This window comes from Neltuma alba, unplaced genomic scaffold (genome assembly GCF_004799145.2).
Source record: "Neltuma alba isolate B1F8T4 unplaced genomic scaffold, ASM479914v2 tig00011972_pilon, whole genome shotgun sequence".
In the NCBI taxonomy this organism is placed as follows: domain Eukaryota; kingdom Viridiplantae; phylum Streptophyta; class Magnoliopsida; order Fabales; family Fabaceae; genus Neltuma; species Neltuma alba.
In genome coordinates, this window is record NW_021636547.1 from 1 (window position 1) to 60132 (window position 60132).

The 60132-nt window shown below is 36.9% G+C and overlaps 7 protein-coding genes and 2 pseudogenes across 10 annotated transcripts; 4 read left to right on the forward strand and 5 right to left on the reverse strand.

Annotated features, from left to right (window-relative positions):
- Window positions 1-185: 185 nt before the first annotated feature.
- Window positions 186-1612, reverse strand: LOC114720294 (rac-like GTP-binding protein RAC2; annotated as a pseudogene).
- A 2228-nt stretch (window positions 1613-3840) lies between these two features.
- LOC114720293 (glucosidase 2 subunit beta-like) lies at window positions 3841-13515 on the forward strand (annotated as a pseudogene).
- A 102-nt stretch (window positions 13516-13617) lies between these two features.
- LOC114720270 (vignain-like) lies at window positions 13618-14310 on the reverse strand. The gene has a single exon (XM_028905913.1). The coding sequence runs from the start codon at window positions 14308-14310 to the stop codon at window positions 13618-13620; it is 693 nt and encodes a 230-aa protein (XP_028761746.1).
- Window positions 14311-14433: 123 nt separating this feature from the next.
- On the reverse strand, window positions 14434-14946 carry LOC114720271 (senescence-specific cysteine protease SAG39-like). Its single transcript, XM_028905915.1, has one exon. It carries the CDS (start codon window positions 14944-14946, stop codon window positions 14461-14463), a length of 486 nt encoding a protein of 161 aa, XP_028761748.1. The 3' UTR covers window positions 14434-14460.
- Window positions 14947-20027: 5081 nt separating this feature from the next.
- LOC114720292 (basic leucine zipper 61) lies at window positions 20028-23754 on the forward strand. Its single transcript, XM_028905927.1, has 4 exons — window positions 20028-21141; window positions 21488-21578; window positions 21695-21821; window positions 22658-23754. The coding sequence occupies exons 1-4, from the start codon at window positions 20525-20527 to the stop codon at window positions 22828-22830; spliced, it is 1008 nt and encodes a 335-aa protein (XP_028761760.1). The 5' UTR covers window positions 20028-20524; the 3' UTR covers window positions 22831-23754.
- A 1439-nt stretch (window positions 23755-25193) lies between these two features.
- On the reverse strand, window positions 25194-27371 carry LOC114720272 (uncharacterized). Its single transcript, XM_028905916.1, has one exon. It carries the CDS (start codon window positions 27369-27371, stop codon window positions 25563-25565), a length of 1809 nt encoding a protein of 602 aa, XP_028761749.1. The 3' UTR covers window positions 25194-25562.
- A 1723-nt stretch (window positions 27372-29094) lies between these two features.
- Window positions 29095-30482, forward strand: LOC114720323 (PLASMODESMATA CALLOSE-BINDING PROTEIN 5-like). Its single transcript, XM_028905965.1, has 3 exons — window positions 29095-29740; window positions 29971-29998; window positions 30157-30482. Exons 1-3 carry the CDS (start codon window positions 29362-29364, stop codon window positions 30326-30328), a joined length of 579 nt encoding a protein of 192 aa, XP_028761798.1. The 5' UTR covers window positions 29095-29361; the 3' UTR covers window positions 30329-30482.
- A 1513-nt stretch (window positions 30483-31995) lies between these two features.
- On the reverse strand, window positions 31996-34528 carry LOC114720256 (transcription factor TCP4). Of its 4 annotated transcripts, none has more exons than XM_028905895.1 (3): window positions 34412-34528; window positions 32656-33983; window positions 31996-32438 (listed from the first exon to the last, which is right to left on the reverse strand). In XM_028905895.1, the coding sequence occupies exon 2, from the start codon at window positions 33594-33596 to the stop codon at window positions 32697-32699; it is 900 nt and encodes a 299-aa protein (XP_028761728.1). In that variant the 5' UTR covers window positions 33597-33983; window positions 34412-34528; the 3' UTR covers window positions 31996-32438; window positions 32656-32696. The 4 variants fall into 4 exon arrangements, with proteins under 4 accessions (XP_028761728.1, XP_028761727.1, XP_028761729.1 ...); XM_028905894.1 differs by having other exon boundaries at window positions 32656-34042; XM_028905896.1 differs by lacking the exon at window positions 34412-34528 and having other exon boundaries at window positions 31996-32482; window positions 32656-34287.
- A 22615-nt stretch (window positions 34529-57143) lies between these two features.
- On the forward strand, window positions 57144-59663 carry LOC114720324 (pentatricopeptide repeat-containing protein At3g58590). The gene has a single exon (XM_028905967.1). It carries the CDS (start codon window positions 57288-57290, stop codon window positions 59490-59492), a length of 2205 nt encoding a protein of 734 aa, XP_028761800.1. The 5' UTR covers window positions 57144-57287; the 3' UTR covers window positions 59493-59663.
- Window positions 59664-60132: the final 469 nt, after the last annotated feature.

Below are 60132 nucleotides of genomic sequence, written 5' to 3' on the forward strand. Positions count from 1 at the left end.
TCTTGAAAAAATGGATAATATGAGAGATAAAGAAAACTGAGATCTTATATTTAGAATCAAATTAAAAATCAAACTAGTTCTTATATTAAACAGTAGGCAGAATTAATTTGATCATTATATTGAATAACAATGCTTGTATCCAGGAGATACATTTAGAACATGAAGTAGGACCGCATTACAAGACGAACAAGTACACATGTTCAAGGATGGCAATCTGAACAGATGAAAAAAACTTGGAAGGCTGTAAATTATCACAAGATCAGAACCGGGGGGAAAAAAAAACACTAATCATAGGACTACACAGGGTCTGGTCTTCTTTCTCCTTTCCTTGTCTTAGGTGGCTGGAGCACAACCTTGATTGCAGCATCAAACACGGCCTTCACATTCTGAATATTAGGGCAAATACACGCTATCAAGCTCCAGCAAAATTCTTAGTTTACTACCAAGTTTCTAGTTCAAGTTGATGCCAGCTTTCTTAAGATCAGTCATCTTAATCTTTGTTATCATTTTGTCACACATTGAATCCTTATTTATTACTAATAATCATGCTAATGAACTGTAAAAACTCATGATAAGAAAGAGAGTTCTGTAGAAATTTAGAGATATGAGTGAATGGAAAAAAGAAGAAAAAATGAACCTGCTGAGTTTTTGCGCTGCACTCTATGTATGAAGCAGCACCGATGGCCTTCTTCAGTTCTTCTCCCTGTTGAAAGATTACACAAGATTTATTTGTGAAATTAAGAGAAACTTTATTCATACTCCTAGAAGAAAAACTGTGTTAGCCTTAAAAAATTTGGAGGAACTTGCCTGGGCAGTAGTTATAGGCTTAGCACCAGGATGATCGATCAAGTATTGCCTGTCTTCCCGCAAATCTGCAGTAATTACCACCATGTATAGTTGCATTACTACTTCAGATCACAAATTTGCAGCTTTAAACTGATACAAGTTTCAGTAAATTATAATTTTAGCTGAAAATACCGAGCTTGGTTCCCACAAGTATAACTGGCACATTTGGGGCATAAGTCTCAGTTCAGGAATCCACTGCAAAACAAAACCCAGTGTCAGATTCTGTTTTCTGGAAAAATGCTGTGTTTGGTGCATTTGAGGAGAACCTTTTTGGCGATGTTCTCATAGCTGGCTCTGCTGATGAGAGAGAAGGCAAGCAAAAACACATCTGCTCCTCTGTAGCTCAAAGGCCTAAGCCTGTTATAATCCTCTGCCCTGAACCAATCAAGCAAATTTAGATCATGAAAGTGTGCTAAATCCCACGATTACCCACCTTACTTAAATTATGCTAACTTACCGGCAGTGTCCCATAATCCCAGGTTAACTGTGCTGCCATCAACCACCACATTTGCACTGAAGTTGTCAAAAACTGTTGGTACGTAGTCCTTTCCAAGGAGAAAATGTCCTTTTTATCAGACAAAACATTCAACTAAATTGACAAACAATCTCAAACAATGGAGTGTCATACCGTAGGGAAAGTGTTGCTGGTGTAGGAAATGAGCATGCAGGTCTTTCCGACAGCTCCATCCCCAACAGTGACACACTTGATAAACCTTGCTGTGTTCATTTCTAGAATCCTCTGTTTTCTGCACCTTACTTTACTGTTTTGCTGCTCCCATGACCAGAAGAAAATATCACTTTCACTTGAAAGTTTTGAAGTAGAACTACGAAAAGGAGAGGGGAGGGGGGATATTTAGAAAGAAAGAAAGAGAGAGGGGTTAGTTTGAATTTGAATAGGAATGGAGGGGGAGGATGGGTAGCATTTAATAAGATGAGCCCCAAAGCACCAACTTTAGTTTGTGTCTTTAATCTTTACCATTATTGCCTTTGGCTTTCTGTTTCTTTAAGGGGAAGGCCGTTGCTTTTATATGAGGAAAGAAGGCGTTTGGTGCTGCATAGTGTCAGTTGGTTAAGTATTGTACAAGGCACAGACTGAATTATGAGTATTTAGAATATAAATATTGCTTGCCCAACAAAGAACTGGTGGCACAAAAGAGAACCATAGAATCTGAACAAAATTGAAGAAGCATTATTTACAACAAGGAGGAACCAAGGAAAAAAAGAGTTTGATGGTTTAAAAGGGAGGTTCACTAAGCATCATATCAATTTGAATTAACCAGTGTCATAATTAAGATGACAGAAACTGTGAATATAACGGAAAAACCATTCGTTCCCAGTCACTAAATTGATCTGGGCTTTAGTGGATTCATCTAACTTTATTGGGTGGTTGGTGTTATTAAGATCCATCATGTGTTTATCACCAAAGCAAAGCTTTTCCCATAAAATAACCATTTACATATACTTTAATACATCGTAATATATTATGCAGTACCAACTGCAACTGTGAAGATTATCTTTCTTCGTTTTTCTTTTTTTAATCTGCTAAACGGAGATCTGAATTTCAGGCCATCATTCATACGGAACAGGAAAACTGAAAGAGAACTTCCAATCTCACCCAGTTAATTTGTGTGTCGATAGCATACACAAATTTCTATTTTAAACTTTATTAGTACGCCTAGATTAATAATGTCACTCACCTTCTCTCTTCCTCCTCAATTTTCCTTTTCACTTTACACTTTCTTCGAGCTCTTGAAATTTGTGTTCAGGATCTTCTTTTGCTCTCTAAGTGCTTGGCAGGCTCACATAAAAAGCTGGCTTTAACAGGTTGAGTGAGCTATTCATCATGTGTGTGAAGAATTAACTTGAATTACCAGACAATGGCTCCAAAAACGATGGCTTTAAATACAATGATTAGTTTATATGGAATCCTATCTTTCGAGGTCCTTGATTTCTTCGAAGTTATCTCAGGACACCAACTTAGTCAATTTGCTCTTTAATCGAGAGTTGTGAATTATACGACTAAAATTTTAGGCTGATCCCTCTAATGCAATTTTTCTTTTCTTTTTTTGGGGTCAGAAATCCCTCTAATGCAATCTAGTTATTAGTGTAAGGAGTTTATAGAACTTCTTTATCGTAATTTTTTTTTATAGATTGAAAATTTTGGGGGCCAAATTTATAGATTTTAAATGAAGAATGCAAAAATAATAAATAAGATATAATTTTAATTTTTAATTTTATTGTTTTAAATTGAAAGGATCAACATTTTATGTAAAAGTCTAAATATATCCAAATAAATTTTGAAATTTTTTACTGTCATATGATGAGGTGTTTTTTCCCTTCTGAAAGGAGAGACACTGATTAATTTAATTTCACTATTTTATTTAAAAACGTAATATTTCACTTATCAAAAAGTTATAGTATTATGATATTTAGTTATTCACTAAAAAGATAAATTAACAATTTCATCGCATGCCTTTTTTTGGGCCAAAAGTTTCATCTCATGTCAATAAATTATGTATTGCAATTTTTAAACAACAATTTCAGAGTAATTTTATAAACTGTTTCCTATCAAAGCGAGTGCATGGAAATTGAAAAATGATAGCAAATCTCATGCATTTGTACGACTTACACAAAGCAAAGTTAACGCTTTTAGTTTCATATCTATATTGATGATTTATAGTTTATTATTTATAACAGTTACTGCTATTTTTCTATACATTTTACAATTAGAGAAAATTTAGATACTTAAATTTATATATTAATTACACTGAAAATAAACATTTAAAATTATAAATTTAAATACCTAAGTTATTTGTAAAATTCTAAACTCAGCATTATTACGATTAGTTTTTTGTCTTAAGGAAAAAAATCATATGTCACCAAAAAAAAAATCATAACTGATAAATAATTCGTACTTTTCACTGTTCAGGAAGACGTTCGCTTCGGTTTAGGTTGAAGATGAAGACCAAGTCAACACAACAACAACAACGAACGCAGCTAAATATACATTGCCTCGCCTGGGAGATATGAGTGCAGACACCTCCGATATCCAGATGGGAACAACTAGCTTCGTCCATTTCATCTGCCCCTGTTTCCTCCTAGCTTCTGCAGCTTATTGCTTCTCATCCCCTCCTCTCGTTGGAGTTCATCCCCTAGGTATCTCTGGATATCCTTTGTCTTTATGTGGATTCTACCCTCCTTGCCTGAAACAAATAAAGTTTGAACCTTTTCAGTAGCGGGTGGGCACATTTAGCTATTATTGTAAATCTTGTGTCAAAGCTTTTAATTCGGTTATGTGGTTGCAGACGAAAAATATTATAGGTCGGAAGTGATCAAATGCAAGGACGGAACCAAATCTTTCCCCAGAGATCGTCTCAATGACAATTTTTGCGACTGCACTGATGGCACTGATGAGCCTGGTACCAGTCATAGTCCCTGAAAGAATAGCTTAAATGTGGAAGTTTGGGATATGGGTTATGCATATTGGGTATCAAATTAAATATTATGGTACTATCGAAGTGGATAAAAGGAATATGAACTTAGCCTTTTCAGGTCATCAGGGGATTATGGAAGATTCTATTCATGTTTCCTAGCAGCCTTTGAAAATGATGGCTTTTACTTTTATGGTCGTGTTAATCCTAATTAGCTGTTCTTTGTCTGATTTCATATTTCAGAGATCATGAATCTATGCTTTCATTACTTCTATGTCCAAAGTAATACCTCATGAGTTCATGTGTTTTCTCTATTTTTGTCTACCGTTGATGCTTCAAAATGTGCTTGGTTCTTCCTTCTGATTTTTTCCCGGTGAAGCTAAATTTTGACAAGAACGACTCCAGCAGGACTGCTATAGTGCTCCTGTTTAACTTAATTTTCTGATAATTATTAATACTTTCTATTATTATGTAATATTTAGGCACTGTCTGTTGCTGGTAGCTGGCGCGATTGTAGTTTTCTCACTATTTCATGTATAAACAGAGATAATATAAAACACGTTAAGCAAAAACCAGGCCTTTATATATTTATAAATTTATTAAATTTGCCTACCATTTATTACTTGATTGTTGATAGCACAATGTTGTTTGCAATTACAGGAACATCTGCTTGTCCAACTGGAAAATTTTATTGTCGAAACTTAGGAAGCAGGCCGCAGTTTATATTCTCTTCTCGTGTTAATGATAATTTTTGTGGTAAGCAAAGAAAGATCTCATTTATTAAATTTTATATTTTCTTCTCTTCTTCCCTCTTTCTTTTTTCCCGATTTACTTTTCCAGAGTTGCTACTTAAGGCCTATATTTTGTAGATCATTTTTTTTTGTGATAGTTTTGTAAATCATTTTGTTCCCACCTAGAAGCATTGTGTTCTTGAGAATGATGGGTAGTAAATGTCTTCCTTTTATATTTTATATGCTTTGCACAGCAGTTTATTTCTTCTGTCTCTATTTCCTCACTCTGAAGTATCAATAAAGCTAAGTCATTAAGGGGATTTGACAAAAGATTTCTTGACAATTGTTGTTTTTATTCTTACTTTGAGTCTTAACCCAATTTAAACACATTGCCTAGGTGAGACTAAATTAGTATACTAATTTAAGTATAAAACTAGAAATGGTGTTTCACACAATCTGGTCTATCATGCTACTTGTTCAATATGCTCTCATAATATCTAAATTGAAAACATATTAAATTGGAAAGGATTTTTCTTTTGCCTTCAAGTTCAAGTTCCAATTTTTTTCCAGTACTGCTGCAGATTGTTGTGATGGGAGTGATGAGTATGACGGCAGCATCCATTGTCCAAATACATGCGTCATGGGTGGAAATGTAGAATACAGGTCTGATCTAGTCTCTAGTGGGGCAAAAAAGACAGACGATGGAATGAAGTTGGAGGAATCAGTTTTATAACCTTACTGGTAACTTTTTGTCCAAGAGAATTTCTACATACTTTTAACCTGTAAGTAAATATATCTTGAAAATTTTTTATTTCAGCCCTGAAGGTTGCTATTGTCCTTCAACTGGTTCTGGTTATTTTTGCTGTCGTTCTCTTCTGTTTCCGTTGCCGTAACAGATATAGAAGGACGCGTTACCATTGAACAGAGGCTGTTCTTGTTGTTTGCCCATTTTTACCCCAGGTAATATTCTAAAACACTTTTGCTCCATTTTCCTTTTTTCCCCGTGATCTTAAATCTTGTTCCATATATTTCCATATGAGCTGATGCCAGAAATCATTTCATAAGTTGAGGACCTCCATGATACTAAATTTTCAAGGCAAGCAGCATGGGAAACATAAAGAAAGAAAGAAGCTCATCAACAACTTTATCAGTATTAGAATTTAGATCTTTGGGAAACGTGTATAAAAACCTGATCTGATGCAGGGTTTTTACTTCTGAGATATGAAATGAATAACCTCGCCAATAATGCTATTCAGCTTGTTTAAATATCCCGATATCATTCAGGTCCTAGAGTTGAATTGATGAATATACATGGATAATTTTGTTTTACCACCATGATATTGCACTTCTCTTTGATCATGACGACCGTATCTCCAATTACTGTCATTTTTGTGTTTTTTTTTTTTTACTATAAATTTTTATCTGCAATATGGATGGCATATGAGATAAATTAGTTATTGAATTGGCATATGCTGTATTATTGTTTTACCATTTTGATGGGACCGCTGGGCTATGGGGAAAGATCCAACAAGGGAAGGGGAAGTTGGGTCGTAAGAAAACTCAAGGCCCACCTCATCAAGCAGAGGGGAAACAAGGAGCAGGCATAACGAATTGTTCTGTGGAATGTTCTTATGAACGGACAATCAAATGACGCGCTAGTATGTATAATCTGGATTTATTTATGCATATATCACTGTGTGTCCCGTATAATATCCAGATACAGCTCACAATATGTAATAACAGAAGCAGAGAATTAAGAGAAGAAGATGTCAGGGAGAAACAGAATTTCCAGAGGAGAGAAGAGGCTAGAAAGGAAATCAGAGATTAGTCACATATTCCACACCCTCCCCTCTCCCTCTAACGACTTATATTCCTCACTCCTGCCTAAGTTTCCACGTGAGCCTTTTCTCACGGTTACTGCGGCGTGGTCCCTCGTCCGCATGCATCTCGTCTGGCTCCTGGGTTGGGGCTGTTTCCTCTGTCATCTCTTGGCCCATAGTAACGGGTTGTCTTCCTTGGCCCATAATCACTCCCCGGTGCGAAAGAGACCTTGTCCCCAAGGTCAAAAGCTGGATAAAGCTGCTGAAACTCAGTAACAGTCTCCCATGTTGGTGATGAAAGACTATCCCACTGAATTAAAACCTGTGGTACCACACGATCTCCTTGGTGAATGAAACGGGACTTCAGAGCAGCGACTGGTTGAACAATCGGGCCCTCTGGCTCAGACAGCAAAGGTAAGGGAACGTAAGTTCCATCCGGGGACCCGTTGTACGGTTTTAACATGGAGACATGAAAAACCGGATGGATCCTAGCGGTGTCCGGTAAGTGCAAGCGGTACGCAACTGCGCCAATCTTGTGAGTGACGGGGAATGGACCAAAGTAACGCATGCTTAGTTTCTGGTGCTTCCGTAAAGCGACGGAGTTTTGCCGATATGGTTGTAGTTTGACCAGCACCAAATCACCGACCTGAAAATGGCAATCAGTACGTTTGCGGTCAGCAAACCGTTTCATTCGCAATCGAGTCTTTTCCAGATTCATCTTCAACTGCTGTAAGATCGCGTCCCGACGCTGCACGCGGCTACAAACATCAGGGTCCATGTCAGAGGAGAACGAGGCAGGGATGATCGATGGGGGCTCCCGTCCATATAGAGCTTTAAAAGGAGTCATCCCGATCGCTGTGTGGTACGACGTGTTGTACCAGAATTCTGCCCAGGGAAGATAATCGAGCCAAAGGCGAGGAGAGTCAAAAACGAAGCACCTTAAGTACATCTCCAAACATTTATTTAAAGCCTCTGACTGGCCATCAGACTGAGGGTGGTATGCAGAGCTCATATGCAACTTTGTGCCGTGTAACTGGGTCAAGTGCCGCCAGAAAGCACTCAAAAAAACTTTATCTCGGTCGGACACAATAGTTTGAGGAAACCCATGTAACTTAACGACCGAATGAAGAAACGCTTCAGCCACATGCTGACTCGTGTAAGAATCCCGAAGTGGCATAAAATGGGCATATTTAGACAATCGATCAATTACTACAAAAATCACAGAGTATCCACGAACAACTGGCAAAGCAGTAATAAAGTCCATTGCAATGTCATCCCAAACCTGTGCGGGAATTGGCAATGGTGTCAAGAGGCCCGCAGGATGTGTTTGAAGACTTTTTGCTCGCTGGCAAATGGCACACTGTTTAATAAAGTCTTGAATATCATTACGCATGCGTGGCCAAAAGAAATAAGCAGCCATACGATGGTAAGTACGCAGGGTACCAGCATGGCCTCCCAGGGGTGAAGCATGGAATTCCAGTAGTAACCGGTTGATAATGTGTCGAGCAGAACTAGGAATAACCAATCGGTGTTGTTTGTATACCAGCCCATCACGGATTGTAAACCCCGAGGAAGCCGTAGGTTCTTGGACACATTTGGCGATCAACTCGTGGATCGCAGCATCCGTGCGTAAAGCAGCCATAATGTCTCCCATAAAAGAAGAGGAAACCCGGAGCATGGACATACAATCTATTCGGGATAAAGAGTCCGCAGCCCTATTCGTTTTGCCGGGTTTGTATTCAATGGTATAATCATACCCCAATAACTTTGGTAAGAAAGATTCCTGTTCAGGAGTTTGCAGAACCTGATCGCTGAGGTGTTTGAGACTCTGCTGGTCGGTGCGAATCACAAAGCGGTGACCAAACAAGTAGTGCCGAAATTTAGCGACAGCCTGGGTAATAGCATGTAATTCACGGACGTATGCAGACTGAGTCTGAAGCCGGTGAGACAATTGCTTGGAAAAGAAAGCAATAGGGTGATTGTTTTGACTCAGGACAGCCCCAATTCCTTTACCAGATGCATCAGTCTCCAAAACAAATGGTTGGGAAAAATCGGGTAGGACGAGCGTTGGGGCGGTAGTCAGAGCAGACTTTAAATTGTCAAAAGCCAGCTGGGTCTCATCTGTCCATACAAAGGAATCCTTCTGTAACAATTTAGTCAGTGGGCTAGCCAAGTCAGCGTAATGGCGAATAAAACGCCGATAGTACCCTGAAAGGCCCAAAAACCCCTTCAACTGAGTCACTGTGCGAGGTGTGGGCCAGTGTTGAATCGCAGCCACCTTTGTGTCATCCATATCAACTCCCTTGTTCGAAATGACATGCCCCAAATAATCCACAGAAGTACGGCCAAAAGAGCATTTAGAGAGTTTTGCAAAAAAACAATGAGTAGTCATCAGTTTCAGTACCTCTTCCACATGATCGAGGTGTTGTTGCCAGTTGTTACTATAAATAAGAATATCATCAAAGAAAATTAACACAAACTTACGTAGAAAGGGCCGGAAAACAGAGTTCATAAGGGCCTGAAACGTAGCTGGTGCATTAGTTAGACCGAACGGCATGACAAGCCACTCATAGAGCCCATGATGTGTTCGGAACGCTGTTTTCTCGCGATCAGCCGCATGCATCAAAACTTGGTGGTAACCGGAACGCAAGTCCAGCTTAGAATAATAAGAGGAACCCCCTAATTCATCCAATAATTCGTCAACCGTAGGCATAGGAAAGGAGTCCTTCACAGTGACAGCATTAAGAGCTCTGTAATCGACACAAAACCTCCATGTCCCATCCTTCTTCTTTACCAATATAACCGGGGCAGAGAACGGGCTGTTACTAGGTTGAATGAGACCCTCATGCAACAATTCCTCAACCATCTTTTCAATTTCAGTTTTCTGACTGAAAGGGTAACGATAGGGACGTACCTTGACAGGGCTAACCCCGTCTTGTAATGGAATACGATGCTCATGGTCACGTGGTGGTGGCAAGCCAGTCGGCTTCACAAAGACGCTTTTATAAGCACGCAACAGAGTCTGCATATCCGCAGGAATATCATCCGGTAAGTCTAAAGCTGTATCATCCTGAATGGTTAAATGCATCATGAACAACTCGGAAACGGCATCCATATGGACCAATCGTTGGAGCTGATGAAACTCGGCGCGAGCAACAGTGGTGGGTGGTGTCCCTTGTAATGTAACAAACGCGCCATTGTTAAAGAACTTAATCTTCGAATTTCCGATGGTGTAGTCGGCGACATGTGGCCCCAAAGTCGCAAGCCAGGACGCCCCAATGACAACATCCGAGCCCGCTATCGGTAGGACGTAAGCAGGGAGTTCAATAATGTGACCCTGAATTTGGATGGGTAGCGCACGGATCATACCTTCACCCTTCATGGCATGACCATCGCCAATCATGACTCTGACGTTGCCGACAGCCTCAACAGGAAGCTTCAAATGTTTCACAATCCTTGGGTGCACAAAGCTATCGGAACTACCCCCATCCAGCAGAACCTGAACCGTGGAGCCGTGAATGGACCCCTGGAAACGAATGGTAGCCTTCCCTGCTGACCTTGAAATGCGTGGAGGGACAAATGATGCACGCTGGCGATATCTTCTGTCACGCTTTCGGAAGGCTGGGCAGATTGCTCAGAGGTCGGGTTGTTCTCCTCTTCACACTCCATGAGCATGTACTGCTTGTTAGGGCAACGATGGGTGGGGGAAAACTTCTCATCACACGTGTAACAGAGCCCTTTTTCTCGTCGAATGAGCATTTCTGCCGGGGACATTTTCTTAATTGTGGGCGACGGTTTCATCGCAGGTGTCGGTAGTAGAGGTGGGAGAGAGTTCTTTGCAAGCGGCGCTGTGGTTGGGGGATTGAGGGGTCTCGAATACCCCCCGGACCGAGATGAACCCGGAAGGGAAAACTTAGTTGGACCCACTGTGGGCCCAATTTGCACATCAAACAGTTTGGCTAATTCAACGGCTCGCATCAAGCTATATGGTTTCTGGCCCACCACATAACGACGGGCGTCCGGTTTCAACCCACCTGTGAAGCAGTCCAACAAGGCGTCTGCCGAGACTCCCTCTGTTCGATTAGCCAACACTAAGAATTCCCGACAGTAATCATCGGCGGCCCCGGTCTGCATTAATTTAAATAAGCGCACTCGAGGTTGATCATACGGCGAAGGACCATATTCGTCTTCTATCGCTCTGACCAGTGAAGCCCAGTTACTAATCATCCGTGTTTTTTGTTGCATCTGGAACCATGGAATGACCTCCCCTTCAAAATTCACCGAGGCGATAAGAATGCGTTGAATATCAGGAGTATGGTAATATGAAAAGTACTGTTCAGCTCGAAAAATCCAGGTAGTGGGATCGGTGCCACTGAATTTTGGAAAGTCCAGTTTGAGCGGTTTGGAAGTGCCGGAATACGAACTCCAATGGGAGCCACTCCCACCCTGGGGTCCCTCGTCACACCTCTCCGACCCCCTGTGTGGTGTCTGCAGCTGCCGGCCCAGGTTTGTAATGGCCGTCTCCAACTTATCGAAACGAGGAAGTGTAGTATTCGTTAGAATGTCGATCGTTGATTCCAGCCGATCAAAACGAGCATTAGAGGAATTCTCCATGTTATCTATGCGATCCTTGGAAGATTTTTCCATCAGGTTGATATACTCAGCTAAGGATTTCACCTCAGCTTGAACATCTTTGAATCTCGTCGCCTCTGCCATACTCAACGAAAGCACCAAATGGAATGTTCTTATGAACGGACAATCAAATGACGCGCTAGTATGTATAATCTGGATTTATTTATGCATATATCACTGTGTGTCCCGTATAATATCCAGATACAGCTCACAATATGTAATAACAGAAGCAGAGAATTAAGAGAAGAAGATGTCAGGGAGAAACAGAATTTCCAGAGGAGAGAAGAGGCTAGAAAGGAAATCAGAGATTAGTCACATATTCCACACCCTCCCCTCTCCCTCTAACGACTTATATTCCTCACTCCTGCCTAAGTTTCCACGTGAGCCTTTTCTCACGGTTACTGCGGCGTGGTCCCTCGTCCGCATGCATCTCGTCTGGCTCCTGGGTTGGGGCTGTTTCCTCTGTCATCTCTTGGCCCATAGTAACGGGTTGTCTTCCTTGGCCCATAACATTCTGACGGTGTCAGAGTAGTGAGACTGCGTTATATGGGTGTAAGAGGGGCATGTAGGGGGTGTGCTGTTATCTTTTGGTGAGAAGAGGACCTGCTCTCTTGAAAACCATGCTTGGTGTGAGGTTTATGTTTTCTGTTTGCTGTTTTTTTTTGCCTGAGTTTTCTCTTGTAAAGCTATTGGTGTGTGTAATCCTCAAGTTTTCCCTGTCCAATAGAGGATTTCACATTTCATTTTCCATTTTTTTCTTCTCTGAAGCCATTATGTATGACATGATGGAACAAAGAAGTGATGTTTGATTGATATACAGCTTCATTTTCTACTCTTTTTCTCTAATCACATTCTTGTTCAATCTATGTATGCCATATTTATCCTTGCAAGTTGCATCCTTTTACCTCTTGATAAATAAAATTGCCTTTGACAAATCTTCTGCAGGTTCTTTTTGTTTTGCCAGAAGCCGCTTCAGTACTACGTTGGTCTGCCAAGATTGGTGATCAAAGCAACAAAGCAGTAAAGAGATATTCTCCTTCATTTTTGTCCTTTTTGGAAACGATGCCCTTCGGTTTGCTGAGTGCTTTCATTGCAAAGGCCTGATCAAGTTGTTACAGCTGAATTAGAAGCAAAACTATGGAAAAAACGTCTGACTTCATTTCATCTGAGTCCTGCCGAGCTGCCTGTCCTTATTCTTTTTCTTCTTGATTTCCTTCTAACATAGAAGTGCGAATTTCTTAACAAGTCTAGCGATCTTCTGTACCTTTCAGTCCTCATTATATGGGATAATTAGCCTATTCCTGTACCTTTCTTACACACTCTGAAGCTCCCGTGCGACCATACCTTCCATCCTGGTCTTGCTATTCTTTAACGACTCTCAAGTTGTGGTTTCCTTCCATCTCCTTAAAAGCAAACCCATATTTTCTCCTCTTATCTGCGTGGTTGGACTGTTAATGTCAGTCATTTGATTTCTAACATTTTACCAGAGATGCAATCAATTTGATGTCTTCCAGAGTGTGGAACATGTAATTATCTAATGTGATCTCTAAGTGCTGTCCATCAGTTTGCGGAAGCTGCTGTGTCATTGTTGGAAGTGATTTGGGCAGATAGGGAGATGTGGCAGGCAACTTAGAGATAATTGTATTTTTAAAGAAAGAGGTTGCCCCTGTTGGATTTGAGAGTTATGATGCGGTGCTTGGAGGATGGTGAGTATGTTTTGGGTGGAAAGGTTGTGATGGGACGATACTGAGAGTTTAAACCATATACCCAAGTCAGGCAAAAGATAGGGTTTGGCCAGTCATTACTTGTAAACCATAGCTTGTGCCGTGTAACATTATTTGTAGACAGTCATTCCATGTCAACAATCATATCAATACCTTTTGGTGGCAAACAAATCAAATCAACGGTTGTATTTCAACCTTCTTATTTGGGTAACTGGAAAATCAAAAAAGTTTTTATGTATTGTGCAAGCACAACATCATGACTAGCTATCTCTGTAGAATGATTAGTGTTTGACTTCTACATGTTCAGCGAACTTTTTGGTTGATATGATTTCATTGCGTCCATCATAACTTCATAGTCTGCTTGATAAATTTAGCCTAATTATTTCAATAGAACGATTGCGTTATTTCACTTTGCCTTTCATCAGGCACCTTATTACTTGACAGGGTAGCTTGGTAACATGGCAATGCCACAAACACCCCTTTTATCCCTAGCATCTCGCTTCATCCTAACATAACCGGATTCGCCCCATTCTTCACCCCAAGAATTCTTCACAAGCCAGTACTTCTGACCATTATCTTCGCCATACCCAACTATTGTTACTCCATGATTGAGGTCATTTCCGCAGATGCCAGTGAAAATGCCTTCAGAATAAAGTTGGAAGTAATAGCCAGCTGCATCAATTGCTACAGAGACAGGCTGATTAGCAGCTGCAGCTTTCAGTTTCTCCTCGTTGTTGGCAGGAACATTTTCATGGCCGCTTAAATTCGCAGTATGATATGCAGCTTTGGCTTTATCACAGTTGCCATCTGTCCCTTTATAAGGATAGTCTTTCTCAGTGGCGAGACCACCATTCTTCTCAATGAAAGTAAATGCTCTGTCCATGTAGCCACCTTGGCAGCCTCGGTTCCCATCATTAACATCACAGTCTACAAGTTCTTGCTCAGACAGAGACACCAACTTCCCTGTCTTTATCTCATTGATGCCTTCTACAGCCGCCACTGCAGAGAATGCCCAGCAACTTCCTGCATTAAAAGGTTCATGCCATGATTTACTTCTCAGATTGCTCTGAAATTCTAAACATACTTCAAAATAAATGAGCGAAATCTTAGCAATCGAAATCAGCATCTGATATATATCAGCAGACTGCAGGTATAGAAGGATCTATCTTTGCTTCTTTTTCCTAGGATCTCAGTTACTTAGGTCATGCTTCTCCGCCGGTTTCTTATACTAATATTTGGGGATGCATGGGAATAGTTTGCTTGTTATTGGGTGCTTCTAAACCATGAACTTGTTTTTGCGAGAAACATTACCACACTGGCCTTGATCTTTGATGGGAGTGACTGCACCTTCCTTCCTCCAATCTATGCTTCCTGGCAAAGCTCCATGTTCATCATACCGGAATCGGGTCTGTAAATGCCGTGCTGGTTGGAAACCAAGATATTTACTTCTAAACTCGTCATTTGTCATGTCAGCAAATTTGTTGTCTGTGAGCTTGTAGGAGTAATTTTGGGCGTTGACACACTCTATAAACTCAAGATTGGCTTGGTAAATGCGAAAACGGACTTCAAATTCTTCCTTATCCTCGTATTGCCGGCCATGCTGCTTCAGCCAACCTTCATACCTCTTCCTGATCGCTTCTGTCCCAGTCGAGTTACTCTTGGAAATGTCAGGACATACCCCTCTTGCTGTTGTTGTCCATAGGTTGCAGCACAATGTAAGAAGACTGAAGATAAAAATGAAGGATATTATGGTTGTCTTCATGGCTGGCTAATAATGCAGATACAGAATGAGAGTTAACTTACATGCATGAATATTTAATATATGCAGTAGCAGTATGCTGCAAGGTTTGCATTCTTTACACGTGTGGAATAAAAGTCGCCAAGTTTGCGGCATAACATCGTGATGTCCTCATTTCTTTCGCACTGGAGAATTTTAACAATTCAAGACTACTACGTTTCATCATCTTCTCTGCGTGGCCAGAACCAGAAAGACGATTTGGTTGTCAACTTGCTTATGGCTTTCTAACCCAAAGATAAAGACAAGCAGCAAATGGGGCACGTTCGAATGTTTGCTAGGTATCTCCTTCTACTATTTTTTTAATGTCGGGCAATTACACCAACTGCAGCTCACATCTGATTGAAGCCAAAATTAAGACATATAATGTGGACAACATAAGGGCGTTAGACTTCGTTAGTTAAATACAAATATCAGAATGAATCAGTGTTATTTCTCCCCAAAACGAAACTGATTACCAGAAACGTGACATGTAAGCACGACCAACTCATCCGAACAATGTGGTTGAGTGATTATCAAAAACTCATGAACAGCACAGATATATACAGTATTGTATTATCAATTATCCCAGAAGTCCAACTCTAAAAGTTGCCTCTGAGGTTGTCAACTTTCATGCAAAAGTCGTGGTAATGGTGGTGACAAAATCAAATTTTCAATTTGGCATTTGATAGCAGAAGGGAACGATGAAGATTACGTGGGCGTGTGAATCTGGTTTAATTCCTATTGACATGGAAAATGTCGAAGGCATATGCATAATATAACTACCAACTGCCAAGTGCCTTGGTTTTCAAGCAAGATCTCTAATACTAGCATGCGTTTCTTCGCTCGAGAACTGGCTTGTTCATTGCGACCAGTCACAGGACCATGGCCCTCTAACCTCGCAATTTTTTCTTAGAATTATATAAATATTTCACGTTTCTAGTCCTCTTAAAATCTATGCAAATTTTGCACTATATATACTTTTCAATCTCAAATCTCTCATAATTAAAGCTTAGCTCTGCCTCTGAGGCCACTGCCTCATATGACTATCATCAAACTTCTATACTACGTAAGTTAAATACGTAATCCTCTCTTACCAAAACAGATTAATACATTTATGGCTGTAGAAATGACTTCGCGTGCATATGCCGTTGCTAATGCTGGTTATTGACTATGAGTCAATTTTAACAAAATTTAAAAGGGTTCAAATTTAAAATTTAGCAGTTTTTTATTATATCAGAAAGTGGGTCTCTAGTCTCAGATCTGGCAAAAAGTAACCAAACCCCTCCCCCCCCGGGAAAAAAAATACGCCTAGATACTTGGAAAAAATTTGTGAAGGAGTATCTAATACTTGAAATTTTTTTGTTCTTATGTGTTTTAAAAGTTTATTTTCATAGTAAAAATACCTTGACCATTATTCGTTGTTAAGTTTGATCATCAAATTATATAGTTTGACTAGTGTTTTTAATAATTAAGATAATGGTTCACGACAGATATGTTATGAAATAAAACTTTCAGAAGATATAAGAACTAAAAAAACTTTCAAGTACATGATGCTTTTTCATGTATACTTTTAGAGTATTTAAGTACCTTATCTTAGGAAAACAAAATAACTATAATTTTTGGTTTCTAAAAACTAGAATTATGAACGAAAACCCACGTCCATTCTCCATATTCTATTTAAGCAATCATGAATGCAACAGGTGATGCGTTAGATAGTTGGCCAACCGGAAGGCTTTAAAATATTTAATGAACCGGAAGGCATATGTTACTTTCGGTTCTTAATATAAGATCTTGTTTGATTTTTATTTTGGTTTTAAATATAAGACTCCAATCTATTTTTCTCTCATATTTATGTATTTTTTTCAAGATAGTCCTCCTAACAATAGTAGTTATAACCAACATACTTAATTAGCAAGGATATTTTAGGAAAAACAACACACATTTATTATAAAAACTAACTAACGTATTTTTTTAATCTCCTCAAATTAGTATGATTTTGTGGGGAAGGCCAGCTAACAGAATTTACAAATTACAATAGTATGATCACTAATTGTGATATTGATTAATTTACTAGTTAATGAGTGTTAATTTTTGTCATATTTTTATTTTTAAAAAAATAGAGATCTGAATGTGTTGTCATGTGTTTACTTAAAAGCCTTCCATTTGAAATTTTAGCTTAATTACAGGTGAAAATGATCGTACGCGTAATTAACTTCACCAATTTCACTCACTATTACATAACTGGAGATTCCGAAGAATCAAAAGTGGTTTAGACATAAATCTCTGACAAAAATCAACCTGCATGTGTATTAGTAGGAGAGAAGAGAAAGTGGGGCCCGGAGGAGAAGACGAAGGGGCCCACAAACAGAGATGCCAAAAAGTAATTAATTAACTAATGACAGAGATAGTCCGTTGTACGTGGCAGGCAACTACTCCTTGATGCAGATCAAGAAGAATAGCTATGTACAAATATGAACATGCATATATCTATATATAGTATATGTAATAAATTAAATTAGAGGCTTTTTTTTTTTCCCTGATCTGTAATCACGATTAGGGCTTTAATTTGCCAAACTCTTTCTCGCATTAATTAATTAAGAAGGTGCCTAGAAGCACACAGAGAGATAGAGGCATGCATGGAGAGATAAGCACGCCCACAGAGAGAGAATAAGGGCATATACCCTACATGTGGGAATGGTTTGAGGACAAAGGAAAGAAAGCGTAGAGCTTGCAAACAAGTCACATGGGAGCATAACATGATCCTTCTTTACACTTGAGGTAGAGAGAGAGAGAGAGGGAGAAGGGGCCTTCTCTTTCACAGCTCATATCTATTATGATATTCTAATTATCTTATTACTCTACCTACACTCTTTACGTTTTTTTAACTGCGTTTATTAATTGTTAATTACTGATTTATTAATGACTCTCCCCTCCATGCCTAACTACTCCCAAGTAATAATAAAATCTTCAACCACATGCATGCCCCTCTTTTACTACTCTCTCATATGAACGCCACTAATTACTGGCCCCCTCACTTCATTGGACTTTATTGTCAAACCTTAATTCGGTTGCAAATATGTTAAGAGAAAATCAACTTTATTTTTCCTTATATATTGTACTACTCATCATAGTATATCATATTCACAAAGGACCGAACTCATAACCTCATATTTAAAATAGACTTAAGAGATATGCGCGATATCATTGGGCCACAATGCCCTAACCTCATCTGCAAACTACTACCTCCGGTCCTAATTATAAGAGTTAGTTGACTAATTTGAAAAGATTAAGTAAATAAGTTAAATTAGTTATTTGTCATAAATAGATATTGTCTTTCTTAAAATATTCTTGCTAATCAAGTGTATTGGCTAGGACTACTATTGTTAGAAGGACTATCTTGAAAAAAAAAGTATAAATATTAGAGATAAAGTGAATTGGAGTTTTATATTTAGAACCAAAATAAAAGTCAAACGAGGTCTTATATTAAGGATCAGAGCTAGTATTTAATTTGATTATTTCATATCATTTCTCTTAATTTGACATTCCAATTCTTAAATTGCTTGCCTTATGGTCATTCTACTGCATTGTGATCCAAAATTTAATTTTAATGGCGTTAGCTAGCCGAAAAGAATAAACCATTAGGGTCTCTATTACGCTTTCTCTATACCCCTTACTTTATTTCACAAAGAAAGTTTCATAAATAGTTAAGAAAAATATAAAGGTAGAACATATCTTGATCGTGACTCAAAACTATGGGGAGATATAGAGAAAATTCAGGAAAGTATAGGTGGGTTTAAAAGCAAATGACATCTGATTATTATGTGAATCCATTTATTTATTTATTTGAGACTAATTAAAATACCAGTCGTTTTCCATTATTTAAAACAAAAAATCAATATCTAATTTTTAGTAAATTAACGACTAATTTAGAAAATATCAGTATATTCATTTTTTGTTTATCCTTTATTGTCAAAGCCAACGTCATGTACTTATCCAGTACTTGAAATGGTTAGACAAGTGACTTATGCAACACAGGCAAGCAAATAATTAAGAATAGCAATCAAGGAATTTAATTTAATGAATAGAGAATATGTTAAAGTGTAACATACTCCTCCAGTCCTTAATATAAGACCCAATTATTGATTTAGTTTTGGTCCTAAATATAAGGCTCATTTCTCATATTTATCAATTTTCTCTAAATTACCCTATGGATACTCCCTCAACCATAATTAAGTAGAAGAGGAAGATGGGGTATATTAAGAAAGATGATTATAGTATTTTAGAAAAAACGTGTTACATTTCTTATAATTAACTAACTTACCTAACTTTTTTAATCTAATCAAATTAGTTAAACGGGTCTTATATTAAAGATCAGAAGAGTACGAAATATAAATTGAGCAAACTTTGTATACCACCTAAGAGGATATATAAGCCAAGATAACCTTGTAATATAAACAAAAAAGTATTTGTTAACATTCTGATCAAATATTTGTTAAATGTCTGTTTAAAAAAAAAAGTCTTTAATTGTCAATTTAAAAATTTAGGATCAAATGCCATATTATCCTTCTTGTTTAATCCCAAAGAGTCATTTCACCCAAAAAAATGTCAATCTTGCGAGATAGTTACCATAATAAAACTAGTTAATATGTAGCAAATGCATGGATCAGAGAGTGAAGAGAAAATGCAATATAATGCAGATAATACTCATAATAGAGTAAGTATAGGAATGCTGCAAGTGGGTTTGTGAGAGAGAAGAGAAAATGGAAGGAAGAAGATGATGATCTTAGAATAAAAAAGGAGAGAGAAAGAGAAGAGAGAGGAGAGAGAGAGATAATAAGGGCACGTGATGGGCTGATTGCAGAGTTATAAAAATAAAACTAGTGGCGACTTTGCAGTAACACCGTTGAGAGCCCCCCCTCTTCTCCCTCCTCCCAGCTGTTGTATAGCTGTCCATCCTCTTGTCTTCCCCTCCACCCCCCCATGTGACCCCACTCCCTTCCTCTCACCACACTTTCATTCGGATTGGGGTTTGATTCTCTCCTGTTTTTTTTATTCTTCTCTTTTTCTATATCCAATTTTTTCTTCTCAGAGATACATACAAACACTCTCATAGTCGCTTGTATTTTATATGTGTCACCTTTGTATTTATAACTCTGTCCTTCCTTCCTTCTCCTGTCATTTTTTTGTTATAATCTCGTTTCAGAGATAAATCCCTAAAGATTTATTGGGATTTTAAAGAATTCATTAATTAATGTGTGTGTGTCTCTCAATGCATATTTAAATAAATATGAGAAAGGTGCAAGCTTGAATGGTTGTGTTGCTGTTTCTTCTCCCTCTCTTGTTCGTGGCTTTCTTCCTCCTTTTATTCATTTCCTTTAAGTTCCTGCTACAGGCTGATCATTCGGTTGGTTTAGGATCATTTCTTTTTATCTCATTGGCTCGAGCTGTGTGTCCTTGCATGCAAATTGCAAATTTGAGAATTTGTTGAGCAGATTGTTTCTGGGTGTCTCTGCAAAAAATTTGGCACACGTTTTGTGTTTGGTTTCAGTTCTGTGTAATTATCATGGCGCAATTGCCTCCCAAGATCCCAAACATGGCGCCCAATTGGCCTGACTTTTCTTCTCATCAGAAGATGCCTTCCCTTGCAAGTTTGTCGCCAAATAATGTGGCTGCCGCCAACGCTGCTACCACCACCGCCCATCAGAATCCTTCTTGGGTGGATGAATTCCTCGACTTCTCGGCGGCCCGACGAGGGGCTCACCGGCGATCCGTGAGCGACTCCATTGCCTTCATTGAGGCGCCAATGCTGGACGATTCTCGTGGTAACTCCGGCGTGATTCCTCCGAGGCCTGGGGGTGACAATGAGTTCGATAGATTTGATGATGACCAATTCATGTCTATGTTCACCGACGATTTATCTGGAGCTCCCATGCCCCCCACCATGTCGTCCTCCAATCCTTCAAGCCCTTCTGATCATAACAGCATTAATGATGAGAAAGAAACCGGCCAAAACCAGAACCAACCGAAGGAGGAGAAGGAGAAGGAGCATGAGCAGCAGAAACAAGTGAAGAATGAATCAGATGAGGTTGAAAGCCAAAGCGAACAGGAAACTCAACCTCCAAATAACACCAATACAGCTTCTTCGACAGACAAAATTACTGACCCTAAGAGAGTGAAAAGGTAATATTCGTCTTCCATTGATCTTAGACTACTGCTTTTTCGAGCCCATCCCCCAATATATTAATGACTGTCAGATTTTTAAGAGCATCTGCGGGGGATAATGAGTTAGAGTCATGGCTACTATTTTTTATCGTCCTTTTTATTCTCTTTTGGCTTGATTTTGCTACTCGATTGATAACTTATCGTTTGGTGTCTTCTGAGAAAATATTGGACATAATATGACGTGCAAGAAATCTGTGATTTATTTCTTCTCCTGATGTTTTTAACTTTTGCCCATTGAATGACCCACGTTATGTTAAGGCAAGAACTTTTTCTTTAATCTGCCTCTGATCCTGGTTTGCATCAGAATCCTGGCAAACAGACAATCTGCACAAAGGTCACGAGTGAGGAAGCTGCAATACATATCGGAGCTTGAACGAAGTGTAACTTCATTACAGGTGCGTTAATTTCTGCAGTTCAACCTTTTGATTTTAATTTCTTCGTCGTAATTTTTACATGGCATGGGGTTGGATATGTTAAAGTAATGTTTTTTCCATTCTGTTGACCAATGAAGGCCGAAGTTTCAGTGCTATCTCCAAGAGTTGCGTTTTTAGATCATCAACGATTGCTTCTAAATGTTGACAACAGTGCGCTGAAGCAAAGAATCGCCGCCCTTGCCCAGGACAAGATCTTTAAGGATGGTAATATTCTTTTGACCTTAAACTATATTATCTACATTACTCGTGGCTAAGAAGCTAACAGAGTTCTAATCTTGTTTATATAGTAATTCACTAATCGAGCAGTTAAGAGTAAAAATATTCTGCTAATATAACTGATCGTACAGTTAAAACACGTTGTAGATATTTCAAGCCTCAAAATGCTATGAGATTTGAACCTTTCATCGAGATGTTCAAATTTCTTGGAATTATCATTAAGTTTAAAGTCGCAAAAGTTTCCATATATGACTAAATCCGCATATGCTTTTGTCCTTCTTAATCAGTTCCAAGGGTTTCAACTGATATTCTGCAATATATCATAATTAGGTTCAAACAGTTTTAGCACATTAAGCGCATGAGAAGAATCGAAAATAAAATAAGAACATATACGATTTCCAGTGCGCAAGAATTAAAGCTGAAGATTCTGTACTTTTCAGTTGACACAGTGCCGTTATCGTATTGAGATCATGACAAAGCAGCAATGACATAAAGAAAAGGAGAAATGCACCACTAAGCTATCAGTTCATTGGATCTAGTTGGTTCTGTAGTTTAGAGAACGATGAACAAAGACTAACAAACTACATTAAAAAAAATATTACTGTTATTGGGTTTGTTCTCGTGAGAGCTGTACATATATATAATTTCATTACTTTAGAAGGGAAACAGCCTAATTATGAAACCGGACAGCCTTGTATTGATTTTAGTAAAAGCATTGCATGCACGCGTATTTAAATCTGTGTCTGATCATGTGCCCCTGCTCCCATGTAGTTGAGTATGCTTTAACAAAGTCCGATATATTATCATTACTGATATTTATGCAGCTCATCAAGAGGCTCTAAAGAGGGAGATAGAGAGATTGAGGCAAGTATATCACCATCAGAATCTCAAGAAAATGGAAAATCCTGCAGGGCCACCATCACCATCCTCATCTCCAACACCGAACACAGAATGTGGTGGTGCTAAGACAGAAAAGGAACAATTTCTCAGTGTCTGAAACCTCTCCCTAGGAGACTCTCCTAAAGTATGGTCAAGTAGCTAGCTAGTTTTTATATTTCATGGAGTGATAATTCCTTTCATTATTGGATAAAAGAAGATTGCAGAGTTTAGGATGGGATGGGAGGAAGAAAAGAATCAGAGAAATAAGGGGAAAACACTACTTTCTTCTGAGCCTGTAAGGTATTGAATGGTTATGGTACCACTGATGGGTCAGTGATGGTGGGAAATTTTTACTAAGCCAACACGAAGAAAAATATATACACTGAGAGGGGCATCACATTGTAAGTGGGGAGGCCATTGGTACGCTCCTGCAATCAACTGTGCTGTCACGTGATGTGCTTCCTTTAAAGAAGGGGACCACCCAAAGTTTGCATGATTGGTGTGCAGGGAAACACATGTGCACCAGTGGCAATCTAAAGAGGGTGGATGAGACAGTTGTGTCTGCTTTAACTAAATAGTCTGAAGATATAATGAGATCATTCTTTCAGTTTTTTTATTACTGTCTTTGATTCTTTTCTTTCCTTTTTTCTCTTCAGTTTGGTGTTTTTTTTTGGGGGGGGGGGGGTGAACAATGTATTGTTGTTAAGTCAAGCTGGAAAGCAAACACTGGTGGGGCTGAGTTGGAATAGATGAAGGGAAGGAAGACATGTGAGTGGAGTGAAGGGTCCTCTGGGTTTTGTTGTATTTTTTGTTGTCTTTCTCTTATGGGGAGGTCTTCAAAACCTAGACACAAATGGGGGGAATGGGACAAGGTTGCTTTGTAAAGATTAAGCTCTAATTAATCTTAAAGATTGAAGTTATTATGTGAATTGGTAGCTCACGGGGAGCTTTGATATGTAATCTGTTACTGCTGTATTTTAATGTAATCATCCTTGTTTGAAAATTTTAATTGAAAAAAAATGTAAATAGTGCCATTTGTGGCGTATAATGGGCAAGTCATGAAGTGCTTTTAGTTGTACAAATATTTTGCTCACAGGTCTTACCATCTGTATTAGATAACACTTATATCCCGTTTCGTAGGGAAGAAGTGAGGAGAGAGAAAGTGAAAGAGAGAATGAAATTAATGTTTTTGTCTATGGTTCAATGAAAGCAAATTGTCCATGGAACTCAATTCCATCGAAATAGTACCGGAAATAGGTTTCATGTTTCACCTCTCTCAAGTAATATGATTATCACTAAATATATATGAAGCCAACACTTAGTTGGAGTTAATTAAATTACAATTTGTTCCTTGTTTAAGTTATCATCCGGCTTTAAGAGATTAGGGCTTAAATATTACAATTTTTCCCTGAAGATGAATCTACCAAAAAAAATCTGCAAACGTAAAATACTTCTTCTAATCAAATGAAAAACTAATGAAAAATTATCAAATTAAATATTAAATTTAAGTATAATTATACAAATATTTATCATCAAAGTATTTGATCGAAACATAGTATGTGGAATTTTAGTTATTAAAAGATTTAGTGATGTGAACATATATTAACACTACCCCTTAATCAAGTCTGTGTGGTGCAATGCTTAAACGTGGATTAAAGGAAAGAGCTAATTGCAAACAAAGGAATAGTGGGGTTGCGTCTAGGTTAGTTTGAAGTATGGAAAATAATTTCTTTTTCATAATCCACAGATTAAGGTGAGCTCATCTATTTTATAATTTAATATTATCTCTGTTATAAGAGTTAGTTAAAAATTTAGTTTACTTCTAAATGTAAGATCTCGATTTATTTTGTCTTGTATTTTTTTTAAATATCCCTATTAATTATAGGAAATTTTATCAAAGTGTAGTTTCAATATATGATTAAATATGATATCTAGGAAAATCAATATACATTTGTTACAAATAATCAACTTAACTAATTTTTTTTAATTTTTTTAAATTAGTTATCTACTTTTATATTAAAAACAAGAAATAGTACTATTTTTCTTGTTATATAATTATGTTTTAAATTTAAAGATATAAAATATATTTTATATTCACAAAATCACTACTTTGTTTGTTTTAATTTCGTTTTACATGCCAAACGAATTTTTCCGGTAAAGTTTGCTACGGGTGCTTCCTAGTTCCTCTCATTCATGGTCGACTCACGAAAGTACATCACGCAAGCAATCCATGGGTTACATCCTTCTCAACCATTTTTCTTCTAAAAGGAAAGAAGAATAATTCTAGTCAATCCTATACATACAGCCTGCATATATGGATATGGTTTGTGTATTGAATGCCAAGATCCGTTCCAATGTGTTTATTGTTGCTTGGCGTGGCGGTCAAATTATACATCTTCAGCACTAATTTTAGCCTATCCTGTTTCTTGTTAGATATTAACTGGTCAATGAAATGTAGGATTCTAACAAGAATGGGTCAACTTTTGCAAAGCGGAGAAAACAGTCAGAGACGATCGTAACTTGGGGGATTCGATCTAACAATGTTACAAGAAAAAATTTACCAAAGTCATTGATGGTCTCATAAACTAACTGCAAATTTACCTATGTCCTGCCCTTGCTATTGTACTTTACTGACCAACCACATGGTATTGTACTTTGAACTGCTTTGATAAGGCATGCAAACGAAAAAGATAAACCATGGTAAACAGTTCGTCCTTCACTGGTGCAAGTCCTGAAGAATGCAAAAGCCAGCCTTTAGCATTGACCTTTTTGAAGAGTTTTGCTTGATCCTCAACAACCATCAACCCTCCCTCTAGTGATGAATTCTATTCTGATGGTCTTCTAGCCTACCTATCCAGCCTTGTCAATCACCAAAGACTTCATTTGTTGTTCTTGTTCTTGCTTCAAACGTTCCTGTTCTAGTTCCATTATGCTCAGAACAAGGCCCTCAGAACCGGGAACGTCCTTGTAAAGAGGTTCACTGGCTTGTTGACAACGGATCCTGTATTCAGTAAATGCCTGCTGCGTTTCCTTTAAGGCTTTTCTGTAGCCCTCCAAGAGATTTTCCATCATATTCAGTTCCCTCTCAAGCATATATACCCCCAGTCTGCCCTTTTGACTCTCTTCCACATGTGCCTTACGCAAATCCTCGATCATCTTATCACGACTCTGCAGCTCATTAAGCAAGATTTGCTCATTCATGGAAGATTCTTCACAAGCCTGTGCTTTTGTTACGTACATCATTCTAGCTTCTCCCATCAAATGTTGCATGTGCTCCATACACATGTTAAAGTCCACTGGCTTAGCATCCCAGAGGCCATCACTTCTCAGTCTCTTGTTCCTAACAGTTGGAGATCGATATAAGTTATGGTCATCCTGGTCAACATATCTCTTGTGACCATTGCCAAATAGCGACGGTCCAGAAACCATTTGAGCATCTTCTCTGTAGGCAAAAAAATCTTCAGAATTGCCGTTCAGCCCATTCCCAGAACTAAAAGGCATTTGCCCTGCTTCCATTGCCTGAATGAAACCTCCAGAAGGCATTCCCGGCGAAGAAATTTCTGGAGAAGTCCCCTCTAAAAGAATGCACTCATCCTCATCCTCATCCTCACCCACAAATTGTTCTTCCTCTGAACCCTTCAAGTCGCCAACATTGCATTGCCGCAATAAAGGCCACTGTCCAGATTCTTCCTTAAAATCCTCAACAGCTCTTGAGTGTTCATTCCCAACCTGCTCAGTTTCCACTTCAAAAATTTCAACATCACCTTGCCCCTGATTCAATTCAATACTATGTTCCCTCAACAACTCCTCTTTGTTACTCACCCCATCGCCCACCTTACACTCTTCTCTGAGCAACTCTTTACGCTGTGTCTTAATCAAATGCTGCAAATGCGATGCATAGTAACAGTTCTCTAACTGTGAGGCATTCAACTCTCGATCCACCATGCTCCAGATCAATCCTGCCCAATCAATCATCTCCAAATGCCCTTCCTTGATCAACCTAATGCAAGTCAAAACCTCTGGAGGCATAATACACTCATTATCGTGTAAAAGCATCCACATTAACACCAATTTTTCAATGAAAGCAACTGATTCCCCTAATTCTGGCATATCCACCATATTTTCTGTTGAAGCCACAGTGGATTCCGCTGGTAACTTCAAAGCACGCCCCAAGTCAGCCTTGTTCACCATTATCTTAATGCCATTCACGTAACCACCGCGCAAGTTAGGTGTATAACTCGCTATCAATTGCGCTAGAAGATCGCTGCGAATGGTGGTATCAAACTCGATATTAACAAAATCCCAAAGCCCGAGTCGCCTCAGGAGTAATTCATGGCTCTTGAAGTCAAGGGCTTCAGAGGGCCTGAAGGGAATGGGTTTGAGGGTTTCGGCTATAACTTGAAGCTTCTCCCAAGTAGTTAACTCCGGATTAAATTTATTCCGCTTCAGTTCCTGGTGAAAGGCGGCGACGGCAGCGGCAGAATCAGCAGTCTGGGGAGAGGAAATCGAATATCCCTGTGGAATCTCATGGAGTTGAGCAAATAGATCACAGTTTTGATCATCGAGGATTAGGGTTGTGAAGATCCGGGAATTGGAATGTGTGATTTCCTGATGTCCATATGATTCATCTACGACGAGATTAGAGTTCTGAAAGGCCATTGTTTCAAACGGAACTTGAAGATTTTAGATGATCATGCTTGTGAAGGAAGTAACTAGCCAACTCCGTGGCCACGGAAAGAGGCTATTTATGGATTTGGAGGATGACGCCAAAGCTTAAAGGTCACTTTCGTCCTTTTGCTAGCTCACAATTTTATTATGACTCCCGAGTGGTAATCTCATATCATGTCTGAATTTATATTTGTTTAGAGAGGTCTCATAGTGACGTCAGCAAAAAAAACTTATTTTTCAGAAAAAAATTATTTGTATTCTTGTCTTAAATTAAAAATTAATTATTATTTTCAAAATTAATTGATAAAATGTTATTTATTTTATGGTTTATGATCTTTATAAAGTAAAAAATATAATAAAATTTAAATTATCCTGATTAGATTTAAAAAGCTTTGAAAGAAGAAGATAATAGCAAAAAATAAAGTTGAGGACAAATCATACGATGTCTTTATCATTCAAAATAGATTTATACTCCTCCGATTCTTATTATAAGACCCAATTTGACTTTTTATTTGGTCCTAATTATAAGACCCAATCCATTTTGTCTCTTATATTTATGCATTTTTTTCCAAGATAATCCTTCTAATAATGATAGTTTTAGCCAATATACTTAATTAGTAAGGATATTTTAGGAATGACAACACTTATTTATTATAAATAACCAACTTAATTTATTTCCTTAATCTCCTCAAAAAAGTTAATTGGGTCTTATAATTAGGACCGGAGGAGTATGAAATAGGAATCCAAAGCTTATTCCGTATAAAATAGGAAAATATAATCTAAAGTAAATGACAGTAATCGCAATCAGGATAATAAGTCAACATCTTTCAAATGAGAAACTATTCTCAATAGAAAATCATGATCAGCTTATATTTAATTATGTTAATAAAAATTTAACACATGCTAAAAGTTGTAAAAAAGCTAGATACTTCCTCCGATCCTAATTATAAAAGCTAATTGACTAATTTGAGAAGATTAAGAAAAGAAATTAAGTTAGTTATTTGTCATAAATAAGTGTTGTCTTTCCTAAAATATCCTTGCTAATCAAGTATATTGATTAGAACTACCATTGTTAGAAAGACTATTTTAAAAAAATACATAAATATTAGAGATAAAGTAGATTGGGGTTTTATATTTAAAACTAAAATAAAAATCAAACAAGATTTTATATTAAACACACGAGGTACTACTTCAGATTCGCTTATGAATGGTTGACATCGTAAGATAAATTCTAACATACGATAGATAAATTCTGTTTCAATTGCGAATTTTTGTTCCCCTGAAGAGGATGATTCAGGAAATGAATGATCATCAAAATCCCAAAATCTTGTATTCATTTCATTTCATCAGCATAAACTAAACGCCACTGTGAGCTCTGTTTCAGATGGAAACATCATCCTCTGTTCCCTGCGTTCTTCAATTCCTTGTGCTCTGTAGTTGTTCACGGTCATTTATTAATAGTCGGGCTAGCAAAAGTGTTCAGACCTAATTTGATAGCTACTACTATGATTTATGCTTTCATTTCTAGGGTACTTAACCAACCAATTGTTCATATAGTAATCGGATTGCTTAATTTTAAAATTACTGAGAGCTCATTATTTAGTCAATTCAATGGTGCATAAAGCAAGCTGAAGGGCGACAGCTCAAGCTTTCAAAGAGACTGGGTATTTCAGAAAAGGCCTTCAACTGGCTCTAATAATGAAAGGGGTCAGCTGCTAATTATATTTTGCTGTAACCCACTTTATTATTTGTAGTGATTAATTTAACACGGTAACGCCCACTTCCATTTCGAAATCAAACCCAAGTTGTCAGTTTGATACTATCCCTCTTACTGTACTGCCTCGGTGATTTCACTCCCCAGTCCTTAATTAACACAAACTGCCGCCCTTCTGCCATTTCCAGAAACCTCTGCTCTTTTCCTTGAGCATAAATTTCGTTCAGAACTGTCGCGTTTTCGGGTCTCAAACGCTTTCTTTTGACAATGACCACAGCTAAAATCTCGTCTTTCTCCTTATACTTTACTCTTTTCCTGTCTCTGTCGGCGGTGATTTTCCCGATTTCTGACGCCGAGCTTCGCCCGCTGTCTTTGAAGGCCGAAAACGGCGGCGTTCAGGCGCAGGAACTATGGTGCGTGGCGAAGAACAACGCCGAAGACGCTGCCTTGCAGTCGGCAATCAACTGGGCATGCAGTACGGGCGGAGCTGATTGCGCCCCGATTCAGCAAGGAGGACCCTGCTATGACCCTTCAAATCTCCAGAATACGGCATCGTATGCTTTCAACGACTATTTCCTCAAGCACGGCTTGTCCGATGATAGCTGTAACTTCGACAATACCGCCGCCATTACTTCCCTTAACCCTAGTCTGCCATCTCTCTCTCTCTCTCTCTCTCTCTCTACTTCCTCCATTGTCCTGTTCTTGTTGGTTTCAAACTTCCTTTTTTGGCGGGCTATTATTATCGTAGTTTTCAAAATTTCCTTGTTTCCAGAGATCTGAAAGCGAGGCTTGAATTTGAAGCCCTGAAGTTTCTTTTTTGAGCTGAAATTTGATCGAAGTACTTATTCATGTGGGTCTCATTCTTTTGAATTTCAGGTCATGATAACTGCAAATTCCCGTCCAGGTAACTGAGCTGTAATTTTACTGTAAATTCTGCATTTGATTGTTCAGCATTATATGAATTGACAAGCAACGGTCTTTTTGCAAGATATACTACGTTCATTCTGAATAATGCATTAGTGAATTCTACATTTTGAAAGCTTAACCCATTTTGTGCTTCAGTTTAAAAGCAGCAACACCAAGCAATGGAAGTTTTTCTGGTTCGACTTCTTCACCCCTTGGATTGGGATCCAGTGAAGATATGAGTGGCTGCAATGATGTTGCTGGGAATTGGCCTCGAGCTTTGATTATCAGTCATTTGGTGCTCATGTTTTCCTGGACTGTTTTAGGATAGTATTTTGTGTATGAATCATCATCCCCTTTGATTTGATGGAGGATTGGCAAAGGCTTTCCTTGTTTACATGGTACAGCAGGAGAGATACTTGAGGATCAACCTGCGTGTACCAATATAGTTTACAATGAGTGGAGATACTTCGGTTCCCCTCGTATGTTCTGAATTTGCAGTTTCACTAGGATGGTAGAGTATGATATATTTGAATCCAAGTGGTGCGTCAAGATTCCGTTGGCTTGTCATTGACATGAGAGAGAATCAAATTCTTAACAATTGGCCAAGAATTGCTTACATTAAAAAACGATGTTTGTTTGGCTTCACAGTAAAATTTATCAAAACTATGAATTTGGTGAAACCGACTAGTTAACTAGTTTTACCAAAACCGGGTTTTAATGATTTTTAACATGAACCGAGCACACTATAATCATGCACTTCATCAGTGATTTTCATTTGTTCTGCTTCTACAACTTACTGATGTAAAGAGTCCATTTACCGAGTTGTTTTCCCCTTAAAATAAAAGCTTGTAACGTCTGGTTGCTGCCGGGATTAGATCCAGTTGATTCTTACGGGAACAGTTGCGACACACTTTTGTTATCTCCGCTTTCCCTAGCTCTGTTGAGAATTGAAATTGTCTAAACTCGTAGAAGGAAATATTCTGAACTCTGATTACTGCGTTTGGTGATAATCTTGTGTGTGTTCGCTTTTATTTTATACATAGAATGCAGTAATCAGAGTAATCAGAGGAAATATTCGTAATAATGTCTTGTATATATAGAATGCAGTAATCAGAGTAATGTTATTATTCACAAGGTATATAGAATGCAGTTTAATTACTAGAGTAATGTTTAATTTGACAAAATTACTTAGTGGTTTGCAAAATGAATATTTAGAGCAATCCGGAATTCCAAACAAAGCACCCACGAGCTAACTTAAAAAATTTCCACTCAGCTCAAAAAGCAAATAATTACAATTTAGTTATATCTTATCATTAAACCATCATCTGTTGTTTCTGTTTGTTATTCAAGCACGGAAGGAACAGACTTCAACTTCCAAGACTCTGCGACTGTACCCTCGTTCATTGTTCTGTTCATGAAGGCCAGGATGATGCCAAATCCTGAGCTAACTCAGCTAAGCCATAAATGGGGACCAAGGATGAAGAAAAGCCTCATCTTGAACTTGAAATCAGAAATCTTTCTAATTTGTACTGCATCTTTTAAATAGATGCTGTTATGCCGCTTATTACCAAGCTCGAACTCGTGAATTGAGCCATAATTGCCGGTAAATTGTGTTCTAGTTCTTCAAAACTGTAAAAATCCGATTGTTTCCTTTGCAGCTTTAAATTTGAACTCAACGGATGATAAGGGGCAACTACTCTAATTGATCCCTGCTGCCTCAATCCAATGAAGGAGTGCATTGTTAGCCATATTAGAATTGAAGTAGTCCAAGGAAGTCAAATTTGCTTCGACAAGAAGTAGACTTGGAGACAAATAACCGATCGATTCAAGAAAGTGGTTGGCTTGCGAGGCCTTACTTTAAACGCTGTCCTTGGGAGACAAGGATATTGAAAACCGTAATCTCTCTACAATTGAAGTGTGGGTCAAAGCCAAATTTCCTCTGCTTTTCAAATGGATACTGGATGGATGGATGGATTGGATGAGCCATTGCTATTCTTGACTAATTGACGTTACAGAGACCGTTAACACAATAGCTCCGGAATCCAAAACAAGACATTTTAATTAAGCGAAGTGTCATACAACATGCGTCAAGCAGGGTTGATTCAAGGTAACCAACTCAATGGGACACTAAAACATCAATGTAAATGCACGTGATAAGGAGAAGCTGACTAGACTTAAGATATAGTTTTATGGATATTTGCCATTAAGATCTCCAATACACATATGACAACAGATAATATTTTTCTAGATTATTGATGTATCATTTGTTTATTGGAGAGCTTGATACTAAATAAAAATAAAACTGTATCTAATTTTTTGACCCCACAAAAAGAAGAAGAAAGCAAAGAGTTGAGTTCAACCAGAAAACTGTTGCATCTATTGGATTTTGCTGATTCTCATCTTCATTTGCTGCAAACCTGATGAATAATTGAGAGCTCCTGTTTACAATGGTGGAGGTGAAATTTTGTGTAAGTTTGCAGTTCTGCATGGGAAATTGTTTAGAAGAATGAATACTATTTATTATTTGTTCCAATAAAAGCAAAAGATGCCATCTTTGCACAGATCAAACAAGTGGTCCCTAACTACCTATTCCATATTTTTTTTCAGTCTCTGAAATCGTTCCGCCAAAAGAAAAATGGGTATTCAGTGGAGTACCTGATGGACAAAGATGGAGCACTAAACAGCATTGCGCAGTTTCAGTGGTGCGAATTAGGAGAAGCAGAAGAAGATGGCCTATGATTAGAAGCAATTCCATCGTCCTCCTCACCTTGAATTCTTGCGGGAATGCAGAACCTAGGAATTCCCATTCCATCAGACAGAAACCTGCTCCCAAAGATCGAAGCTTGGGACTTATTCTGTTGCTCCGACGAAGAACCAGTTATTGCAATGTCATTCCATGCTGAAAAACTGGACTGAAGGGTCCCCCTTTGAGAAAATGTCGAACCTTGCCCCACCAACATAGAAGCGTCGTTGTTCCAAGTCACAAATCCTGCGGGATTCGCGTCTCCTTGTGATGATTGGCCATGAATCAGACCTGGGTCTTGAAACGAATGAAGAGAAAGTCCGAGATCTTCATTGGGGTTGCTAGTCCTGGAGATTATATCAGCTGTGTAGTTCTGAAAATTGATGGAGGAACTCATTGTGGCTGTGGTGGTGGGGAAGAAAGCTATGGCGTCAGTGCCCATCTGCGACGAAATAAAAGCAGAATGGTTATCTGGGTTCTCACCAAACTGCCTCTGGAGCTGAATGTTGTAACCAGAGGACTCAGTTTCCTCTGCTATTCCTATTTCAGGGGCTTCTTCAGTATTAGTGGTAGTGTTAGCAGCTGGATGCCAGGGAGGAAGCTCTGCGAGCTTGTCAATGGCGGATTTGGCTTTCTTGATGAGCCAATCCACGGCCTTGCTGGGTCGGTCATAGCCGAGACGGTCTTGAACATCGTAGAATTGAATGGCAGTATGAGCTGAGAGTCGAACCCTGCGGTCACGAGGGCCTTTTGCAGTGTAAACCTTGCTGTGACGATCTTTTCTACCAGTGGATCGAACAATGTGGCCTCCTTGGACCTGAACTATCTCTCCTCCTGTGCTCTTCATGCCCATTTGTCTCTTTTGTTTTGTGTACTTGGAACTTGCTGGTTCTCCTCGTTCTTCTTCCTTCTCCTGATGTGGTTGTGTATGGTGCGAAAATATGCTTTCTACATGTGGGTTTTGGTTTTGGGCAAGTTGGTGAGGATAATGAAAATGATTGTATATGCTCGAGTTTTGTTCTTCTTGCGATTCTTGTGCTCTTCTTGGCTGTGCAGGCCTTAGTGATTGCTGATGATTCCCACTGAAATCCAGATTCCTATTATTTCTTTTTTCCTCTACTTTTGCCCTTCTAAGGATTTTGATTTCTTCTAGGTTTTCTTCAAGCAGACACCATTTTCTGCTTTGCTTGCTTGTTTCTTCTCTGAATTCTGATCGTTGCTGATCCCCAGGAACAAAAACCTGCCATTGCAATCTCTCAGATTCCTTACCAAACGTCGCCTTTAATCCCCAAACAAACCCTTATCAACATGCGAACAAAAGTTAATTACTCACTGCTTCTTTAAGGGAATTTAGGTATATTCATCTGGTCTTATCTACAGAGAGTAAAAGGACAGAGTAAATCCCTAGATGGGATGGTCTCTTTTTTCAACACGGACACTCAAAATTGCCCAAGAATATAAAGACATGATTTCAATTTTCAACCCCAACTGAATTGTACTAAGAGGGGGTAAAAAACACAAACTAGCAAAAGGACATTGAACTTGGTGATTTAACTTTGAGTTGAAGAGATATCACATGGGTTCAAAAGAGCTTTTTTGCAAGAAAGAATAAAAGAGAGAGGCGTGTGTGAAAAGAAGTGGAGCATAGTGAGGAGGGAAAATTTGTACCTTTGGTCCTATAACACCTCCTTCATGCTTCTGCGAAGTGTGGCAGATTATTGTCAGAAGAGACTAAAGATCTTTTTGGCCTTCTTTAATCCCCCAAAAACTCAAAAAATATTACCTTAACTTGTTAAAGAACTGTGTAACAGCCCAACTTGTTATTCAAGAGCTATAATTAAGGTCATAAATGATAGGGGGAACCCTCAAGAGCTATCCCTTGCAGCCACACCTTTTGAAGGCTTTGATAATGACATATAACAGCTTTTTTTTTTGGGTTCCTTTTTTCTATATGTACTTTTTGCAGTTTTCACCATTATGAAGTGTGTGGTTTTGCTAAAAGGAACATGACGCACTCGCCTCCTCTTATATGCCATTCTCATTATGCTCCTTCAAACTTTCTACCAACTAAGATCACGCTTCGTGGAACACTAGGAAAGAGAAGATAATTACGCCAGCTTTTCCTTTTTGCACTGAGAAATTTAGACTCATTAAGTCTCACTAATATGCCTTATCACTGACTTGATGATTTCTGTGGTACTGGCCCGTTTGCTTTTGCTTATGTCTCCATTATAAGTCATCTAAAAACTTTTATCATAGATTAAATTATCTAGAAGGCGCTTACACTATATAATATCATTCATGTAACTACTTTTTCTGTATCAGCTAAAAGTAGGCAAGTGACTTTCTTCTTTATGGAGAAAGTATACTCTATAAATATTCTGTACTAAAGATCAATTAAAGGAACATTTAACGAGGAGTGGCTAGTTTTAGCCTTAATTTTTGGAACTGACCCAGCAGGTTAATCATTCAATGTTAGAATCTCAGACTTCCAGACGGAAAACGAAGCACCAGTTCATATAAAATGTGTACGATAATGGTGGCCAATGGGTTAAGCACGAAAAATCAGATCATGTGCACTGAAAGAGATCGATCGGTGTGACGAACAATCAAAATCTTGTGTTTTGTCATTAATATATTAGTTCAAATAAAAGTTTGAGGGAATTGACGAATCCATTTAGCAGCTTTTGTATCAGCTGATATCATATATTTCTCTTTGAATAGAATCAGCAGAAATTAATTGGAGATTACCAGTATATATAATAATAAGTTCGTACAAAGTCACAAAGGGATCGTCAATTTTCTCTTCAATATTTTAAGTTGGCGGAGATTTAGTACATATAATAAGTGCTGTGCATGCTGTACTAGGCTTGATTTAGTATTGGTGTTGCGTTGCTATTGGGATGATGAAGACTGTGAATCTGTGATGTAATATGTTATGACCACTAGCCCCTTAATTAAAAAGATATGAGTATTATCTTTAATTTAGAGGATAATAGGTAAATAATGGTTAATATGTGAGACTTCTGGCGTCAGGTATATGATAGGCCATAGAAGATTTCCAACTAGAAATCATTATTCTAGAAGGAGGTAAATCATAGAAGATTTACCTTTAATTTTGATATGATTTTCAAATATTCAAAGATATGTGAGATGGGAAAAGTGTGGAGGGATATATGCCCACAAAAATATCATTTTCAGGCATGAAAAAAGAAAGCACTTTCTGCAGGAAGCTTAATTCTTAGGTACTTAGAAACTAAATTTGAATGATGAACCAGCCACCCCAAATTCATGTTTTTGTCAAGACATACATGCGGCAGATTTTATATATTGTTGGATTAGTGTCAAAAGGAAAAGGGCAAAAAAGAAAAAGAAAGCCGCATTAGTGCATTATATATACTGATCATTTAACATAATTCTGATCACACACACATATATAGCTGATATGGTTCCATATAGTGTGGACCAGAGGCTAGATATACAGCTAAAGTGGAATCAGTACATATAAGTCATTCCTTCTCCTTTTAATTACTGTCTTTTCTGATCAGTTCTATTACACATGTCTGTTACTTTGTTTCATTTTAAACCAGTAGGGTTAGATGAAAATGGTAAAAGCCCATTCCCCAAAGCTAAGTATCTAGTTTACATATATATATATATATATATATATATGTGACTAGAACGAGAACTAGAATCTTGTTGATGAAGTCAAACATGGAAGCACGTCCCATTAAGATGTTATTGAGTCAAGAAGTTGGATAAGGCCTTTTGGTAGAGATTTGAAAAGAAACACATTGACGTGTCGGCTTCTAATTTGTTCCTCAACGAGAGATTGGAAGCTAAGTATCCTCACCTTTTTTGTTTCCTTTTTCTAATTTGGAGCTTTCCTTGTTTAATTGGCAAATCATGGAATCACTTTCCTTTAGGATCACCAAACTTCCTGCTGCTACCTAGCCTAGATAGACCTCGCCAGATCTTTTAAATATATTTTGTTTTGTTATATATAAAGGTTTTTTTTTTTTAGGATACTCCTGGAAATAGATCCAGTAGAGACTAGGTGGGTACACCTCCATAAGATGTTTTATTTTTCATTATTTCATTAAAAAAATATTTGCCTCTATTGACAGAGAAAATAATAATAAATTATTTCTGCAAGCGAGTGTTTAAGGCTCTTAAATCCTCAGACTTCACAACAAAGAAAACGTGAAAAATAAATTAAATCAGATTGTTGTGTTGAATGCTCGTGATATATATATATATATATATATATATTGTGTGCGTGTGTGAATTATAGCATGAAATACTGGAGTCATGGTTGATCTCATTGAATTTACGTTTCTTTAAGAGTATATAGGATATGCTTCTTTCTTCTAATTTCTGACAGTCGTGAAAGCCAAAATCTGGGTTTTTTAAAAAAAATCAAAATCAAACCAAAAAAATACAGTATACTTATCCATGTGATATTGTACTATAAATTTTCTAATTGAATTCGAAATTATACTGATAAATGATTTTCGGCTGAATTTCCTTCCACTGTGCAGAGAAAAGCTTTATTCACTCCCACGACTTCATACACACATGCCCCTATGTCGATGTTTTATGAAGAAAACTCTGAAGCTTAAACAAAATCATGACACTACTCCTTCCGGCACTAAATATAGAGAAGTTAGATAATTAGTTTATAGAAATTAAGAAAATTAGTTAAGCAATTCAGTTGGCATATACTCTTCTAGTCCTATTTATAAGGCACTTCTAGCATATTTTATACAGACCAAGAAAAATCTTAAAATATATTAAGTCTCCATTAAAATATAACAATTTTTTAACTTTACCCATATTTAATATATACATATTTCAAAAGAGACAACTACTTACAGTATAATAAATGAAGGACAAAATAGTACATTTATACTAAAAATTTAATGAAATAATTTATAAATAGGACAAAAAAAATCTTTTATCTCTGCTTTATAAATAATACTAGAGAAGTAATATGCAAAAAAAAAAAAAAACAACGGCACTAGAGGAAAGGACAGTTTCAATATTCCGCATGCGCAATCCTTTGTACAGCTGTTGGTGGGGTGAACACACACTAACATGAAAATGCTGGTAATTTATAACAAAAAAAAAGTCAGTTTTCTTAAAATGTCTATTTTCATAATTTGTCTTGAAAATGACTCCCTTGGAGTAATTAAAACCCCCTTAATATTTGCAACTAAGGGGAAGAATTTAGAAAATAAATTATAAATTTAGAAGGCAAAATCAATTGAGATTACATGTTCTTTCATTTAGGATCAAAAGAAGTATATATGATTAGAATGTATAGGTGCCATGTGATACAAAAGGCCTCGATAAAATAAGTAGGTTGTAACTTTGATTTTTTTTTTTTAATAACATTGTGAGCTTGATTTTAGTTATAATATGGTCCCAAAATAGAGAGAGGGGGGTATAGGAAAGGAGGAAGGGAGATTGAAAGCCACCAAACAGGCGCATGATCCGAGGCACATGTATTTACAACTCATTCTTCTTTCTCTGTAAACACCAACGTGCATTTGTACGTCTCCTCTCTCGCCGCGCTCTGATCGATAGAGACACTGTGTGTGTGAGAAGCAAGCCCTTGTTTGGTTGTAATTTATGGTCACCACACAGATATATATATATATATATTTTATATTCACCAACCTCTTGTTGCTGTAAACTGTAAAAGCTTGTTTTCACTTTTGAGGCAACCATGCATTATTCTCAATGAAGACACAGTTTTCTTCTTCTCCTAATTACGCCACTAAATTAGGCTTTCTTAACACTGTTCCTGATGTGTGTGAGTATAATGATGGCTTATCTTCTGTTCCAATCAATTTATATTTAAGAGAATGGAACGTAATTCTTGAAAGGAAAGAATTGAAGTGGAAGAAGAAACGTGTGAGATTGAGTAATCTCCTTCAAGAAATGAGAATAACGTAATGTAGGCATGAAATGTTCTGTTATGTGAGGAAAAATGATGAATGAAGCTGAGAGAAGGAAGAAGAAGAGAGGGAGAAAAATCCAAGAGGGAAAGAGCCAAAAATTGAATGAAAGGAAGGCTAAATGGTGTATACGATAATGCTGAGTTTACAGAGAGCACATGGCTCATCATCATCCATATCAATCCAATATTCATTGCGCGTGGTTGACAATCCTGTCCCACTAATACTATTCACACCTCCATTTTCCAATCTCAAGTTTTGCTTCTTCTTCTTCATCTTTTTTTATGAGTATAATGCTATATTTATGTCCAGCACCCTGATCTTATTTATGATACATTTAGTTAGTACGCTGATAATATTTGTTGGTGGTCTTAGTACCATATTATTTATAGTGCATCCAACATCCTAAACTATAAGTAAGTAAGATCGGGGGATGCTAGATTTGATTGGAAAATAATATTGGGAATGCTAAATACACCATAAAAATAATATTAGAGTACTGGATATACTATAAATAAGATTAAGCCACTGGGTGCTGCTCTATCCTTTTTAGTACTATCAAACCCACACGCATATAATTTCAAACTTGTAATTATCACCCCTCCCTCATATTCACTTCTCTCTGTGTTGTTGTTGTTCAAAGTCCAAGCAAGATCGAGTCCTCATTCACTATATGTGTTCAATCCTTCATATTTACGTTCTTAAATTTTCAAATTATTTATTCGGCATTATCATCATCATCATCATCATCATCACATTACTTTTGTATGGTCTGTGAAGGTGCCACTCATTCCATATTGGTCGGTCGGTCCAACCGTGAATGAATATGACTTACCAAATTGAGTGATTAAAAGAAGGTATCGTCCTTATCAAGAATCATATCCCAGCTGTGTGTGTGTGTGTGTGTGAAAAATCTGTTTGGGAACACCTAACTTTTTTAAGGCATATCTATATGTATAAACAAAACAAATATTTAGATGCCCAAACTTTTGGGATATATATCTTTTCAAAAAAAAAAAAATCTCCCAGCTTTTTTATATCATGTTGTGATTTGTGAAGGTTACGTGACAAGAAATTAATGGATCCCCACCATTACCCACCATCTCTATCATTCTATCGTTCAAAATGAGAACAGACAAACTATAGAATAGACGCTGGATCGTTGAGCATCCAAGAAATTTATATGCTGTGTTAAAATCCAATATGCTTTCTCTCCCTTTTTTCTAAGCTAATTAACAATTGTATGTAAATTAAGAAAATTAATTATTTCTTGCATTGTAAGATCTTAAAATTATCCTTCATAAAAGTTAATAATAAAGGAGTTTGATTATTATTCACCACAAAAAAAGTTTACAGATTCGTCCCTAATTTCATTGGTAATCCGTCCTAGAAGTTGTGCTACACGTTGTAATAGGAGATAAGATATGTGTGTGTGTGTCTGCATATGTATGGATGTATATATAGATGCCTTTATACATATCTTTATCTTTTCAACTCTATTTTAGTTACGTGGATGAGTTTATATTCTTCAAATATGGAGATGAATTTCCACGCCATGAATGTATAATTTCATTTTCCTTGTTACCTTTCCTTTCCTCTGTTTGAAAGTGGAAACGATATCTGCTTCCTGTATTATTGCAGCGTAAGAGAAAATATTGAACTTGCGTGGGTGTCATCTAGCAGCATGGGGTCCCCTTTCTTTGATTTTAATTTCTTGACCTAGTCCACATCATTTAATAATTATATAAAGGATCGATCCGTTAATACTAATATCAATTAACTAATACTACCTCAGTCTTAATTATAAGATATCGTTTGTAGTCTATAAACGAATTTTTATAACTAGGACAAGAGGTAGTATAAAATTAAAAATTGTGAAGACAATTAAAACATTTTTGTGCTTCACTATTAATATATAGTGGGGACAATATTGCCCTGTCTTGTAAGAGTGACACTACACTAGTTAAAAATTTTAAGATACCAAATACTCTTTTGAGAATAGTTTAAGAATAAATGCTTTTTAACCTTAAAAAGTATAAATCTTGAAATAAATTAATCTAATACTACCTCCAATACTAAATATAAGATCTATAAACTATGACTTATATTTAGAATCAGGGGTCACAATTGACAATAATTTCTTTTTGGTAAAAAGAATGTTTAGATGAATCAGAAGTTCACTAAGATCAAAGCATGCCTCAAGATTCAAAAACTGATAGATTATGCTTGTTAGTGACTAAAACTTTACCAAGGAAGTTGGGCTAAGAACTTAGGGGCCCAATTTAAAATAAGGATGACTAACGCCCCAACATTCGACCCGCTATTGACCATGGACCATGAGGACCAGATATCTGCCCCAAAAATTTGGGGAAAGAAATAAAGAAAACCACCCAAAAAAAAAATCGAATTTAATTTAAAATAAGAAAATATTATATTTTGAGATCTATTTATAGAATTAATTATTCCTACAAGAGATATATAATGACCTGATTCTTGCATCAAATATTATGCTTCTTTTTTAAACATTTATGCTCTGATAAAGTATTGAAGAAACAAATGTAAGACTGCATGAAAAATCTGATCAAACGTGTGGGGAAAATTGAAAATAAAGATACTCATAGCGACATTACCCTGTTTAGACTTCATGTTTTATATATCCATGTCACTGAAATCTTAACAAAATATAATATATGGTATAAATATTTTAATACTTAAAAAATTAAATGATTTTATGAAGGCCAATCTGGTCAACAGAGTTCAGGAATGGAGATGGTGATAATTAACGCGATAATAATTGTATTATTATTTGGGAGGCCAGTGCGTGATATTAATGTCATAATGTGAGAAGTGTGGAAGGGAAGAGAAAATGTGAATAATTGAAAGGAGGTTAGATTTTGGATTGGCTCCTCAGATTAGGGAAGGCGCCAAAAGTTTAGTTTGGAATTTTGGAAATAATTTAAAAAATTCCTAAAACCAAATGCTTCTTGCAATTCCAATCCAACAAGGCCATCAGCCCCCGCCAGCGCCGTCCCCTCCGTATTTGGCCATCTTTTTTCAAAAATTTGAAAATCGCCATTTCAGCTTTCGCTCTCCCTCTCTCTCACATTCAGAGGCGCCTTCTCCTCAAAATTTTGGATCTTCTCTTTTCCCTTCATTTCAAATCTGAAATCTCCATCCCAACCACATTCAATCCTTCCATCTATTTATATCTTCCTTCCGCTGCTTCCCTTTCTGTGCTCCTCCTTGCACTCTTCTGGTTTCTCAGGCAGCATTCCTGCTCATCGGCAATGGAGGAGGTCGCCGTCACGCCCGATCGGAGTAACAAGGAGAACGCTCCGCCGCTCCCTACCAAGAGTCTCATACCTCCTGTTGCTTCTTCCTTCAAGAACAAGTCTAGAAGACGGCTTAAGCTCAACAGGGTTCCTCTTGCAGACATCACCAATCTCTTCATCGACTCTGCTTCACAAAATGGAGTCTCTGACTCTGAGATTCCTCTATCAATTTTGCCGCACTCCCATCCTCGTCGCAAAACGAAGGCCATTGGCATCTGCTGCTCCAAATCATTGAGGATGGGATTCAGATAGATTACATTCATGCACATATTTACATCATTTTAGAGTTTATAGTTTATAGTTTGACAGTGGAATTTGAATTATGGAATCTGAAGGCTAGTGAATACAATTCAGATGAAATTCAATGGATTTATGAAATCAGAGTTCATCTTGGCTATTTTCCTTTTAATTTTATCATGTGAGACCTCTAAATTTCAATTTTTACAAGTAATCCCACTTTCCTCTAATCAAATGAGCATTAGCTTTCTTTCGAGAGGGCTTTAAGCACAACTTAGAATGAGCGTGACAGTTGAAAATTGGAAAAAAGAAATCATGTAATGAGTTTGAACAAAAAACCAGCTTGAGGCTTGAAAGTTGCAAATAAAATGCGAGGGAGTTCATGCACATAGTGAAGTTGTTTAGTAGTCGGAAATCATTTATAAGTATATTTCATGTAAATTAAAATAATTTTTTTTATATATTTATTTTATATTTCATAAATTATGATTAAAAAGTTATTTATAAATTATTTTAAACAAGTTCAGTATTAAAAACTTCATAGTTTAGCGGGTGTTGGACTTACCATGAGTTAAATAATTTTTGCTTGCAATTTGAACGAAGTTCACAGACACATTTGCCTCTTCAATCTTGTTTATTTCTTCTTTTGTCCGGAATTTTATTTAAGGGAAAATCATTTTGCAAGCACTTATAACTTTTTTTAATTTTTAACTTGATACCTGTCTGTTTTTTACTCTTAATTAAAAATTTTAATTTTGTTCTATTAGCACTTTTAGGTATGATAACTTTTTGTTCTAATTTTGTTCTATTAATAAAGTAAAACTAGAGTGTTTACTTAAGAAAGAAAAATATGTAGATACCAAATTAAAAATAAAAAAAATTATAACTACATACAAAATGATTTTCCTTTTATTTATTATACATTATTTAACCTCGATGAAAATCAGAATATTACATTATCATGTGTTGCCTGAAAAAAAAATCCAGAGTAATAAGAAATTATAAGGAAAATCAATTCAGTTAAACTCTGACCAAAAATTACCAATAACTGAAATAGAAGAAAGTTTTTCAGTTTAGCATTAATACAGCCAAGTCTTTTTAACAGAGTTGAAGAGTCCGGATTAAAATAATAAGAATAATTAAAATGAGAAAATAAGAGTTTTGAAGTTTGAAGAAAGCTTTTAAAATTTTGGGCTGGCTCCTTGCAATGTGGCGCCGGCGCCCCGGTTACATTTTAGCTTGGGATTTCGGAAAATAGAATGTTTTTAGTTTCGCCATTTTTTTAAAATTAAATTTGAAAATCTCCCTCTTGTCTTTTTCTGCTTCGCTCCCACCATTCACGTTCGCACTTCGCAGGCGCCTTCCCATCAAAATTTTCGATTCTTTCACTTCGCTTCTTTTCACTTCCCTCCCCCATCCTCTTTTCAAACATTCAACCCCTGAATCTACATATATACATCTCTCACCATCTTCACTATGCTTCATCTTCCTCCCATTGCTTCTCTCCATCTAATCCCCCCTCCTCCTCCGCCCTAAACCCTCTTGTTTCTCAGACAGTATTCAGGTTTATCGGCAATGGAGGAGGTCACCGTCGCGTCGCCGCCGGATCAGTGTAACAAGGAGAATGCCCCACCGCTTCCGAAAAAGTGCCTCATACCTCCAGTTGCTCCTTGCTTCAAGAAGAAGAGAAGAAGACGGGTCAAGATCAACAGGATTCCTCTCGCCGACATCACCGATCTCTTCATCAACTCGGCTCCAGAAAATGCCGCCATACCTCCTCCTCTGTCAATTTTGCCACTGTCCAATTCTAGTCGAAAAACAAATGCCATTTCCAATCCATTGCATCGGGTCTGCTGTTCCAAATCGTTGAGGATGGGATTCAGATAGATTGACACACTTCCATCTATTTTCTACTGTTTTTATACCCTGGTGTTTATAATGTGATGGGGGAATTGGACTAATGGAACCGGGGCAGCGCAGTTCCCAGATGCGATTCGGATGAAATTGAAAGGATTCATTATCGTTAGTTTCATTTCACAATCCGAAATTCACAAACACATTTATGTTTTCCGTTTCGGCTTTCGAATTTGGTCTTCGTGAATCGTGATCTTGAGGTCAATCTTCCCTTCTCCCTTGTCAGGGATTTTATTAAATAATTTTACATTAGTTAAGGTTAATCAAGATCAGAATTATCAATATAAGTATCCTCAGAAAATCAATCCAGAGTACTAGAAAATTTTTAAAAAAATGTTTAGTTCACCATTGACCGAATGACTGGGGATTACATTCAGTGGTCTAATCACTGGTATTGGTATTATTGGTATTTGGTAATAACTGGAATGAAGTTTTTGGGTTTTTTTTTTTGAATAAAAACAAATTGACAGAATATGTTATTTAAAAACAAAAAATTGTTGAGAACGTTACACAAATTATCAATATACCTAAACTTGCTAAGCATGTTTCCATGGAAAATACGAAAATAATTAGCAAATGTGAATTTCTCATGCGAAGTTCATAATCTCTAGTCTCTACAAGAATATAAATATTTATCGGGTGGAAGAAGGAAGATTCAAAATTTGAGAGCCGAGCCGAAACTGAAAATTTGCGGGGGTTGCCGTGTTCGTTCCTTTCTTACCCGCCCAATCCGCATCCGCATTATTTGATTTTTTCTCTCCTTATTTTCTTTGTTTTTTAAGCATTCAAATGGGATAAAATCAGAAAACATTTTGAACATTAAAATCAGTAAAATATAACTTTAAATACTACAGATAAAAAATTTGAAGTACTATTCTCAAATTTTTATTTTTAGTCCTTAAAGTTATATTTTACTTCTTACTCAGTTAAATAGTATTGCAGTGTAACATAATTTATAATTTTGCAATACTTTATTTTCCCTATGATTATTAGCATTTATTTTAATTTAAATGACAAAGCAGCGGGCTTAAAGGCCACGTAGTGAAGTGAAGCCCCTATATGTCTTTTGTTGGGGCCACAAAAAGTGAAATCCAAATCCAGACTATGGACTTTGGACGTCGAGCAACCTGACCCGCCATCTCAATCTCATAATGGTCCTTCCTCACGCCCCAAACGAAAAACCCAACTAAGCTGACCTCTCTATTTGATTATAGATTGAAGCATAACACTACTCTTGAATAAAAACTTACTGCGACAAAATTCACACCTAATTTATCTTGAAACTTATCTTTGTTGAATCAAAACCCAGCTTAGAGAAGCGCCTCTGTACCCTCAAGATCCAACATTTACTGTCGTATATTACATTTGATACCCACACACACACACACACACACACACACCTTGCACGGTGAGATATGGTTCCTTGACAAGTACTTGCAGAGCCAATTGATAAAGCTGATGATATTGAGGATCAACTTTAATCGACTTCGGGAGTGCAATTCTTCTGGTGTATATATATATAAAGGATGAGAATCAAAGCAGTGTGATTGTGAAAGCACGTATATTCCATCCTGCTTGGCTTCCACCCACAGGATTAATATATCAGATCATAATGCTACTCTACTCACTAATCAAACAAACCGCCAACATCGCACATCCATCAATAATTCTTTGATTTCATCGATTATCAATCACTATTCGATAATCCACCATTAATTAATCACTCTGTGTAAACTTCTAAGAATCCAACACCACAAAAAACATTCAACTGTTTATGATCCCATGCGGTCGCAGTGATGATGAAGAAGAAGAAGAAGAAGAAGGCGAGCCAGGGGAGCCGTGTTTCACTTGTCGGGTGCACTGTATGGGTGGTAGGTGGATCCAGAATCACCATCTTATATAGATCCTTCTTAATATTCCATCAACAATCAAACGCCACAAACTGGAAGACACAGTCGGAATCAAATCAAAACACAAGTAGTTGACGTGTTCGCTTATTAATTACTCCTCCGGTCCTTATTATAAGATCCCATTTGACTTTTTATTTGATCCTAATTATAAGACCCCAATCCATTTTGTCTCTTATATTTATACATTTTTTTCCAAGATAATCCTTCTAATAATGATAGTTTTAGCCAATATACTTAATTAGCAAGGATATTTTAGGAACGACAACACTTATTTATTATAAATAACCAACTTAACTTACTTCCTTAATCTCCTCAAATAAGTCAATTGGGTCTTATAATTAGGACCGGAAGAGTATTTGGAGAATTTCAAGTTACACAAGAACATTACATTAACATCATCAGTAAATTTGGTATTCTCTCTGAACATATACTGCATCAAACACTTCCTTTAATATTTACCCTGTAGTCCTGTACCTTATTCTTCGTATCATCTTTCCTCCTTCCCTGAGAGGCATTCTCGAGGCGCAGCTTCCTTGATGCATATGGCTCTTGCTTAAGGAAAATTAAAAACCCAAAAAAAAAAAAAAACACGAGTCAGCATAAAGCCGGGCTTGTGGGGAAAAATGCATCATCCAATGCAATATCAAATGGGTGTGTTTATAGTGTGCTAATGATGTAAACTTGTTGCTTTCGGACATCTTAATCTTTTGTACTGATCATTTTAATTAATTATTTGTGTGGAGTTCTTTCTTTTTCCACAAGTAGTGATGTCAACAATAACATATGTTCCGTTATGTTGGCCCAAACATTGGAAAAAAAGCTTTCAATATCGTTAATTCATTATTATCAATCAATATCCATATACCTCCAAAAAGTACCCCAAGAGTAGCATAAAATCAATGCCTTATCGTCATCGATCACTCATACATATGCGTTGTATATAATATTACTTCCTGTCTTAAATATAAAAATTTGTTGATTAATTTGAAGAGATTAAAAAATAAGTTAAATTAATTATTTGTAATAAATAGGTGTTGTGTTATCTTTCTTAAAATATCCTTGCTAATCAAGTATATTGGCTAAAACTATCATTATTAGAAGGACTATCTTAGAAAAAAAATTAATGCATAAATATATATGAAAGACACAATAAATTGAAATCTTATATTTAGGATCAAAATAAAAATCAAACGAGATTTTATATTAAGAACCGGAGGTAATATCTATTAAGCTTATTAATTTTGAAATCACTAATTAACTTTTCTCTTTTATACATGTTTCTTACATTATTATCCGGGGGGGAAAAATGCTTCACGTTGACAACACAACACCTGACCCTCAATACCAGAGGTCAAAAGGCCATCTGTACAATAACACGCTAGCTTGTGCTTATAAAATATAACTACTTTCACTTGTACCTAGAAAAACCTTGCACATCCCCGCCCCCCAAAAAAAAAAACAAAACAAAATATTGTCCGTATGCAGCGTTTTCATAGTTTATTCTACTATATTGCTCATCCTCTTCGATAATTTTTGGATTATTTCGAAATGGATTCCAAGTCACAATTAATTGACAAGATATATGCGCATGACATTCACAACTGCATGCACAAATATACAACCCAACAAAAAAAGTTTGTATTCATTCATCACTCTTACGAAGCATATATCAACTTGTGTGTGTGTTTTCTTTTGGCCAAAGTTAGATCTATACATCAAGATAAATTAGAATTTACAGAAAATAGTGTTACTTATTACAAGTTATGAACATTGCCTGTGGTCCTCATGCAACCATGCATGTTTATTATTCTTTCAATTTTTCCCATATCTTGTGTGATCTTTACTATGTTTTCAACATAAATTAAATTCTTCACATAAGTTTGGGACGTTAAAAAGATGAGTATAATGAAGAACATGATAAATTTAATGTGTATAAAAGTCAAATAAATTATGAATAATACTAACTTTACTTAAATTATTTTGAAAAAAGTTATTTTATACTCCGTCCCCCCCTTAATTACTCTAAAGGGCATATAAGTTATTATATAGTTCATCTAGCTTCGAATACTTCAGACCCTTTTCTTTATACCTACCGAAACTTTGTGAAGAATAGATAGATGGTAATCTTTCATTTATTAATATAAGAACTACTTAACTATCATTTTAGAAATTTAATATAGTTAAATAAATTACTTAATTCTAACAAATATAGTATAACTTCTCTAAAATATTGTTACGTAACATTAGATTATGTTGTATATAAATTATGAGTTAGATAAATTAGTTTGGAGAAAAATATTCTTCTAGTCCTATTGATAAGGCACTTGTAACGTATTTTACACAGGCAAAAAAAAAATCTCAAACTGTATTAACTCTCCATTAAAATATAACAACTTCTCTACTTTACTTCTATTTAATATGTACATATTTCAAAAAAAAATCTACACTATAATAAATGAATGACAAAATATTACATTCGTGCTGAAAATTTAATAAAATAACTTTTAAATAGAATTTAAAAAAATCTTATATTTCTACTTTATAAATAGAACCAGACGAGTAATAAATATAAAAAATAAAATGGATCAATATCATCACTAACTTTTTAACAAACTCTTACATTTATTGCTGGCTAAAGGTGATGGTGACAAGTTATAGTTATAGTCGTATATAGATACACTTATACGTAAGCTCCCACGCCCTCCACAAGAAAGAAGAATGGGATGATTGGTTTCTAATTAAGCGGCCTTTCAAAGGTGCATAAGTATAAACGTCCTTTCTGCTCTTTGAAGGGTCTTTGATATAATTCACAACTCAGAGTGGGTACGTCGGCGCAAATTAATTAATTAGCACCTTAAATTCCATTAGATGGTCGGATGCATCTTCGATTATTCTCCAATGAAATGAATTAGGATGCAACATGACGAATGGGAATCCACATGAGCTCACTTCACTTAACTCGTATTTGTTTGGTATATTCCTATATTATAACTCATCCGCGGAATCTCGTTTTGGATTCTATATGTCTAAGACGTCATTATATTTACTCCTTTCTTTTTCTCGTTTGTGCTCCGACACCACAGGTTAACTACACAATATTATATAACTACACATTAATATAATGCGTGTGTATGTGAGAGTTAAATATTATCTATTTTCACAATTTCTAATTCAAGGTTTTCAAATAATAGTCTCTTCCTCGCGAGCAAAATCTAAAGACGAATATTTAACTAATTAAGCATGCCTTTATCAAGTTGTTATCGTAGGATGCTCATGGGTGGTACCGGCTGTTTGCACCCGGTTCATGTTATTCTACGTTGTCTATTTTTTTTAATTTTCTTCTTGTTTTTTTTTTACGCACTTTCATGTTTCATCTGAAATTACTCTGGAGATTCAATTTTAATTCAATTGGTAAAAGCTTTGGCAAACTAACAAATGAGAGAGAGAGAAAATGTTGGGGATGATTATAAATTTGAAGGTCTGGCTAAAAATGGAAAAGGGAAGACAAAGGTAGGTTCAGTTGATAAGGATTTGATTTATAATTCACAAGGTCATGAATTAAAATTTTTCTACTGATGTGTGGACCTTATTAATATTAATAGATAATCTGTAAGTATCACATTAAGCACTCTTTGAGCCTGAAAACATACCCAGAGCCTAGTGAGCCTGACTCATCTCATCTAAACTTTTTTCAAGGAAAAAATGGAAAAGGGAAGAGGAAGAACAATATATAAGGACGTGAGGGGATATTCCTGGGGAGTCATCACCAGAATTAATAATGGCCAACATTAGGAAAATTGTGGTGATATGGTTCATAGTTTTGGAGATACTGTCAGTCGCTTATGGTAAGGTGGAAGGTCGTGCATTAGTTGAGCCCTTGCTTGAGAAGAAGAACCCAGCGAAGCAGCAGATTTCGTCACCATTGCTTCAAAAATTGAAGCAACTCACAGAAAACTTTGGCAGAGTCAGCAGAAACCCTTATTACTCCTCCAAACGATTAAGTCCTCAGGGCCCCGATCCTCGGCACCACTAATTCACCACTCTTTCTATAGTACTACTATAGTCTCTCCTTAAACTTCACCTTCCATCAATCTGCTGTTAAACGGGTAGCTGAAATAAACAAATAAAATGTGTCCTTAGCTGGCTTTGTATCCCTTGAATTCGATCATATGTATCATATGGAATGGCTTTATCTTCCTTTTGTCGTTCCTCTTGTCTCCCTTCTGACCATCTATTTATTTTAACATTTAACTCCAAAAATATATATGATCAGCAATAATGTCTAGAATAAGAGAAGTTACGTGTTAATCCTAAATTCTATATACTGAGATATCGTACGTTAGCAAAGTACGGATCGGAAACTCCATGTGTGTTTGAATTAGAATTTAAGGATTTATGTAGGTTTGAATGAATTTCATTTTGCCAAATGAAGAAGAAGAAGCAAAGTCGATAACTACTTGTTACGTACCTTAGCCAATTTAAATGAGAAACTAAACAAGTTCTCAATGGTACAACAATGAACGAGCCTCGACCTTTGGTCTTGCCCTCTTGGGAACTCCAGATGGATCTGGCCAATAAGCTGATCAGTAGAGATGGAAATAGGCCAGGCGGCCTGTGGCCTGGCCTGACCTATTTAAATAAAAGAGCAGGCTCAGGCCTGTAAAAAGGCCTGTTTATCTTATCAGGCCAGGCTCAGGCTCACTCACAAGCCTATTAGGCCTGTCAGGCTGCCTGGGCCTGTTATTATTTTTTTAGGGTTAAAATTGTAAATTTGCAACAATCTACCTGAAGTTTAACCTAGGTCAAGGTGTTCCTGTTCGGCCGTTGGCTTCTTCTATTCTTCCTCGCTAGTCGCCACACGGCACACTGCAGTCACAAGCTCATAGCAGCTCGCACACGTACTGACGCAAATCGCAAGTTGCAACCTTCATGTTTGCTTGAATCCATTCTTCCATTCTTTGATTCTTTCATTTATCGTTTGTGCTTTGCCTCTTCCATTTTGTTCTTTGCCTCTTCAATCCGTAGTTCGTGCTTTGCCTCTTCAATTCTTTCATTCTTCATGCCATTGCTATTCACTGACGCTGCGACTCCAACCTCTATTCTCAGGTACGTGGCTTATGTTGACAGATATATATATATATATCTAGTTGTGCTTTGCCTTCAATTCTTTCGTTTATGGTACGTGATTCGTTCGTGTTCATATAAACTGTTATCTTCTGGATTTTGGCATCTGGAATATCATATTGTGATTTTGTAAGAACTTTGGACAGGTTATAAATTATAGCTGATTATATCATTTGTGCTCTGTAAGAACTTTGGAATAGCGTATATACTATTAGTCATTTTAATTCTGCCTATCGCTTCATATATTTATTACTTATTAAGTTTTGTTATGATCTAATATATATTTGATTTCTTCTCCTAAGGTGTTTGAACAAGAAGAAGAAATTGTTGTGTTGAAGATTTGATGCTTCACGGTTTGATGATTTCTTGTAATTGTAACAATAACAAATTGTGTTAGTTATTTCATATTTTTTGTTTGTATTTTAGATAATTTGGATAGAGATATTGTAATTTTGAATTTATTTATACATGTTTAAAATTTTTTAAAAATACAGGATTTTTAACAGGCCACAGGCCAAGCCAGGCTTGATTACAAGCTAGGCTCAGGTCGAGTAAAAGGCCTTTCACAGGCCACAGGCCAGGCTCAAGCCAATAGACTTCACCACAGGCTTAGCCTGTTAAGGGTGAAGCCTGGCCTGGCCTGACCTGTTTTCACCCCTACCGATCAGACCACGTTGTGACTTAAATCTTTCATTAATTGAATCAGTTTAGTTACTTCAGAATTTCTCTCCAGGATTATACTTTGGAAAATTTTTTTAAATTAATGGCACATCAAAAACTGAAATGACTGCATTGATAGCTAATTATTACTTCCTCTGCTACTTAATATAAGGATTAATTGACTAATTTAAGTACATTAAAAAAATTAATTAAGTTAATTATTTATAATAAATAGGTGTTGTCTTCTCTAAAATACTTTTTTTAATCAAGTGTCATTTGATTAAATATTTAAAATGTGCAATTACTACAGTCAATAACTACCTTAGAAAAAATATATAAGCATGAGACACAATTAGAATTAAATTAAAAGTCAAATTATTTTTTATATTGAAGACCGGAAGTAGTACATGGGAGACCAATAAGATAGGAGCAGCACGTACGTACGTTGGCAAAAGAGGATTCAGATTCAGCCGCGTTATCGTCATCAGCCTCATGAGCTTTGCATATAAAGCTGAATCAATTTCGCAAGTCCCTGAAGATATTAACCTGATCGATCCGTTGCATTAACCTGTTACCTACGTTAGCCAATTTGATCTTTAGGTGCTTGAGGAAAGTGATGGAATCAAACTAGCTAGCCAGCTATATGAGTCAGCATAATGCGGGAATCAAGACCTAAACCAATATACAACGTTGGCATGCTTCAAGTTGATGTTATTAGGTAAACAAATTGCCTTCCCCTAATGCCATTTTTGATGTTATTCGTTGGGTGTCACGTTACTGGTGACCTAATGACTTTTGCATTTATATTTTAATTTCTTCATCATACATGCTACCAACTTGCATCCCAAATTACGACACTTTTCGAACTCGGAATCATATTTGCGCCAGCCAAATTCCACTTAACAATTAGTTTTGATTTTGAATTTGCCAATTAATTAGTTAAATCAACTCAAATTGAAGGTGCAACTGAGAAGGAGAATTAAGTCAACTGATCACTAGCTTAGGCCATGCATATTTTCATTGTGTGTGTGTGTCCAATATACTTAAATAGTTAGATTTTTGTTTTCGGTAATGATGACGTCCACACATCCACATTCCATTATCTGATAAAAATTGCCTAAGACTAGCTGTAGAGTATTAGTGCCTTAGTTGTCATCAAACACTTACATCCATTAAGCTGCATGGTTTGACATTTCTCAATGTCCTGTTTGTCCGTCAGATGCAGATTTCCACAATGACATAATAATAAGTTGCCCAACTAACTAGCTCTCGTCTCTAGTCAATAATTAATCAAATTAATTCAAAATCATTTGTATTTACATTTTGCTAACAACTGGGACCATGAAATAAATAAGTCAAACTGACCCAAAATATAATGTTCAATATAAAACATTAACTTAAAAAACGAACCTGATATGTCTCTGCTAAGTAACATACATGACATGATCAATTAAGCAAGTATATAAAAACCTCTCTTAAATCCTCTCATTTCCGTGCACCCAATTTTAATATTAATTTGTTGACAGTATTTAATGAGAAATGCAAAGAAGCAGTGAAGGTTAAGATATATGCGGATGACGTTCACATCTCTGCGTGCCATCCCACTACATATGTGTTCGTGTTCGCCGCACCACATTTGTCTTGGAATACTTTACACCATGTTGTCTCCATCATTTTGTGTTTATTATTCAGAAAACGTCATTTTTACGATTAATTAATTAGATTCGCCTTCTAGCCAATTGCTTCCTCTCATCAGAGTCTTCTCCTTAACTCTCAGTTATTATCAATGCCTTCGCTCTGTTCTTGATATGAAAAAAGTTATGTCCAGTCAATTAAAACCTGGATAGAATCATACACATGATGATCTGTGCTCAATCAGTACAGAAATACTATGGCCGGTCCTAAATATAAAAACTAATTGGCTAATTTGAGTAGATTAAGAAAATGAGTTAAGTTAGTTATTTGTAATAAATATGTGTTGTTTTTCCTAAAATATCCTTGCTAATCAAGTGTATTAACTAGAACTACCATTATTAGAAGGACCATCTTAAGAAAAAATAAAAAATATGAGAGACAAAGTGGATTGAGATCTTATATTTATTATCAAAATAAAAGTCAAATGAGGTTTTATATTAAAGACCCGAGATAGTAGTATATTTTGATGTTCTTCTCAAAATGAAATTTACTGTTTTTATGAACTCCTGATGAGAGTGACCTTTCGAAGCCTCATAAGGATCGAAGGAGTTTGGTTTCATATATACATATCTCACACGTTGCATATTCCAAGTTTACTAGTAGTGGGGCAGCTTAATCCGAGATTTTATAAATACAAAGTTGTGATGAATGATGATAATGCGTTTCGACGACACCAATTAAAACGATTGGACAGATAATAGACTATGGCACCTACGGAAGAACAACTAGCCAACAAAACTGAATATCCGTATATATGACTTTTCACTAAACTTGTGTCTCTTTAGTATATGTAAGAATCTCTTGGAGCAGGCCAAAGACGTCACTTTCCCATGACTCGTTTCTTTTTCGAGTACGGATTTCTCAGCTTCATTATAAGGAGTTTATTATATGTTTAATGATACGAGAGTTTGAATTTTATCAGCCCTGTGGCTGAATATTCTAATTTGGAGGGAAATATTAGATTGATTATCATGCATGCTTAAAATTAAAAAGAAGGAGATGAAGAGGACTAACACAACATATATAAAATACTGTTAGTGAAAGCTTACGTCGCTAATTACACATTTGAAAAGGAAGGGGGTTCTGGCCTATATAAGGGTGTGGATATTCGTTTGGAATGAGCACCAAAATTGATGTGTCATAAGATGGCTAACTCAAAGCAGAAGGTGGTGATATGGCTTATTATTGTGTCAGTGATATTATCAAGTGCTCATAAGTTGGAAAGTCGTCGAGTATTAGTTGAGGATGAGGCCTTGTTAGAGAGGAAGAAGCCGTCAGATAAACAGGTTTCCTTTCAACTTCCCCAAGAATCAAAGCAAGTTAAGGCAACCTTTCACCTAGCAGGCCTCTTTTCTGGGAACATATATTACTCCTCCAAGCGCCGGAGTCCTGGAGGGCCAGATCCCAGACATCATTAAACCACTGTCGTTGTCGACTATAGTGGTTGTTCTTGTCCTTATTGTTTTCCCTTTTGTGACATATATAAGCAGTAACACAGCTCGGAGATCTCTTTCCTTTCGTATATCGTGGTGGCTCTTTTGTTTTTCGCCCACAATAATGCCAACCAAATGCTGTTTAATTTGCAGATTCATATGTACAAATTAAATGAATATAATACTTCTGAAAGACACGTGTGAGTTGTATCAGAAACAGCTTTTAGCTAGCTTAGGTCCATTTGATGATGAGGTATATATTTATAGACTGACGTAAAGTCACAATTAATTGACTGAGAAAACAGAGAAAAAACTAATTTCGCTATCGAATATATAGCCTTTGCTTTTAACTACCTTTTCTAGAATAATTCTTCTATAAGACGTTATCATGTATAGGCGTGAAACGATACATTCATGATTTATTAAAGTTCCAAGGATGACATGACGAGTGAGGTGTTGTGGCCTCTACTCTCTTATTACAAGTGGAGCGTTGTGCATCAGCATCTTGATTTACCTACATATATATATATATATATATATATCTATATATGTAAAATTGAAAATTTAATTTTCCTTCTTTATAATATAACGCATGCACGTACACAAATATGCCAATCTCAAGTTCGAATTCGGGATCTTATGTGATAATACCTTTGAAACAATTAACCATTGGCAATTGAAAATTCCATATTTGGTAGTTAACTAGGCAATTTGTTTAAGGTTTTTTTTTTCCATGAAAAAATATCTATTTTTTGAAATTTATGATACTTGTTTAATTTTTAAAAATAATCCGAATATCTAAAAAAAAGCAAATTGCTCATTATTTTGAGAAATCGGTGCAGTATATAAGAGAGAATGTCATGAGATATATAAAGATGTTGTAAACTTTTTAAGATAACTAAATAATAAATTATCTTTTAGAGCAGAAATCTCAAAAGATATCACAAACTCTAAAAATCTCTAAATAATAATAATCTGTAACTATTCTTTTTATTTGGATATTTTCAGCTTATCTGAGTCGTGTTTTTAATTATCCATTTATTTTAAAAAATATCAAATGCTTTTTTTCATATTTTTTAAAATTCTTTAACTATAGCCGCAGGGCCCGCTGCGTTCTGGTGATCGGCCGGAAGAGAAAAGGAGAGGAAGCAAGGGGAAGGGAAACCAACGAGGGAGTTGGCGGCGGGCACAGTAGAAGCAGGCTATGAGTGAGAGGGAAGAAAGAGGAGATTGAAAGGGAGAGAGCAACACTGCAGAAGGAAAAGAGGTCGACGAAGAAGAGATTGGGGTCAAGTACCTCTATTTCTTGTGCTCTCCGGCGTTCGCTTCAGACCCAGAGCTCAGAACACAGGTAAGTTCCTCCTTTCCTTATATGTTGCTCATTCCAAACCCTTCCGATGACTGTTCGTTCGTTCTTCATTTCTTTCAATCTGGATTAAATCTGCCGCCTGGCGGGGTTTCCAGATGTGGCGCAAGATCCTTAGTAGGCTATGAGTGTGATTACGCAGTTGTGATCATATTTGTGTCTTGAGAATGTAGATGGCTATATGCAATTCATTGTCCCAGTACACAGAATTTCGATTTTACTTCTTCGTATTATGGTCAAGTGGTGATATTGGGTTGTTTTTTTAAAACCAGGAAGTTGGAATTTTGGGAAGTGTCTTCATCTTCTGATGAAAATTTATGCTAAATTTTTTTGGGTTTGGCTATACATACATATATATATAATGTGGCTGCCCAGAGCGATTCAATCCTCCCCCGCCGGCGATTTTATTTCGCGTTGCAGCAGCTTACTGTCTTCTCGCCCTCTCCGGTTGCAGGAGTCTTCTCCAATTTCTCCTCTTTCACATTTTGGCGCCTGTGCGCTTTACTGCTCTACCCGTTACATCATATAAGGATCATTTGACGTCGTTACTTCCCCGTCATCATCATTTGGCCTTCACATGCAGCGTGGGAACTAACGGACTTAACGGAGCAAACTAAATGTGGGCAAACGTTACTAATGATCGTCCGGCTTGAAAATATATTCTTTCCCGGAAAATGACAAATAAAACTCTGTTGGTCCAAAAATGTAAATGAAATTGCTAGTGGGCTAGATGCTATACAGGCCATTTTTCTGTGGCCCAATTTAAGGACAGCCTCTAATTGATAGGCCCAAACGACGGAGGCTATGGCCTCAATCCATCAACGTGAGGTTCGCTATCCCGGCGGATCTAATTGAGAACCAAGATTTAAAGTTCACTGTTGTAAACTTTTAATTGACCGCCATCCCGCGCATGAGTAGCTGCGAAGAGCTTCTTCGACATGGCCAACGTCTTCGCAGGTTGCTCAACGCGTGCTCTTCAATTCGTTCCCTCAAAGAAACAAAATCTCTACATGCTCTCACTGTCACAATGGGTCCAATTCCAAATCAATCTGCATTCATCAACAACAATATCATGTCTGGTTATCTATCATTTGGCCAGCCGGTACTTGCACGTAAGCTGTTTGACTCATTGCCTCAGAAGACTGTTGTTTCTTATAATACACTTATTGTTGAATATGGTCGAAGTGGGGATGTGATCGAGGCTTGGGATTTATTCTGTGAAATGAGGCGTCATGTATTACGGCCAACCCAATACACACTGAGTGGACTACTGTTGTGCGAATCACTTAATCTTGCTCAGGGCGTTCAGTTACATGCTTTCAGCATAAAGAATGGGCTTTTTTGTGCTGATGCTTTTGTGGGGACTAATTTGTTGGGTTTTTTTGGGAGACATGGTTGCTTGGATGAAGTGTTTTCAGTGTTCGAGGATATACCCCGAAAGAGCTTGGTTACATGGAATTCAATGTTGTCTGTTTTGGCGCATAATGGGACTGTTGAAGATTGTCTTCTTATGTTCCGTGATCTTGTAAGGATGGGGGTTTCCTTGTCTGAATATTCTTTTGGTTCCGTTTTGTCTGCACTTGGTTCAAAACAGAGCTTGAAATACGGTGAACTCTTGCATGGTTTAATGACTAAATGCGGGTTCGATTGTCAAGTTAGTGCGGCTAGTTCTCTTATCAGAATGTATGTCAATTGTAAGGGCATAGTCTTGGCAGAAAAATTGTTTGAGCAGATGCCGATTCAGAACGTTGTGTCGTGGAATATAATCATTGATGCGTGGGCCAAAAGTGAGAGGCCCCAAATGGCATTGAAGCTCTTTTCAAATATGTCCAGCAGAGGATTGATGCCTAGTCAGGCCACATTTGTAGTTGTTATCAACTCGTGCACTAATTTGAAAATTCCAGTCTATGGTGATTTCATCCATGCTAAGGTTATCAAGAATGGTTTTAAATCTGATGTTATTGTGGGCACAGCATTAGTAGACTTCTATGCTAAATGCGGAGAATTGGAGTATGCCCATAACTCTTTTCATGACCTAGAAGACAAGAATTTGGTATCGTGGAATGCTCTGATTTTGGGCTACTCAAATAAATGCTCTTCCGCATCTGTTATTTTACTACAACAAATGCTTCAATTGGGTTACCGACCTAATGAGTTTTCCTTTTCAGCCGTTCTTAAGTCATCATTGGCGTCAGACCTGCATCAGCTTCATTGTTTAATTATAAGAATGGGATATGAGAATTATGATTACGTATTAAGTTCTCTTCTTATGTCTTACACTCGAAATGGTCTCATAAACGAAGCCATGGCCTTTGTCAAAGATCTTAATAATCCACTTCCTGTTGTCCCATCAAACGTCATTGCTGGTATCTATAACAGAACTCGCCAGTACAATGAAACACTGAAATTTCTTTCCTTGCTAGAAAAACCAGATGTTGTATCTTGGAATATTGTCATTGCAGCATGTGCTCGGAGCAATTATTATCATGACGTTTTCGAGCTGTTCAAGCATATGCGTTCTGCTGATATCCATCCTGATAATTACTCATTTACGAGCCTTCTCTGTGTGAGTACCAAACTCTGTAGTTTGGCATTGGGCAGTTCTCTTCACGGACTTATTTTAAAGACTGATATCAATAATGGTGACACATTTTTGAGCAATTTACTTATTGACATGTATGGGAAGTGTGGAAGCATTGATAGTTCGGTGAAAATTTTTGGAGAAATAGAAGATAGAAACCTAATTACGTGGACAGCTTTGATTACTGCCCTTGGGCTGAATGGTTATCCTCATGAGGCACTAACGAGATTCCGGGAAATGGAGATGACAGGGTTGAAGCCCGATGCACTAACTCTCCGAGCAGTGCTATCAGCTTGCAGATATGGTGGATTAGTAAGCGAAGGGATGGAATTTTTCAGGAAAATGACAATGATTTACGGGATTCAACCAGAAATTGATCATTATCACCAGATAGTCGACCTTTTGGCTAAAAATGGATGCATTGTGGAAGCTGAGAAAGTCATTGCAAGCATGCCTTTTCCTCCAAATGCTAATATATGGCGTAGCTTCCTTGAAGGCTACAAGAGACAAGAAACTGCAAATCGACTTGTTTAGACAAAACTAATTACTCCACATGACTTTATTGTTTTTTTTTTTCCCTCCGGTCAACATGACTTTTTGTTATTTGATGAACCACCACGTTGTTTAAGGGATGTCAGATATGGTGGATGATGAAGCACTGAACGGTTAGAACAAATTTTATTCGTTGTATTTTCTTTTGGATTAGTATATAGTTGCCGTCTTCAGTGAGAAAAAAATGAAAGTCTGTTCGGCGTGACAAATTAAAATAACTGGAAACAAGAAAGGAAAATGGTGTATGATTAGATTTTCACAGTATTTGGTCTGCATAAAACTCATTCCCTCTACCATTCTTTCTTCCATTTGACTGTACTGGCCATTTCATTGATGAGCTAATGGACCAAGACGGACACGAAGGAATAAGAGATAATAAGCCAGATGCGTTTCTTGCTATAAAAATGAAAAAAGAAAAATTGCTAAGAACATTATTATAAAAGTGGTTTCATTTTTATCTAGAACATACCAAACAACGCATTTGGTAATGCCAAGTCATTCGCCTTTCTGTTCCATCCTCATCTCCGTTCCTTTTTCATTCCTCGAAATGAAAATGCTAAAGGTAATAGCCAATATAATCAGTTCCATTGTCCTTCTATAGTTTTTCATTCCCTGATACTTT

Coding starts and splice junctions, on each gene's coding strand:
- LOC114720256 (XM_028905895.1), bottom strand. CDS start 33,596: ATGGGCATGAAGAGCACAGGAGGAGAGATAGTTCAGGTCCAAGGAGGC.
- LOC114720323 (XM_028905965.1), top strand. CDS start 29,362: ATGACCACAGCTAAAATCTCGTCTTTCTCCTTATACTTTACTCTTTTC. Junction 29,741..29,970: donor CATTACTTCCCTTAACCCTA/GTCTGCCATCTC, acceptor TTTGAATTTCAG/GTCATGATAACTGCAAATTC. Junction 29,999..30,156: donor AACTGCAAATTCCCGTCCAG/GTAACTGAGCTG, acceptor TTTGTGCTTCAG/TTTAAAAGCAGCAACACCAA.
- LOC114720292 (XM_028905927.1), top strand. CDS start 20,525: ATGGCGCAATTGCCTCCCAAGATCCCAAACATGGCGCCCAATTGGCCT. Junction 21,142..21,487: donor GACCCTAAGAGAGTGAAAAG/GTAATATTCGTC, acceptor GGTTTGCATCAG/AATCCTGGCAAACAGACAAT. Junction 21,822..22,657: donor GGACAAGATCTTTAAGGATG/GTAATATTCTTT, acceptor ATATTTATGCAG/CTCATCAAGAGGCTCTAAAG.
- LOC114720324 (XM_028905967.1), top strand. CDS start 57,288: ATGAGTAGCTGCGAAGAGCTTCTTCGACATGGCCAACGTCTTCGCAGG.
- LOC114720270 (XM_028905913.1), bottom strand. CDS start 14,310: ATGCTGATTTCGATTGCTAAGATTTCGCTCATTTATTTTGAAGTATGT.
- LOC114720272 (XM_028905916.1), bottom strand. CDS start 27,371: ATGGCCTTTCAGAACTCTAATCTCGTCGTAGATGAATCATATGGACAT.
- LOC114720271 (XM_028905915.1), bottom strand. CDS start 14,946: ATGAAGACAACCATAATATCCTTCATTTTTATCTTCAGTCTTCTTACA.